At 45.5% G+C, this 72,089-nt stretch overlaps 1 protein-coding gene and 1 pseudogene across 1 annotated transcript; both read right to left on the minus strand.

Moving 5' to 3' along the window:
• Positions 1 to 18,996: 18,996 nt before the first annotated feature.
• On the minus strand, positions 18,997 to 19,116 carry LOC148474354 (5S ribosomal RNA; annotated as a pseudogene).
• Positions 19,117 to 21,569: 2,453 nt separating this feature from the next.
• Positions 21,570 to 58,833, minus strand: VPS11 (VPS11 core subunit of CORVET and HOPS complexes). Its single transcript, XM_088458751.1, has 16 exons — positions 58,605 to 58,833; positions 55,303 to 55,447; positions 54,823 to 54,958; positions 53,529 to 53,692; positions 50,892 to 51,124; positions 50,543 to 50,750; positions 48,477 to 48,628; positions 43,676 to 43,862; positions 42,384 to 42,527; positions 41,882 to 42,046; positions 41,580 to 41,741; positions 35,349 to 35,488; positions 35,042 to 35,244; positions 29,781 to 29,952; positions 24,293 to 24,515; positions 21,570 to 22,531 (listed from the first exon to the last, which is right to left on the minus strand). The coding sequence occupies exons 1-16, from the start codon at positions 58,754 to 58,756 to the stop codon at positions 22,367 to 22,369; spliced, it is 2,751 nt and encodes a 916-aa protein (XP_088314877.1). The 5' UTR covers positions 58,757 to 58,833; the 3' UTR covers positions 21,570 to 22,366.
• Positions 58,834 to 72,089: the final 13,256 nt, after the last annotated feature.

A 72,089-nucleotide genomic window follows, 5' to 3' on the forward strand; every position in this document is an offset into this window, starting at 1 on the left:
TCAGGTGGACTGGGTAAAAGAAGGAACCTAATACAGTTCAAATGGTTGGTGGGTGGAGAAGCACCTGGTAAAGAGGTATTTCTTAAAATGATTTTCAGTTTGGGGTTTGGTGCTGCTGACCTATACGCCTGCATCCACCCGCTGCGGACCCTGGAATACGATTTGAGTGTCCTCTCGTATCAGGGTTTGCAGGTGATTTGGGGTAAATGGCAGGCTTGCAGGGGAAAGGATCCATTCAATAAATATGTTGTAAACCTTGTCACAAGACAGGACCGGGTGAAAGCCACAGTACTGGTTCGGAACGAATCTTTTGGTTAAAAAGATTCTGCAATGTGGAAACTGGTCTAATGAAGGCTGGTCATACATTGGGGGTGTGGGGTGGGGCATGGGAGGCGTGGATTAGATTTAAATTTACTGAAAAGGGTTTTTTGCATGTGCCCTCGGCTGCCTATATTGGACGAGATGGAGTGCAGTGTTTCTATCCTGGGCACCCGAGGAGGTGTTTCAAATGTGGAGATTTTCGTCACTTAAGTTCAGAATGTAATGTCACAAAATGTTCTCTGTGCGGGGGGTTAGGTCATGTGTTCAAGGACTGTTGTACGGCTAGGTTCAATTTGTGCGGTATAGAAGGGAACCAGTACAGTAGGTAATGAAGGTAGAGGAGAGAGGATGGAGGTTAAGGGAGGAGGGAAGGAGAAAAGGATATGTGAGGAGTTGCCAGTTATACTGTCAAATAAATTTTGATGTGTTTTCCTCGGATGAGGATGGGGAGGTGATAAGGGAGGGTGGTGAATTTTTTCCTGGTCACCGGAAAGAGCAAAAGAAATGCAAAGAGGGCTTTGAAATGATGTGAGAGGCAAAGGGATGATAAAGGGGTAGGTAAGAAAAGGGTTCGGTGCAGGAATTGCAGGGGAGGGACCCATTGAGATTGAAAGTGAGGAGGTGGTAGAGATGGAGGAGTTGGCGGAGACTCAGATTGAGGTTGTGGAGGAATCGGTAGTAGAGTCATCTCAGGGGTCCATGGTGGGGCCAAGTGGTGCTGACAGTGGAGCACACTGCCAGGTAATAAAATTTGTGGCCAAGGCCCCTGATCCTAAAATCCCAGAGGGGGGTGGTGGGTCCTCCCGGGGAGGTAGGGAGAAAGGGGGGGTGCCGCAAGTGGTGGAGTGGCTGGCCTGCAGGGGCTGGTTTGCAGAGTTGAGGTTTTTTGTTTGGTGGTGGTTGTGTGATGGGTAAAAGTAAGCAAGGTCTTGTTTTTCTATAACCTAGAAACATGGATCCTCATCCCATACGATGTGCCACGATTAATGTGGCTTCCGTAATGTCCAAATGTGCTCGTATGATGGCCTTTGATTTTTTTTAACATGGTTGATGTTGATTTTTTATTTTTGCAAGAGACTAGGATTGGTAAGTTCGACCTCCTTCACAAAGCGAAGCAGGAGTGGAGGAGGGGTCCTTCTTACTGGTCCCTTACGGCCGAGCCATACGGTGGGGTGGCAGTTCTTTTTACTGATATGGTAACTGTGCACAAGGTTATTGAATTACAAGCAGGTAAATGTTTTTGGATGTTAACATGCAGGGACAGGATGTGAGGTTGATTAATGTTTATGGGCCGCAAACACCGGGTGATAGGAAATGTCTTTTCATGGAGATAAAACCTTTTCTTTTTACAGCCCAGCAGGTTATCTTTGGATGGGATTTTAATACCATTGTTAGGCCAAAAGACAGGGGAGGCTCAACGAGACCTCTGGGCTATGACTCCAATTGTTTAGTTAGTATGATTAGACAGGCTGGTTTGGTGGATGTGCATATTTGTCACTCCCCAGACCTCACGGGTTTCACTTATTTCAGTGGTAGCCATAGGTCTAGGATAGATAGGTTTTTTGTCAAGGAAACTTCTAAAACTTCGTCACTTGGGGTGAGGTTGGTGGAGTTTTCGGATCACGGTTTTCTCTCAGTAACTTTGAATGCTTCAGAAACCCCTCAGAAAGGGCGGGGCCTATGGCGTTTGAACTCAGAGCTTCTGGAGGAAGAGAGAGTTAGGCAGTCTTTCAGGGTCTTCTTTCAATCTCAGGAGACACTTCTGGAGGCTGGTTGGAGTAGATCAGAGTGGTGGAAGGTGATTAAAAAGAGAATCTGCTAATTTTTCCGTGGTCTTATAGCTAAGAAAAACTTAATAAAGCAAAATACCTACCATAATCTGAGAAGGAAATTGAATTTCCTGATCTCTGAGGAGAGAGATGATGGGGAAATCTATCGAGTGAAGGCACAGATGAAGGAATTCCAACCGACTAGCATCCTTGGTTCTGGAGAGGGATTATGGTATGTACCACTCGCCAGATCCCTACCAGAGCTACCCTTCCTCAGGTTTTGGATAGATGGAGGCCAAGTGAGAAGTTTTCGGATTCGGCATCTACGTTCTACGTCATCCAGAGCTTGAAAGTGATAAAGCCATATGGTGTGGGAGTGAGTGAAGTCAAAAACTTTTCTAGGAGGGAGTTGGGAGAAAAGAATTTTGAAGACCCACTTTCATGTTCCGCTGTCACTGAGGGACTGCCCGGGTAATGTCGCTTCGGCTGGGTTAGCTTTGTTAAATTCACAAAGGATACCGCCAAAGTTCAAAGATATTGCCTGGCTCACTTTTCATGGAAGGCTTTATGTTGGAGGGAACCTCAGGTGGCAGAGTGACAGTGAACGTGGTTGTCCACGGGAGGAATGTCCAGGGGTGGAGAAGACGATGGACCACTTCCTGCTTGAGTGTCCTTTTAATGTAAAGGTTTATGAAGAGGTTTCGAGGGCGTATTCCGTGCCATTCGGGTCTCAATTACCCTGAGTGGGCTTATGGGGCAGTCAGAAGATACGGTGGATTTAATTTTTTTAGTTAGTTTAGCTGTCAGGCATCACACATGGAATGCACGGTGTCAGGTATCCATTTGTAGAAAGATCCTCCCCTGTGATGTGGTGGTGGGTATGATTCTGCAAGAGATGAAAAAGATGATGGATCTGGATAAGGGGAGACTGGATGCTGTCAGGTGGTCGCAGTGGTGGGGCGAGTTGAAACCCCCTTGAGTGGGTGGCTAACAGTCTGTTCTTGTTTAGCTGGGTTTCATTTCCTGTCCTTACACTCCCCATAGGTTTTTTTTTCCCCAGTTTTTTTTTGATGAGGTTTTGCATACATCTACCTGAAGGTGGTGGGTTTTGGTAGTGGGTATTAGGTAGGTAGGTTTGTGTTTTAATATTGGTAAGGGTGTTTCCTAAATCCTTGCTTACTTTTCTCTGGTATGGGTTAGAGAGTATTGTGTTTGGATTGGTTTTATAGTGGGTGGTGGCATAATATGACTGAATATTATGTATACCTATAGTTCATTTGCTTGTTATGTATTTATTTTATTTTATTTATTTATGTATTTATATCTTTTATGTTGCAAGTCTTAATAAAAGAAGCATATTATTTCGCCATGGGGATTTATTTGGGAGAGGTACCTAAGGTTTCAAGCAGAATTTGGGGCGCTTTAAAAATTTTCGTTTTTGGTCAAGATTTAGGGTCCGCGGCTTCGGGAAATTTTCTTACGGGCAATAGTCTGGGTGGCTGCCGGGTCAAAATTAAGAATCAACTTCTTTCGCCATGGGGATTAATATGGGAGAGCAGTGTCGTAGAAGGTTGTGAGCTGCTGAGCTGTGCTGACGTGGCAACAGAGCTTCCCCTGCAGGGTGCTTCCTCCTGGGGAAGAAATCGCTGTTCTGGTGCTGAACTTTGTTGCTGTCTTTTCAGCACCATACTGGTGCCATGACCAGGGGAGGCAGACCCCGGGCTTCTCTGGCAGATGGCCAGCCCGGAGGATCGACGGGGACCAGGGGGCTCTGTGACGGTGTTACAGCCGCCGGCGGGCTCACTGGTGTCTGACCTGCTGGAAGGAGGATCGAGTGTCCCGATGCGTGAGGCAGAGGACCCGCCTGCTGGTTTGCGGAGGCCGCGAGGAGTGATCGCAGCTGGAGCTCCGGGCCCCCCTGCCCTTTCGGCGGGCTTACCTGGTATGAGGTCGGGGGCGCTTGGCTTGGATGCGGCGAGTCCGGAGTGTGTACCAGCAGATCCGGCAGCGGGCGGAACACGGGAGACGGAGTCCTGGACCCCCATGGACTTTCGGTTTGGAGAGCGGGGGGGGTCCGGTGGAGGCAGGAGCAGGTCCAGCGGCAGTGGAAGTCCCAGCGGCTGTGGACGGAGAGTCACCATCCAAACTGCCAGCGGTGGGACCCTCGAGTGAGGCAACTCGGGGGGATATGGTGGCCCCCGCTGGTAGTGATGCAGAGGGTGAGATGGAGGTGACGGCTGGAACTAGCAGTGTGGATCTGGTGACCCCTAGCCCAGCAGTGCTCCCCAAACTGTTGGTGGTGGGACCCCTGGGTGAGGCAACTCAGGGGGATATGGCGGCCCCCACTAGCAGTGGAGCGGGGAGTACAGCAAAAGGGGAGAAGATGGAGGAAGAGGACCTGGAATCTGGGGCAGAGGAGGACGACGACATATATGCAGCTTTAAGTATTGACCAGCTGCAGAAAGAAATAAAAAAGCTGGCCAGTAAGCTGTGTGATAAAAGAAAAAGGAAGAATCTTGCGGCAACCTGGGAGAGGCAGTCTCTCAGAGAAGAAATTGCGGAGCTAGCTGTGTCGTTGGATAATGCTAAGGATCGGCTGGAATTTCTAAAAAAAATGAATAAAAACAGAGTCCACTTCCATGAGTGATTTGGAAGGGGTTAAATCGGAGCAGGAGGAGGTCCCATCGTCTATGGTTATGGAGGTGGCAGAGGACGCTGGTCGGAGGGCACAGAACAATCCGGACCCTAAGGTAAGCGATGATGCAAAAGGGACTGGGGGGGATCAGGGATGGGGGCACCCAAGTTGCTCTGATTCCCTTGGTTCCTGCTGGCGGAGCATTTATACCTGAAGGGGAGGATGGTGGCAAAAGAAGATTGCTGAGGCTTAGGGCGATCGGAGGCCAGATTCTGAATTGGTGCAGGTGGCAGTGATGGTGGAGGCTGGCATGGAGGGTAGACCCCAAAAAGCGGTCCCTAAGGAAATGCCAGGAGCGTTGTCAGAATCTATCAATCGTGCAGTCCCCTTGAGTGTGACAGCACAGGGGATGCTGGTTTTGAATAAATAGTCTCTTTCAAGTGAACAGAGAAATGTTATTGAGACAATATACGGGGACAGGATGCTGTTCCCCGAGAGGGCAAGTGTGGCGGCTGCAATTGAGAAGGACTTGGTCCTGAGAAGGGAGAGACAGGCCAAATTGGTCCCGGGTGCTCGGTCTTATGCAAATGTGGTATCCAGGCAGAAACAAATAACGTGACTGCACCCACGCCTGGGAGTGTGGGGAAAAGACGTAACTTAATTCAGTTCAAATGGATTGCTCCTGGGGAAGCTCCGGGGAAAGAGGCGTTCCTGAACATGGTCTTTAGTCTGGGTTTTTGTGCATCGGATCTGTACGCCTGCATTTACCCAGTGCGGACCCTGGAATATGATTTGAGTTTTCTGTCGTACCAGGGTCTGCAGGCGTTCTGGGTGAAGTTGCAGGCGTGCAGAAGCAGGGATCCCTTTAATAAATATGTAATAAATTTGGTGACTAGGCAGGACCGTGTTAAGGCCACCATCTTGGTCAGGAACTAATCATTGCCCCAGGAGGACATTATGTGCTGGCTGAGGAGGTTTTGTGATGTGGAGTCGGGGGCAATGAAGGCCGGTCATGTGTTGGGGGTATGGGGAGGGGCGTGGGAGGTAGGGATTCGGTTGAGAATGTCGGAAAAAGGGTTTGAGAAAAAAAGGAAAGTCAGTCCTGGATGTAGAGGTGGGTGTTGGTAGTGGGACCGTGGCAAAAGGGACAGTCTTGGTCCTGGAGAAAGGAGGGGAGGAGGTGGTGGCTGAAATGGTAGAGACGGAAGTGGTAAAGCCTGAGATGGTGGAGGGATCAGAGATAGAATAATCCCAGGATTCAGTGGTTGGGCCAAGTGGTTCTGGCAGTGGAGCATACTGCCAGGTAATTAAATTTGTGGCTAAGGCCCCTGACCCTGGAATCCCTGAGGGGGGCGGTGTGTCCTCTCGGGGAGGTAGGGAAAAAGGGGGGGATGCCACAATTTGTAGTGAGGCTGGCCCCAATGGGGGCTAGTGTGCAGAGTTGAGTTTGGTGATGGTTCTGTAAAAGCAAGGTCTTGTTTTTCTAAAACCTAGAAACATGGATCTACATCCCATGCGATGCGCCACAATTAATGTGGCTTCTGTAATGTCCGAATGTGCTCGTAGGATGGCCTCTGATTTTTTTAACACGGTTGATGTTTTTTTATTTTTACATGAGACCAGGATTGGTAAGTTGGATATCCTCCATAAGGCGAAGCAGGAGTGGAGGAGGGATCCCTCTTACTGGTCTCTTGCGGCCGAGCCATACGGTGGGGTGGCACTTCTTTTTACTGGGGCGGTATCTGTGCGCAAGGTTATTGAACTACAAGCAGGTAATGTATGATTTTGGATGTCAACATGAAGGGACAAGATGTGAGATTGATTAATGTTTATGGTCCTCAAACACCAGGTGATGACTCCAATTTTTTAGTTAATATGGTTAGACAGGCTGGTTTAGTGGATGTGCATATTCGTCACTCCCCAGACCTCACGGGTTTCACTTATTTCAGTGGTAGCCATAGGTCTAGGATAGATAGGTTTTTTGTTAAGGATACCTCCAAGACTTCATCCCTTGGGGTGAGGTTAGTGGAGTTTTCTGATCACGGTTTTCTCTCGGTAACTTTGAATGCCTCAGAAACCCCTCAGAAAGGGCGGGACCTGTGGCGTTTGAACTCAGAACTTCTGGAAGAAGAGAGAGTTAGGCAGTCTTTCAGGGTCTTCTTTCAATCTCAGGAGACACTTCTGGTGGCTGGTTGGAGTAGGTCTGAGTGGTGGGAGGTGATTAAAAAAAGAGAATTTGTTAATTTTTTCGTGGTCTCATAGCCAAGAAAAACTTGATAAAGCAAAATACCTACCGGAACCTGAGAAGGAAATTGGATTTCTTGATCTCTGAGGAGAGAGATGATGGGGAAATCTCTCGAGTGAAGGCTCAGATGAAAGAATTCCAATATAACCGGCTGGCATCCTTGGTTCTGGAGAGGGATTATGGTATGTACCACTCGCCTGATCCCTACCAGAGTTGTAGGACAGTCGATGCCAAACGAGTCAGGGGACTGGTAGACGGTCAGGGTGTCCTTCGTACTGACAAGGAGGACATTCTGGATGTTATTGTGTCCTACTATTCTGATCTTCTGTCTGAGCAGTCACTTATCAGGGAGAGGATGGAGGAATTTCCTTGGGGAACCCCTGGTCTGAGTTCTCAAGGTGCCTCTCGACTCTTTGGCGAGTGATATAACCGCAGAGGAAGTTAGGAAAGCGATAATGGGGTTAAATCCCCAAAAATCACCAGGACCAGATGGATTAACATCTGAATTTTATGAGATCTTTGCTGACGACCTGATTCCCCGCCTAGTGGAAGTCTTTAATGAGAGCCTGGATGAGGGAGTCCTCCCTCCTTCCATGAGGTTATCTGCGCTTATTTTACTGTCCAAGGGGAAGGACTCGTCTCTTATTGAGAACTGGCGCCCCATAGCCCTTCTCAATACAGACAGGAAGATTTTGGCAAAGGTACTGTTTAACAGGCTTTCAGAATTTTCTGAGCTGTTGCTTTCTCCTTCTCAGCACTGTACGGTGAAGGGTCGTAGTGATGTCAGTAGGGACGCCCACAAACGGCAGGCGTTCGCATGGGAACGCCTCAGTTTGTGAAGCCACCCCCCTGCCACGCCTACAAAATGGAGTGAGCTGTCGATCAACATCGACAGCCGCCCTTTTGTAGTGAGTCCCGGAGCGAGTGCTATTTGCGCTCGCCCCAGAGCTCTCACGCTTCGCGTGCGCACTGTGCCACCATCGACCCGATTGCGAGCGCACAGCGTTTGCGAGCGGGTCTGAATCAGGCCCTAAGTACCAGAATCAACTTATTTCTCCATGGGGATTCATTTGGGAGAGGTACCTAAATTTCAAGCAGAATTTAGGGCACCGAGTTTTAAGGTCCGCGGCTTAGAGAAATTTTCATACGGGTATTAGTCTGGGTGACCCCTGGGTCAAAATTAAGCAACAGAATCAACTTAATTCGCCATGCAGATTCATTTGGGAGAGGAGTGTCCTAGGAGGAGGTTGTGAGCTGCTGAGCTGTGCCTGTGCTGACGTGGCAACAGAGAGAGGGCTTCCCCTGCAGGCTTCCCCAGGCAGGATGCTTCCTCCTGGGGTTGCTGTTCTGGTGCTTAAGTCTGCTGTTTTTTAAGCACCATTCTTGTGGCACAGGAGCAGTGCCATGACCCGAAGAGGCAGACCCCGGGTTTCTTTGGTGGCTGGCCAGCCCGGGGGAACGGCAGGAGATGCGGCTGTAGTGACGGAACTACACCCGCCGGCGGGTCCCGTGATCGCGGCAGCCCCGGGAGTTTTGGTGGGCTCGCCTATCTCGGGGACATCTACTGAGCCTGGTCGGATGGAGAGGAGAGCGGGGGACCCGGCGCGGGATGCAGCGGACCCAGCAGCGTTTGTTCCACAGGAGCCGCGAGGACCAGAGACCATCGTGGCAAAGGCTCCGGCACCCCCTGGACTTTCGGAGGACTCGCTGGGGACATCGGGTCTGCCGGCGAGGAGAGTGGGGAACCTGGAGCAGGCGGCAGTAGACCCGGTGGCTGTTGCTATGCGGGAGCCGCGGGGCTTGGAAGTCGCGGCATCTCCGGCGGCTATGGAGATGGTCGAAGGTAGCGTGCTGTCCTCCAAACTGCCAGCGGTGGGACCCCTGTGTGAGGCAACTCGGGGGGTTATGGCGGCCCTCACTGGCAGTAAAGCAGAGGATGCAGCGGCTGGAAACGGTCCTGTGATTGATGGGATATGGTGCTCAGTGAGACTCTCCAAACCACTTGTGGCGGGACCCCCGAGTGAGGCAACTCGGGGGGGTATGGAGGCCCCCGCTAGTTGTGAAGCGGAGATGTCTATTGGTACTGGTTTACAGACAGAGTCTACTGGTCCTGCAGAGCTCCCCAAACTGCTAGCGGTGGGTCCCATGAGTGAAGTAACTCAGGGGGATATGATGGCCCCCACTGGTAGTGAAGAGGGGAGTTCTGTGAAATATGAAAAAGTTGAAGTATTATCGGAGGAGGAGGAAAGTGCAGAGGATATATTTGCAGCATTTTCCTTTGAGCAGCTGCAGAAGGAAATTTGGAAAATACCAAAATAAATGAGAAAAAGAAGAAAAGAAATTCAAGTTTCAACTGGGAACGTCAAGGCTATAGAGACGATATTGCGGCTTTGACAGTTCTGTTGGAAAGCGCAAAAGATCATTTGGATTTCTTGAAATAAATGAAGAGGTGTAGTAAAGTGGAAGCGGTGGATGATAGTATGGAGATTAATCCTGTGCGGCTGGAGGAGTCCCTGAGCATGGAGACGGACGGAGCAGATACGGTGTCTATTGCAGGACGGACAGAGGTTCGGTTGGCGGATGGTCGTAGGGCGCAAGGTGGTACCCAAGCCTGGGGTGAGTGATGATGCTAATGGGACTGGGGGGATTGAGATAGGGGATACCCAATGTGTTTCGTTCTCCCCGGTACCTGAATGCAGAGCCATCTCCGTAGGGCGGTCCGAAGCCATGGACACGGAATTGATTCAGATGGCGGAGGCAGTGGAATTAGGCATGGAGGGTGGATCCTGTGGGACTCCGGGGTCTGTTCCCAATGAAATGCTGGGTGTGTCATCAGAGTCTGGTGGTCGTCTGGCGCAGGGGATGCCTGTACTGGACAGATCGGAATTATCTTTGTTGCAAAAGAATGTCATTGAAATAATCTACGGGGACAAAATGCTAGTCCCAGAAAGGGCTGGTGCTGCGGCAGCACTGATCGAAAAAAAACTTGGTCCTGAGAAATGGAGAGGCAAGCTAAATCTACTTCTGGCACAATGTCTTATGCGAGTGTGGCCTCCAGGCAAAAAACAAGCAGTGCTCAGTCGATTACTTCTGCCCCAGGGGGTATTGGAAAGAGGCGAAACCTAATTCAATTTAAATGGATAGCTCCGGGTGACGCTCCTGGAAAAGATGTTTTTCTTACGATGATTTTTGAACTTTGATTTTGTGCCTCGGATCTGTACGCCTGTATTCGCCCAGTGCGGACCCTGGAGTATTGAGTATGATTTAAGCTTCGTGTCGTACCAGGGTCTGCAGGTGTTCTGGGTGAAGTGGGAGGCATGCAGAGGAAAGGAGCCATATGATAAATATGTTACAAATCTTGTCAGCAGGCAGGATCGCGTCAAGGCTACTATTCTAATAAGAAACGAGTCACTACCCCCTGAGGATATTATGTTCTGGTTAAAGAGGTTTTGTGACATTGAGACTGGAGTGATGAAGGAGGGTCATACTTTGGGGGTGTGGGGTGGGGCGTGGGAGGTATGGATTAGTTTAAGATTCACTGAAAAAGGGTTTGTGCACGTGCCCATCGGCTGCCTATATAGGAAGGGAGAGAGTGCAGTGTTTCTATCCTGGGCAGCCAGGACGTTTCAAATGTGGAGATTTTCGACATTTGAGTTCAGAATGTAATGTTACAAAATGTTCTCTGTGCGGGGGGTTGGGTCATGTATCCAAGGACTGTTGTACGGTTAGGTGCAATTTGTGTGGTATAGAAGGGCACCCGTACAGTAGGTGCCCAAAAGAAAATCATAATATGGCATCCGGGCAAGGAAGGCAGGAGGGAGGGGGTGGTATGCCTGTGGAGGTTGTAGAAAAGGTAGCGGGGGAGGAAGTAGGGGTGGAAAAGGATAAAGTGGTTAGTGAGGATAGAGGGGAGAGGGTGTTTTCCAGGAGGTTAAGGGTGGAGGGAAGGAGAAAAGGATACAGGAAGAGTCGCCGGTTAAACTGTCAGACAAATTCGATGTGTTTTCCTCAGATGAGGAGGTGATAAGGGAAGGTGGTGAATTTTTCCTGGTCACCAGAAAGAGTAGGAGAAAGACAAAGAGGGCTTTGAAACGGAGTGAGAGGCAAAGGGACGATAAAGGGTAGGTAAGAAAAGAAAGGGTTCAGTGCAGGAAGTGGAGGGGATGGACCCCATTGTGACTGAAAGGGAGGAGGTGGTGGTAGAGATGGAGGAAATAGTGGAGAATCAGATTGAGGTGGTAGAGGAGTCGGTGGTGGAGTCATCTCAGGGGTCTATGGTCGGGCCAAGTGGTGCTGGCAGTGGAGTACACTGCCAGGTAATAAAATTTGTGACCAAGGCCCCTGATCCGTAAGTTCCTGAGGGGGGTGGTGGGTCCTCCCGGGGAGCTAGGGAGAAAGGGGGAGGTGCAGCAAATGGTGGTGTAGCTGGCCCGCAGGGGGCTGGTTTGCAGAGTTGAGGTTTTTTGTTTGGTGGTTGTGTGATGGGTAAAAAGCAAGGTCTTGTTTTTCTATAACCTAGAAACATGGATCCTCATCCCATACGATGCGCCACGATTAATGTGGCTTCCGTGATGTCCGAATGTGCTCGTATGATGGCCTTTGATTTTTTTTAACACGGTTGATGTTGATTTTTTATTTTTGCAAGAGACCAGGATTGGTAAGTTGGACCTTCTTCACAAGGCGAAGCAGGAGTGGAGGAGGGGTCCTTCTTACTGGTCCCTTACCGCCGAGCCATACAGTGGGGTGGCAGTTCTTTTTACTGATATGGTAACTGTGCACAAGGTTATTGAATTACAAGCAGGTAGATCTATTATTTTGGATGTCAACATGCAGGGACAGGATTGAGGTTGATTAATGTTTATGGGCCGCAAACACCAGGTGACAGGAAATGTCTCTTCATGGAGATAAAACCTTTCCTTTTTACAGCCCAGCAGGTTATCTTTGGAGGTGATTTTAATACCATTGTTAAGCCAAAAGACAGGGGAGGCTCAAGGGGACCTCTGGGCTATGACTCCAATTTTTTAGTTAGTATGGTTAGACAGGCTGGTTTGGTGGATGTGCTTATTCGTCACTCACCAGACCTCACGGGTTTCACTTATTTCAGTGGTAGCCATAGGTCTAGGATAGATAGGTTTTTTGTTAAGGAAACTTCTAAAAAATCATCCCTTGGAGTGAGGGCGGTGGAGTTTTCGGATCACAATTTTCTCTCAGTAACTTTGAATGCTTCAGAAACCCCTCAGAAAGGGCAGGGACTATGGCATTTGAACTCAAAGCTTCTGGAGGAAGAGATAGTTAGGCAGTCTTTCAGGGTCTTCTTTCAATCTCAGGAGACACTTCTGGAGGCTGGCTGGAGTAGGTCAGAGTGGTGGGAGGTGATTAAGAAGAGAATCTGCTAATTTTTTCGTGGCCTCATAGCGAAGGTCTGAGTCCTCAGGGTACCGCTCGACTCTTTAGCAAGTGATATAACTGCAGAGGAAGTTAGGAAAGCGATAATGGGGTTAAACCCCAAAAAGTCACCAGGACCGGATGGATTAACATCTGAGTTTTATAAGATTTTTGCCGACCTCCTGATTCCTCGCCTAGTGGAAGTATTTAATGAGAGCCTGGATGAGGGAATCTTCTCCCTCCTTCCATGAGGTTATCTGCACTTATTTTACTGTCTAAAGGAAAGGATTTGTCTCGTATTGAGAATTAGCGCCCCATACCCCTTCTTAATACGGACAGAAAGATTCTGGCAAAAGTACTGTTTAATAGGCTTACAATGCAAAGAAACAGACAGCGCTGAAAGGGAAACATAAAACTTGATAAAAAATAGATGAGCCCATATAAATGATAAAACCAATCCTGGTCTCTTTGCATTGAAGGTGGTGGCCTACGCGGATGATGTCACGGTGGTTCTGTCCTCAGAGGCGAAAGCCCGTGACATGGCACATCTCATTTGCGAATACTGTGAGGCCTCATGCTCTAGAGTGAACCAGGAAAAGTGTGATGTTTTCTGGATGGGGGAGGAAGGTGAGCTTTTCTCCCTTCCGGACAGCTTCCCTCAGGTCAACGATCAGATCAAAATTTTATGAATCAAATTCGATCATGGAGACTATGCCTCCCTAAATTGGGATCAGTAGCTGGAAGATGCTACTAAGAAGGTGGAGAGCTGGAAAAGATGGAAATTATATTTGAGGGAAAGGGTTGACTTGTGCTAAACTTACCTGATTCCGATTTTTTTTGAATGTCAGTTACGTGTGCTTTTTGCCCCAATCTATGTGGTCAAGATTGAATTCCTTATTCTTTCTGTTGTTGTGGAAGAATAGGATCAATATAGTGAAGGAAAGACCGAGGAAAGATGGGGGTTTAGGTATGGTAAACCCAGTGATTTTTTTGTTACAACTTTTTTAAAGCTTAACATTGGGAGTATGTTTTCCGATGCTCCTCCTCGGTGGGTAGAGGGATTCAGACCATGGGTGTTCCCCTTCCTCAGGTTTTGGATAGATTGAGGCCAAGTGAGAAGTTTTCGGATTCGGCATGGTTACCTCCCGATCTACGTCATCCAGAGCTTGAAGGTGATAAAGCAATATGGTGTTGGAGTAAGTGAAGTCAAAAAGTTTTCCAGGAGGGAGTTGGAGAAAAGAATTTTGCAGACTCACTTTCATGTCCCGCTGTCACTGAGGGATTGCCCGGGTAATGTTGCTTCGGCTGGGTTAGCTCTGTTAAATTCACAGAGGATACCATCGAAGTTCAAAGATATTGCCTAGCTCACTTTTCATGGAAGGCTTTATGTTGGAGGGAACCTCAGGTGGCGGAGTGCCAGTGAACGTGGTTGTCCATGGGAGGAATGTCCAGGGGTGGAGGAGACGATGGACCACTTCCTACTTGAGTGTCCCTTTAATGTTAAAGTTTATGAAGAGGTATCGAGGGACATTGGTATTCCGTGCCTTTTGGGTCTTAGTTACCCTGAGTGGGCTTATGGGCTAGTCAGAAGGTACGGTTGATTTAATTTAACAACAATTTTCTTTGTTTAGCTGTTAGACATTTCACATGGGATGCACGGTGTCAGCTATCCATTCGAAGAAAAATCCTCCCCTGTGATGTGGTGGTGGGTATGATTCTGCAAAAGGAAAAGGATGATGGATCTGGACAAGGGAAGGCCGGATGCTGTCAACTGGTCGCGTTGGTGGGGCCAGTTGAAAACCCCTTGAGTGAGTAGTTGAAGGTTCTTTCCTTGTTCAGCTGGGTTTCTTTTTCTTCTAACACTCATCGTAGTTTTTTGTGTCCCCTGTGTTTTTTTTTTTTATGGAGGTTTTGCATACATCTACCTGAAGGTGGTGGGTAATGGTGGAGGGTAGTATTAGATAAGTAGGTAGCTATGTTTAAAGTAGGTGGTGTAAGTTTAAATCCTTGTTTACTTTTCCCTTGTATGGGTCAGGTAGTATGTTAGGTTTGGTTTTGTTTATTGGTGGGTGGTGGCATAATATGATGGAATATTATGTATACCTATGGCTTATTTGGTTATTATATATTTATTTTACTTATTTATTTATGTATTTATTTTATACATATCTTTTATGTTCCAAGTTTTAATAAAAGAATCATATTCCTTCACCATGGGGATTCATTTGGGAGAGGTACTTAAAGTTTCAAGCAGAATTTGGGGCGCTTTAAAAATGTAAATTTGTGGCCAAGCTTTAAGGTCTCACGGGCAATAGTGTGAGTGACTCCTGGGTCAAAGTTAAGCACCAGAATCAACTTCTTTCGCCATGGGGATTCATTTGTGAGAGGTACCTAAAGTTTCAAGAAGAAATTGGGGCTCTTTGGGAATTTTCATTTTTGCCCGAGTTTTAAGATTCGGGGCTTAGGAAAACTTTCATACTGATAAAAACAGGATTTTGGTACTTACCGATAAATCCCTTTCTCCGATTCCACAGGGGACACTGGAGTTCAAGACAGTGGGGTATAGACGGTGGTAGAGCAGAGCCTGGCACTTTAAATAATCTAGAAGTGTGACTGGCTCCTCCCCCTCTATGCCCCATCAGCCCCAGTTTAAGAACTGAGCCCGAGAGGAGACGGAGGACAACAGAAAAATTAGGAAAAGGAGAAGACCACAGAACGGAACAAGACCGACTGAAGGAGAACAAAGGAACCCATTGCAGGAAACCCATGCAGTCACACAACCATAGAAGGAACCAAACAAAACAGAAGGTACGCAGCGCTGGGCGGGCGTCCAGTGTCCCCTGTGGAATCTGAGAAAGGGATTTATCGGTAAGTACCAAAATCCTGTTTTCTCCTTCATCCACTAGGGGACACTGGAGTTCTAGACAGTGGGGACGTCCCAAAGAAAACCTCCTGGGTGGGAAGCGCGGAGAACTTGCTGACCCCTCGGCCAAACCAAAACAGGGACCGCCAAAAACCATAGGCCCAGCGGAAGCTGAGGATTAAGTGTCGTAGAGCACAGGAGACAAACACCACTCCCCGCTAAACAGTCATAGATACATCCATAACGTACAGGTTAAGTCAAAAGGAACAGAACGGCTGGCGAGAGAACAAAGATATTTGAGAAACGTCAGAACCAGTAATCTCAACTGAAAATAGACCAAACCGGACTGTTGGTAGCAGAGAGCCCCAACAAGAATCCATAGAAGGGCCGTAAACGAGAACAAACTCGAGAAACTGTACTAGAGGCTAAACAGGAATCTGCAACAGGTGCAGACAGCTGGACATAATCGTATATACAGAAGAATAACAATATCAATATACAGAGCTAAACTTGTCCACAGACTCCTAACAGAGTATGCAGGGAGTCAAAAGACTAGACCGAACAGTCGCCCTGAACCATCCTTGAGGACCAACTACAACAAAGTTGTTAACCCGCGGAAGGGTTAGGCCATAGAAGTTTCCAAAGAGTGGAGATCTCACTGGGCATGAGCCCTAGGCAAAATAGAGAGGATTGAGACTACAAGACCCTTTAGAGGGTCAGACAGCAGTACATCCCATTCTGAAAAACAGGGATAAAACAGCAACTGAAACGCTGCCGCTAAAAAGAAAACAACTTCCAACATGATGGAAGTGCCTAGTCAGTACCAACTACTGGCCCGAACCCTACCAGTAAAAGAGCACGAATGCAACAGTAAACCAGGGAGAGCTACCAATATAGGGAAGCATCCAGTCAGCAAGGCTAGAGCACTAGGACAACCATGAAGGAATATGAACAGAAAACCCAACCAGGCCCCCTGCGTGGAACATAGTGACTGTTACACGTCTATGTAAAGACGTGCACTAGCCCATAGGTGCGCTTCGGTCCATAACCCCAACAGATACTAGTAGATAGTGTCACTAATCCAATGTTGTAACTATGCACCCACACACTAGGAAAACTCTAAAGTGTAGAGCCAACAGATTAAAAGAGTGGATGGCTGCTAGGACAGCAGCTAGGGTGCGTAAGGGAGAATAACACTATTTATGTCAGGTTGCATGAAATCTGAGCATCTTCCTAGGCATCAGTGAGGTATGCTCTTACCTGTGAGCAACCAGAATCCCTCTGGACGCTATGTAGAATGTCACTGACCTTTACCATCACACAGCAACCCGCCACGTTAGGAATAGAGAGCAGCTTCAGTGGGCCAAGACCAATGCTCTACAGCAAGGACAACCATCTGGAGATGTGCAGTATAAAATACTGTGGAAACTAGCAAAATGTTAGTGGAGACAAGAAGGTCGTAGAACAGGACTCTATACTTGAGCCTGTTCCATTAGGGATGTGTATCTGTATAGCCGTGTTAGATTATACATATACCCCTAAAACGGTCTGCTAGTGTAAGTACCCTTACATAAATATTTATAATGGTGAAGTGCGTATTATGCCCACCAATCTACCACCACCCAGGCATGACACTACCTATATCGGCAGGTGGCTCTAGGCCTTCATGATATGAAGTGTACACAAGGGCCCCTTAGAGACTAAATTTTTTTGAGATATGCGACAATAATATGGAGTACCAGAATTGATATTGAGAAGGGTACCTGTACTTAGACATAGAACGCATTTGTCATCCCAAGTATTCATACAATGGGTGTCTAATAAGCTTGCTACCAAGTGCACCATTGTAAATAATAATAGGTCCTCCGAACGGGGCGCCGTAGATATAGACTGACGGGAACCGAACTACAACCCCAGGAGGGTGTAAGTACGTATCTTTATATACATGTGTGGACATACAAGAAGGCCCCAGGACATGTATAGGGTCCATACTGGAAGCAATGCCTAAGACTATCACTTTGAAAGCCGCATCACATGACTAGTTTATAGAGCCACCATATAATATGTATGAATATAGCCTACAGCTTCTGGTAAGCCCAGGCGGCTTTCGCATGCATGGAATTATAGGTAAACCTAATGATTGTGGAAGTATAGGCATACCTACATACATAAATATATAAATATATATAAATATATACACACACAACTCAATCCCCAGGGAGAGATAGTGTAAAGCGGAGTTATTGTACCATCTACCGCATCAGGAGAGCCCAGCCTCCAATCGCAGCCTCCGTCTATCAATATGCTAGGTATCAGACATAAAACTGATAAGAACAGATCCTACCTCTGCTCTTATGGTAAGGCTAAGAAGCGATATCCACATATGGATACGCGTACCTCATACAAATGTATATATACACACATACATACATATACACATACATACACACACGTGGCTTACCTCCACTCAGGGAGACTGCTCATGTGCCGCGTGTGGCCGTCATTCTGTTACTGCGTAGGGGCAGGATATTTTAGCAGCGTGTTGTCCCCGACTGGTTTTTCGAACCTGGGACCCTTCTGTTACTGGTGTACTCGCCTTATCAGGTGAGCCATTTTATCTCCAGATGAACCCGTTTTTGAAGTGGGAATCAAAAGGACGACCTCAATGCTGTGAGGCAGTAATGCCACCGCACTAGCCGTGCATCACTAACTTCTTCTTGTATGTGCAACCGAATGGAGCACAGAAGATATAAATCTATATAGAAGCACATATGTATACCCTCTAAGGTAAGCAGAGAAAACTGGTGAAAAAAGGTTTTAAGATCAGCCTATAATGTAGTATATGGGTTTCCACATATATGCATGGGAAGAGTACGGCCCCTCTGAAAGGCGAGCTAATGTGAGGCATAAGCCTGGGGAAGGGACGCAAAAAAAAGAGCTAACCCTGAGTGAAGGGTATGCTATAACCATAAGTTCTGGCCGCAGCACCAGAACAGTGGCTAATACTAAACATTTAGGCAAGGTGGCTAGAATACCATGAGGTAGCTCAGACTTAGATGAAGCTAGGCATGTGATAGATGCGGTGAGGCAGTTCCAATGGGAAGTCTGACAGGGGGTAAAAGCAGGCGCTGCCATTGGCGGGACTGTGTCTCGCCAGCACAGCGCTACTAGCTGGGATGTGCACCAGCTGAATAACTGGCCCCTCTCAGAACCTCAAAACGCGGTGTTATAGTTCAAAAATAAAAGGGGATTGGGCTAGTTCCCATTCTGCTAGCAAATCAGCCATCACTATACTCCTGTCATCCAGTGACAGGCATCCCTACCGTTTGCGCTGAAGCACTCCCAGCGTGGTAGGGGGAGGGCATAGGAGACCCACGCTAAAGCACTCCCTGCTGCAGGTAGTGCACTAAGCTATACTACTTGCGTGACAGTAATATTTCTAAAGAAGAACATGAGCAATAATTAAGAGCCATGAAATGAATGGAGCCCAAGGACAAAATTCACCCCAGCCGGTGTATGTTCCATAACTACTGTCCTTAGAAGGGAAGCAGGGGGCGCTGAATATACCGCTCTGAGTGTACGAAGTGTACGAAGTGTTACACTCCATTCAGCGCTGCTAGCCCCGTTAATAGAACTGCACAAAGCGGAGTAGTTGTAAATCCGGTTTGTGCCAGGAAAACGTGGGAGCATTCAAGGCTCCTGATGCGAAACCCCTCATTAACTGAACATCTCTCCTGCTAGACCGGAGAGGGTTCATGGGAGCACTGATGTTGTTCTAGACCTACAGCTCCCGGTATTCCCAGGCGGTCTCCCATCCAAGTACTAACCAGGCCTGACCCTGCTTAGCTTCCGAGATCATGACAAGATCGGGCGTGTTCAGAGTGTTGTGGCCGTAGGCTACTATTGGTATAACGTTAAGGCTATTCGCCCTATGCTATAGACTAGCCATCTCCTCCTGAGTTTAGATGAGAGCTGCTAATATAGCTAAGGCAGTGCTGCAAGCACAGGGAGTACACACAAACTCCACACAGCAAGGGCCGCGGTGGGATCTGAGCCCACAACGTCAGCGCTGAAAGGCAGTCATGCCAACCATTATCTGTGTTATAGCGCAATGATAGCAGAACCGCGCTGCTCTATGTCCAGCAGGTCTGCTGTAGCTTTGACTGTGCCTCAGCTATACTAGCTCGCCTTCTGAAAAGGCAGACGCAGCGCTAACTATCAGTTCTATCTCCTGTTATGGAGAAATAACGGGCCTCCGCGCAGTGCTTAAGAGGATTCTTTGCACTTGCTGCCTGGGGCACATAGGCTGTACTGTGGAATACGGGGCAAGAGGGTGCGCTGTGCAATGGAGACTCTCCCGCTTAAACCCAGGGAGATTATCGGGCCAAGGTGGGAACCGAACCCACAGCCTCTGTGCTGGGAGGCAGAAATGCTAACCACTACACCATGTGTGCTGACCCTAACCAGAGACCTCGATAAGCCGTGGTTCTGTAATCAGCGGTGCAGCGTCTCCTCCTGTAACAAGAGGAGGGACATTGCAGGTACAGGCAGGCGCGCTGTAGCGGCGTGTAACGGGCGCGCGGGAGATCAACCCAGCGCCAGTGTTCTTTGTAAGCACTGGTGCGTGAATACAGACAGCCGCTGAGCGGCTCTGTTAGATAGCAGACAGCTGCGCTGAAGCGGTGTCCAAGTGCCCCCGTCAATGCCGGAGCTTCTACATTACAAGCTCCGGCGCGGCTACAATTATTAGTTTATACAGGGAAGCCTGCTCCCGCTAATGGCGGGCATTTAGCGCGCCTACACCTCCTGTTCCCCATCTGGGGAGGAGGACCCGGACTGCGGGCCTGTCAGCGCTGCACTGACCTTGCTGCAGAGCCCTCCTTAACGCTGAGCCACAGAAGCTCAGTTACAAATGGCACCGCTGAACCATTCTAACAGTGACCGCTAGCGGCATGTCACTGAGCCCAGCTAACGTCCACTGCTCCTGCTAATCAGGAGCAGTGGTCATACTTACGGACTGCTGCGGCCGGGATGCTGGGCTGAGGGGGCGGCGTGGAACCCGGACACATGCCGGTGTCAACAGTGGCAGGTCCTCGCAGGGTCGGATGACTCCAGTATGTGTGCACCCTCCTTAGGGTCACCGGACACAGGCTGCAGTAGCCGTGCAGGCAGACTGCCACAGTAAGCAGCCTGTCTGTCCTCAGTGCTTGTAATAATAGCTAAAAATATAGTTATATGAGAAAGGCTGGAGACAGCCTGATGTGCGACCGGCTCTCTCGGGCACATTCTAAAAACTGGGGCTGATGGGGTATAGAGGGGGAGGAGCCAGTCACACTTCTAGATTATTTAAAGTGCCAGGCTCTGCTCTACCACCGTCTATACCCCACTGTCTTGAACTCCAGTGTCCCCTAGTGGATGAAGGAGAAAATGTGGGTAAGTTCTGTGGTAAAACCAAGCACCAGAATTAACTTCTATCACCACGAGGATTCATTTGGGAAACGTACCTAAAGTTTCAAGCAGAATTTAGGGTACTTTTGGAATTTTCATTTTCGGTTGAGATTTGTGGTCCGGGGCTTAGGGATATTTTCATACGGGCAAAAATGTCTGCGAGTCCTGTGTCAAAACCAAGCACCAGAATCAACTTCTATTGCTGCAGTGATTCATTCGAGAGGTACCTAAAGTTTCAAGTAGAAATTGGGCCACTTTTGGAGTTTTCATTTTCGGTCAAGACATTGTTGTACGTACTTGCCAGGTGCCAGTGTTGGATTCCGATTGGCTGCTTATAGGACTGTTCTGCAGATTGATGGCAATGCACAGGTCTTCTTTCCTTTTAACAGTGCTGCAGAGTCATTGTATTATTGAAGCACTAGAGATGTTCACCTTGTTATGCATTTCACAGCTATTGATTTGTACAAAAGGGTTTCTGCACATACAGTGCTTGCACATTACACTAACAGGACTACGTTCATTTGCTGCATAACTCCAATTCTCCCCCCCCCTCCTAACATGGCATGCAGAACTATTACAATTATTCTAGAACAAGTAATGCAGCATTAATTCATACTTGCCAATTATTTGCTGCATTTGTCGATGCACAATTGTTAAATTACAAAGGATTAAGGGCCCTATTGGCCCTCTCCGTTCCCTTTGCTGCGGTGTCTTTTTAGTTTCTGTTCACATCTATGGAATTGTGGGAACTTCGTGGCTTCTGTCCCCACCTCAGGTGATGTTGAATCATTACTTTTTATCAAGATCATGTATTGAATTCCTTTTACATATCCTTCAAATGTCAAATATGCTGACCTTGTACCCCCTTCATTGAGTAAAAATCATTAGTAGGATTTAGAGTCTTTATTCTGCATTAGAACATGGCGAGTTGTCCTTGTGTTCAATATCGTTGAATGCTTTGCTGTAAAATACTAATATAAAAATGTTTGTTAAAAAAAAAATATATATATTTTTGCGGTGATTACCTAGGCATGACATATAGCCAGACTGTCCCACCTCTTCATGACAGCGTATATACCCTTGTTGTTCATGGCATTGCATGGGGAGAGCAGCATGAGGAGGTTCCTTCTCTGTACAGTATAACATGTAATAAACACATTATGTTAATATATTAATATGTTTAGATCTGGTGATCACTTGAATAGGTTTAACAGCTTTACTATGAAAAACAAATTGTATGTATAAGTACAAACATTCAACAGTTCAGTTCACGACGAAGAACGGACTGAATTAAACATAATAATCCAAATCTAAATAGCAATGAAAACAATGACCAGAAGTATATTTTGTTACTGACCCAAAAAAAAGCTGTGCAATCATGCGCCTTTGTCTAACACTGCTGTATGTACATTATACACTAAGAGCAATGACCGCCTGATTCTGACATTGCAGTGTTTTTACTTATTACTCTTCCAATGAGAATTGCAGATTGTGGGAAGTAGGCTACCTGTCACATACCCCTTGTTATTCAGCCTGACCTGGAACAGTAACCGCACTTTCTTGTTACTGAAATAAGAGACACGCTTTCATCCCATAGTATATGCATCAGGAAATAAAATCTGTCTATTGTGGAATTCCATTATCCATATTATCGAACTGATTATTCGCTTCCTTGGGAGCATTCAGTGTTGGTTTCTGGATTAAACATTTCTCCTGGTGTTGATCAGGAGCTCTCGCTGTAATCCAGCATCCTTCGCTCCCCCCATTCGTCCCGTGGGAGCATCGGTTATTAGAGTTAGTTTGTTGAAGACACCACGCCCAAAGTATTCAGCGACCACGCTGAACCCATCATTGGAGCACTTTAGCTAGAGAAAAGGAATACAAAAAAAATGTATAAGACTAGAACTCCATTGTAAAATGACAACAAGTCAAGTTCCGATGGAGGTAGGAGGTCACCGTTTCAACTTCTCTCAAGTATATTAATGGAGCTAAATAGAATTTAACATCAGTTAAATGTCCAAACACAATCACCAAATTAGTGATGATGTACTCAAGAGGACCGATGGATGATCTGATGGACAGTCAAGGAGAGACTTGATCCACTTCGAAAACAAGTGTTACCAGGAACTCCTACTGCAGGAACACCTGCTGCCAGGTGTTGAACAGAAGCCCCCCCCCCCCCTCCCCCAAAACAATTTAAAGATCCTCCAATCCAACAAAATAAATCACCGCATGACATAGAAATTACAATGACATATTTTTATATATTTTTTATAGAGCGGCAACAAACAGTAGAGGACACTGTGTAGCACTATACACTGACGGGTTTATAATGGCTACATACAGTTGTGTCCACATACATCCATTCTCCGTATCACGTTACACAAAGTGTGGGTGCAGGGAGACTCTGAGGTGCCGAGCGTCTTTTAATGCGATTTTCTGTCCTTGAAATGCATCTTATTCGCACAGCGATGTGAATAGGATGCACAAGCAGCTTCTGCTGATTAAAATGATAAACGGCATTCAGGGGCGTATCTATAATAGGTACAGGGTGTGCGGGGCACTCGGGTCCCTGGGTCCAGGGGGGGCCCACAACGCACACCCTGCACCCATACTTCCTAATACTTAGCTGGAGAGGCGCTACACAACGCCTGGAAAACGGCCGCAGCGGCTACTTTCCCTGCCTTCTGTGCATGTGCAGTAGACTCCGAGCAAAAGCTAGTTCCCGGAGCCTACTGAAACTAAGTACGCCGCGGCCGCCAGAGAGAGGAGGGGGCCCCGGATGGTGAGTGAACACGGGCCCCCTCCTCTCTAAATACGCCAATGGCAGCTTGCCTATATTCTGTCTGTGACTGCGGGTGTATCTGCATGCGAAATGCTACGTTACAGTGTTACTGGCTGTGACTCCCTAACGTAGCATTTTGCATGAAGATGTACACAGAACATAGGCATGCCGCATATAACTAATCAACAAAAGCTGCTTGTGCGTCCTATTTGCATTGCGCAAGGAAGATGTATGTGGAAACATCTGTATAAGCGCTATAATTATTTTCACAACAGATACTTTTGTTACAAGGTATTATTTTGTAGTCACTCCCCTGCTACAGGTTTGTTAATGTTACTGGTAGGTAACAAGTCAAAGGGGACAATCTAATTAGCCGCGAGAGATGTGTTGCCGTTGCAAACGCCGGCATCGCATCTCGCATCCCTCGCGCCCCTTTCAGGCTGAACTCACTCACTTTCGTATGCAGCCCTGTGGGGTTGCGCACAGTTTTGAGCAAGTTCAGGCTACAGTCAAGTGCGGCTGTTGCCGCGATGACTCGCACCAGTGTCTCATTTTCTGATCTATGAACAAGCTCTAGGTCCCCTGGGGCCCCGCAGGTACACTTAGAGGCGCACTAAAAAGGCAACACATTGTGCCATGAAGGAGAACAAAAAAACATTAACAAAAGTTATAAGTGTACTTTCTGGTGTATACAGCTGATGAACAGTTCAACACTTTGGCAGAGACTGACAGCAGTTTATCATTAATAGGGAAATGCAACCTGACAGCGGCTAACCGTGCTTATGTGTAACAGCTAAACATGGAGTGACCGGACATAACAACTGGACGGTATCCTACTGACCTGGTGCTGGAATTGGTCATATAGATCTTTCTTCTCCTCTTGTGCCCTGATCATATCAAGAACCTGTCGATTCTCAGGCAGGCAGGTGGGGCAATCCGAGTCGCTCTCTGCGTAACTCTCAAAGCAGTGCTGGTGGAAGGAGTGGCCACATAGGAAGTGCACCGAAGGCAGCTCCAGAGCACTGCTGCAGATACTGCATTTAGTCTTCTGAAAGATTTTTGGGCTTAAGACAAAAAACAAAATCCAGCAATCAGTAACTTGCTAGAGTATTAATAAACCAGTCTGGCACTTTTTTGCTTGGAAGAAGTTATGGGGGGCATCCACAAGACGATTTTAGCAGGCGATTGAACGATAACGATATCGTTATCGTTATCGTTCAATCACTTAAAAAACGTTTGCAAATCGTGCAGTAATTGTTTCTAACGATGTACGATGCGCGCTCCCGCTGCTCGTTTGAGAGTCTCCTCCAACGACTGAACATCGAGGTCAATTTCACTTGATCGCTTTCATATCGATTAGAGATCGCTTACACATCGCTCACGCTGAACGATCAAACGATGAACCACTCCCTGACACTCCCAAACCCACTATAGCTGAAAGCTGTCAATCACAGATTGAAATGACATCGTTTATAGTTTGCAAATCGTTCAGAGTGGAAGATCAAATTTAAAGGGAAAATTCAAGAGAAAATCGTTTAGAGGTTGGACAGGGATAAAATCGTCTAGTGGATGCCCCCCCTTACTGTACACAGAAAACATTTAATTATTTGCTTCCACCAAGCCAAAGTGAAATCTGCATAAACAATAAGGGCCAAGAAACAGATAATAATCGAAGACGACAGGAACTTCATCTAGACAGGAGTATACCATTGCTTGCACATCCGCAATAACTATATGCATTATTGTATGGTACAAATTATAGCTCAGAACCATCACAGTAGCGCAAAACTCATGGTCAAACGGTAACACCTAGCCTTTGAAAAAAAATGTACACGCAAGCCTTAATTCCTGTATAAGAGACTGAGAGAATTGAAAAGCAATAAGTGTAGTGATCACAACACGTGCTTCTAGGTCAGCTAATACAACAAACTCCTGAGATAAAGACCAGAGCGTGCTAGAAGCACCAGAGCAGAAAGCGACACCCCAGGCAGGAAAGAGGAACTGCATCGGTTGTGGCTGGTGCACGGTGCTAGAATGAACACTAAAGTGTGTTGAATGATGCAGCAAATACAATACAATTGTCTTCTCATCACCTTCATATGGCAGGAAGCTCTTCTGTAGTATGTTTGAACAGAGTATTCCCTGATATGCTGTAGTGGAAACAAGCAATAAGGCTGTGCCAGTCACTAACACACGCAGAGGGGGTTTCGGAGTACCCAGAAACCCCCCTGACAGACTGAAGAGCAGGCACCATCTTCTTAAACCCCGCCCCCTTCGTGGGTCAATCAGGAGGAAGCGGGCCCAATATGACGTGATTCTATTAGAATTGCATCATTTGGCTCCGCCTCCTCCCAACTAACCGCCGCAATTTGTCGCTAGTGGGAGGGGCCTAATGACATGGTTCCAGCCTGCCAGGTCCCATCCTTACCAGGTCTACAACACACAACTGTTGCAAGGTACAGTGTGTGTGTAATGTATGTGTGAAATACAGTAGGTGTGTGCGTGTGTAAGGTGTATGTATATATGGCCCCATTTTTTTTAATTCAAAAGATGACCGTCGCGAGCCAACCACGGGTCGCGACTTCTTCGCCCCGCCCCCGTGGCTGGCTTATATAAGCCAGCGCGAGGCGGCAGCATGGCAGTTCAGCGGCGGAGAGGGAGCTGTCAAGATCTCCCGAAGAAAGAAGATACCGTAAGTCCTAGTGGGAGCAGCGGCCATGCAAAAGCGCTTACACAGGCTGCCGCCCACTAGGTGAAGAGGACACCAGAAGTCGTAGGGAGGTGGAAGCCACGCAAAAGAGCTAATTGGCTGCCACCCCCTAGGCGAAGCCGCGAATGCCCTGGCGGGTTGGTGCCCGCTAGGCTAAGACGCCGAAGTCGTGGCAGGTTGGTGTCCGCCAGGCAAAGTAATCCTGGGTTGGTGGCGGCCACGAGAAAGAGAGCTTAAAGGCCACCGCTCCCTAGGTGAAGACGCCGAAGCCCTGGGGGGTTGGTGCACGTCAGGCGCAGACGCCAAAGCCCTGGCGGGTTGGTGCCTACCAGATGAAGCCGCTGAAGCCCTGGCGGGCACGAAGATGCCGAAGCCCTGGAGTGGCAGTGGCCACGAAAAAGAGCTTAAAAAGGTCACTGCCCCCCAGGTGAAGGTGCAAACAAAATAAATATTTAAAAAAAAAAATTGGTGTAGTCTGTATATTTTAATATTTCTTTTACAGGTGTACTACAGGTACCAGTGGGTCCTAAATGTCCCGCTTGCAGGTACTTGTAGTTGTCCAAGTAGCAGCATGCGGGGGAGGCTTGCTGGGACCTATAGTTTACCCGAAAAAACAATATTCTTTCAAATGCACCACATCACACAATCAACCTGGCACCCACTGCCCAGGAGTGCTGGTGATAGCCCCGGGCTGGGGTGCCCTGAAGAGTGGGACCCCTTTATTGGGGTGGTCCCCAGCTCCCCAGGGTTCCCCGGCCTGGACTGACTAGTGGTCAGATTTGATGCTTCGGGTGGGGGACCCGGTGAAAGGGCTCCCCTGGCTCTGGCATTAGACTGCCCCAGCTAGAAAAAGTCTGGTGCTGGCTCTGGACAATACAGGGGCACCCTACGCATTTTTCCCCCTGTATTTCCAGAACCGGCTCAGAGCCCAGTGCTGGTTTCTTCTGAATACAGGGGACCCCTACATCGTTTGTCCCCTGTATTTTGACAACTAGGACTGGCTCTAAAAAGCCCGGTGCTGGTTGTGCTAAATGCAAGGGAGCCCTACGCTTTTTGTCCCCTGTATTTTCACAACTAGGACTGGCAGTGAAAAGCCCGGGGCTGGTTGTGCTTTAGGTGGGGGGACGGCCATGTCCTTTTATTTATTTTTATTTTACACATATTCAGTTTTTAAAGATGCATAGATGGATCTCACCGATACATCTATGCATCTGTGTCTTATTGATTTTATTTTCTCAGACGCATGCCCAGCGCCAGTAAGCCCCTCTGTCGCCCGCTGATGCCCCTGTGCACTGCCCCGCACCCCCGCAGCCGTCTGTCTCTGTGCACCCCCAAAACCCCTCCTGTGTGCCGTCCTTCCTCCACCTGCGCTAATGTACCATTTTGTTGTCCATGTCCCCTGCGGCGGCTAGGTTTGCTCCTCCAAACCCTGATAGTTAATACATTTTAAAAAAGCAATGCAATTTCAAGACAAAAAACCTTACAGTTTCACATGTCCCATTAAGGCTTCTTAGACATGATCTCAAATTGCACAAAACCTATTGAATTTCTGCCACTCAAAATTAAAAAAGCAATGAAATTCCAATCATTAAGGCTGATGCCTTAATGGACGTGTTCCTTCCGCAATACAGATATGGTATGCCATCACACCCTGTGGTTAACTGCAGATTCAGCACTCTCACAGAGTGAGATTGCCGTTATGGTGGAGCTGTTAATTCACAGAATTCTGTGCTCATTGGAATACACACATGCAGTCTATTCAACTGAGGTCTGAGCAGAAGATAGAGCTGCGCATATGGGATAAGAGTGGTGTGGATGGTGGGAGGAGAAAGTGGCGTGGAAGGGTGAGACAGAAAGGCGTGTACAGGGGGGGGGGGGAGATTAAGCAGTACAGAGGGGGGGAGCCAATGTGATGTAGATGGGTGGAAAACAGTGGTGCGGATAAGGGAAGAGAAAGAGTGATACAGATGGGTGAAAACAGTGGTGCGGATGGAGAGGGAAACAGAGAGGCACAGTTTGGGGGGACAGAGCAACGTGGATGGGGGGTACAGAGTGGCATGAACATAGGAAGACAGCAGTGCAGATGGGTAAAGACATATTGGTGCGGATGAGGGAATACAGACTAGCACAAATGGGAGAACACACAACAGTAGGGATTGGGGAAGACAGATTGGTGCGGGTGGGGAGGGGAGACAAGAGTTGCACGCTTGGGGGTGGGACAGAGTGATGCAGATGGAGGAAGAAAGCGTGCCACAGATGAGAGGAAGACAGAGCGGTATGGCTGGGGGGAAGGCAGTGGTGTAAATGGAAGGAAACAGAGTGGCATGGATGCAGGAAGACAGGGCAGTGCAGATGAGGGAATAAAAAACTAGCACAATAAGGAGACCACACAGCTGCAAGGATAGGGGAAAATAGAGCACAATGGAGGCACAGATAGTGTACATGCATAGAGAGAGTATGATAGTTTTAGCAATTAGGGAGTTGAATGTGTATTCTGAATGAGATGGATGTATGAAGTGAGAAGGATGTTGAAACCCAGTGGGATTGTTGTGGTGAATGAATAGGATGATTGCGGGCAATGAGTGGGATGTGTGTGCCACATAACTGCTCAGACCTCAGTTGAATAGACTGCATGTGTGTATTCCAATGAGCACAGAATTCTGTGAATTAGCAGCTCCACCATTATGTGAGTAACGGCAATCTCACTCTGTGAGAGTGCTGAATCTGCAGTTAACCACAGGGTATGATAACATACCATATCTGTATTGCGCAAAGAACACATCCATTAAGGCATCTGCCTTAACGATCAGAATTTCTTTGTTTTTGCATTTGAGTGGCTGAAATTCAATAGATGTTGTGAAATTTGGAATAATATAAATTTTACCTATTGTTTTTTTTTTTTAATTGAGTAATTTTTATAGGTTTATAGAAATACATTAACAAATAACCAAACAAAATAAAAGAGAAAAAATACACACACATATACATAAACACACACACATATATATATATATATATACACATAAATACATAATCAAATAACAGTATCTGGAATATAAAAATAAAAAAGTTTTACCTATTGTAATAACGGGAAATGTAAGAGGCTGAACCTAGTGGCTTATTAAATCTCCCTACAGATCTCAGAGCCACACAATCTGATCCGTTAACAACCAGATTGCTATGCTTCTTTTTTGGAAACATTATAATAACGTATTTATAAGGCTCCACACACATCCAGGGGTAAATTTACTAAGATGAGAGTTTTAGAAATGGAGATGTTGCCCATGGCAACCAATCAGATTCCGCTTAACATTTAACTAGCACCTTCTAGAAGATAATAACTAGAATCTGATTGGTTGCTATGGGCAACATCTCCACTTCTAAAAACTCTCAGTTTAGTAAATTTATCCCCCAGAGTATCAAACGTAGAGAACAATGGGCATAGAAGGTACAGTATTAAACCTGGAAGCATATAAGAAATAATAGGCTGGGTGTATAAGTAAGATAGAGAATATGCAGGAAGGGGAGGGTGGGAGCGTGAGGACTCCTAGGTGGATGAGGTGAGAGCAGATGATACAGGCAAGTTACAAAACATGACAATCAGGTTCTTCTCTCTCACCTATTACGCAGTTCATGGATCTCCCGCCGGATGCGGGCTGTATCTTCCCTGTACTGAGCAACAGTCCTTTCGTCCTCCTCCGTCTGCTGGCTCAGCTTCTGCATTTTGTTGATCAGGTAGTCCCTGATCACAGACAGGGTGGCAGTGGAGTTATGAGCCAAGGTCTGGACCACTGTAAAATGATATAGTCGTTCAGTCACTTACTGTATCTGAACCAGCCAGCCTTTTATTTAGTAACTTACTGATGGGCAACTGCTGCATGCCATGGGGAGTAAACAACCTAGAATCATTAGGGGCCACATATGAAAGTCATGGCATGACTGAGTACCGTGTTCAATTATTTTGGTACAGTGTTGCCTGAAACTTGAGACACATTTGTATTTGCCAGATTTTATCCACTTGTGATAAAAAAAACACCATTACTAAATAAAGTTCTTTATTATTCTAGCTTATTTTTGTTGCTTTTATCCAAGTATTTAGGTAATCAGTTGCGCAAGTGGATTTTTGTTGCTAAAGGTATAGGACAGCTGCTATCTGGAATCACCTGGATCTAATGCGGAGGGCGCTGCACACATTGTCAAATCCAAGTGCAATAAAATGATAAGAAATAATTAACTCTGCCTGATACAAAATTCGGTACATGGATGAACAGCGCAGAATAAGCGAGAAAGAAAATGAACAGAAGTTACAAGAGGTGCAACGCACCAGAATGCGCAAGAGACAATGTGAGAACACAGCTAATATCTCAGAGTCCTTAGAGGGAAGGCATTCATGTACTGGTTAATTGAAAAAGTTAGGACAACATAATTCGTTATAAACATATATTATACGGAAAAGTTAAAAGTGGATTCTTATCTAATGACTTCTGAATTAAAACTGTAATCACTTGAGCTAAAAAAAGATATCCACCAATATTAATATCGTTTATTGCTCATTGTATAACCTCCCGAATCAGTACAGCCAGTATGGAAGGGCTATAAACATACAGTCTGGTGCATAAATATTGGGACATTGACAGAATTTTCATATTTTGGCCTCTATTCACCACCACATTGGCTTTGAAATGAAACAAACAAGATGTGATTTAATTGCAGACTTTCAGATTTAATTTGAGGGTTATTACATCCAAATCAGGTGAACAGTGTAGGAATTACAACGGTTTCTATATGTGCCTCCTACTTTTTAAGGGTCCAAAAGTAATAGGACTATCAACTGAAAAGCTATTTCATGGACAGGTGTGGGCGATTCCCTCGTTATTTCATTATCAATTAAGCAGGTAAAAGGTCTGGAGTTGATTCTAGGTGTGACATTTACATTTGGAATCAGTTGCTGTCGACTCTCAATATGAGATCCAAAGAGCTGTCACTATCAGTGAAGCAAGCCATCATTAGGCTGAAAAATCAAAAGAAATCCATCAGAGAGATAGCAAAAACATTAGGTGTGGCCAAATCAACTGTTTGGAACATTCTTAAAAAGAAAGAACGCACCGGAGAGCTCAGCAACACCAAAAGACCCGGAAGACCACGTAAAACAACTATTTATGCACCTGACTGTATACTGAGAGAGAATGAGGTGTATCTGAATTCTTAGAGTAATCTGTTGTAAAACTGGATTTTTGGTACTTAGTACCAAATTCTCTGAATTCATTAGTGGGACACTGTTAAACTTGGGGTGTAGAGGAAACTGTTGCAGGTGTAAGCACTAACTGTATGCCTTCTCACCTCTAAATCCCCCAATCAGAGATCAATTTACAACTAACATATCCTATAGGATATAACCAAACCAAGCAACCGGACAATGATCCCGCAAAAACAATAAATAAGTGTGTGTAGACCTGGTGTCTCCCAAATAGACAGAGTAATGCACTCAATGACAAGTATCACAAATCCTTTTCCTTCATTCACTTTACAGGTCACGCAAAACATTGGGGATACTCCTAAGCTGCCCCGGGATAGGCTCAGATACAGCAGTTTGCAAAGTTGTTTGTCCCAAAAGGTTTCTTAAGCAGATTGGTGTAGTGGATAGCATTACTGCCTCACAGTGCCAACGTCATGAGTTCTATTCCCAGTCTTGGCGCATCTGTGTAAAGTCTGTATGTACTTCCCATGTTTGTGCAGATTTTCTCTGGGTACTCAGATTCTCTCTCACACACTATAAAACATACTGGTAGGTTAATTGGCTTCTGGCAAAAAATTAAGGTGTGTGTGTGTCATGTGATAGGGAATATAGAGTGTAACCTTCCCTGGGGCAAGGACTGATGTGAATGACCAAAATATTGTCTGTAAAGAGCTGCAGAATATATAAACAACTTAATACAAAGACAGTGAACCAATGGAATTTGAAAAAGGTATTAATGGAAGACCAGAAGGTTCCATACCGCACTGCCCATGAGGCGCTCACAGATCTGGTAGAGTGGGCCAAAATGTTTTCTAGAGTCCTCTCAGACATATAATCCTGCTGGACTAACCATAATCCATCTAGACACCTTTCATTTCCATATTGGCCAATCTCTCTTGTAAGTCATCAAGAACAAGGATCTTATTTGTCCTATGCAAGGAAGACAAACTACATATATAAATGTGCTGGAACGAAGGCTTGGTGCAAAGGACAGCTCTGTCTACATGAAGGACCATATATACTAACAGAGGTAATAGCTAGTAGATTGACAATTTCACAGGAAATAACTGAAAATCAATGGATTCAAGCGACTGCTTCTGCAACACATAAAAAGGACCAAGTTGAGGTCCCACAGAAAAACTGGCAGAACATGAGGTGGTTGGATATTGAGAACCCCTTGAAGAATGGCCCCAAACCTCAGGAATGTGATTCAATTATAGCCTGGAAGAAAATAGATAGGGGTGAAAGCTGGTCTGAGGGGCCACTTTCCAGGCCAGCTGGTAAACAGACGACAAGAGCTGTGCCAATACAATGGATGAAGTGCGAATGCCGATTCTCTGTAGGTTAATGTAGGTTCTCTACACTCTATCGTAAGTTTTTGAGGAGACTGGCTAAATGGCCCTGATCATGGTCTTAATTACTTGCTGAGACAGCCCCTTAGTCCGTACGATCACAGCCTCAACAGACATGCCATTAAAGCAATATAAGGTAAACCCGAACATCAAAATGGACTAAAACTTATAAAAAAAGGTTCTCTCAGGAGGCAGCATCCACCAAGGCTCTGCCGCCACGCTTTGAATGTCAACGTACCCTGGACTTCCTCGCCAGTCCAGTACTACCAGAATTACTGGGACAACTTCTTACTTGCCCGGGTACCTAGGAAACTTTGGGCTCACAGAGATAAAAAAAAATAAAAAAAATAGATACACTAGTCAGCACATCCATGGGAATGTCAAAGCATCCAGTAGGAATGGCTTGTTATTGCACTACCAAGGTACCTTGTGGGTCAGCCAAGAGGCCATCACGTCGGTCTTTGGCTGACCCCACCTTTCAACTTTCTGGTTGGAGGGACCACTCAACAGGATAAATGGCATGCCGGCCAAAGAGATCAGCCTCTCCAATCATTCACCCACAGGATGAACACGGCAGAGATTGCTAGGACATAACGTTCAGCTCTGTGAACGATCATGGCCAATTTCTTCACTGCCAAACGGCTTCTGGTCCCTCCTTGCTCAGTTATGTATGCCACAGCCGTGGCACTGTCCAATTGAATACAAATGTGTCAGCCCTTAAGATGTACTGAGCTTGAGCAGGCCATGTAGTTCCATTCAGAGCTTGAGAAAGTTTATAGGTAGCTAGCTTTTCCTTGTCTAGTGACCAAAGGCCCTGCAGGCGAAGGATCAGGGGGCAGTGAACAATAACCATTTCCTGCAGACTGGAATCGTTAGCCACAAGGGACAATACCAGATGGAAAGGAGCTGTGTTTTAATCTCTTCAGGCACTACAGAAGGGACTGACAAGGTTAGGCTATGACAACCTAATACTTGGATTGGAATGTCCAAGAGTGGATGCAGGCACACACCGCACAACTTCGATACAGGATACCATTTGTCCAACTAGCTTCAGGCACCTGTTTCTTAACGGCCAGAACCGTTGCTTTTGTCAAAAGACTGGCATCCTATGTCCAAGAGGAGACACAGACAAATCGTGCACTATGTTTGGCCATGTTTTTTTTTTATTTTTGAGAAACAAAAAAAGTAAAAAAAAAAAAAAAAATACATAAGGGCCTAATATATCAGCAAAACAAGGCTGTCTGCATAAAAAGATAGAACAGACCATACTTGTGCATATACATAGGAAGAATAAACCGAAAAGGTAAATGCATTTGTTTGTGCAAGAAACAGACTCGACCCAAGTCTATTAGCTCTTTTGGCATTGGATCTATCAATCCTGATGAAAGTAAGGAATGGATGGATAAGAGCATCCACTGTGCCCAAGGTTTCTTCTGGGACTAAGTACTTAAAACTCCTCCTACTGCCAGGCTCCATTCAACAATTCAGCTAACCGGGGATAGGACAGAAAGGAGGCAGTGTGCTCCTTTTTAATTGAACAATGAAACGTCCTGAACAACAGATTCTACTGAATCTTGAATATTGAGTGTCTGTTAAATCACTAAGACTAACTTATCAACCCCTGCCCACCCCCATCTGCTGGAGGAGTCATCCTCCCATTCTGTGAGCTCTTAAATATCTGTGTTCTCTGGAATTCTCTTCCTCCACTAAGGAAGAGTTCCCTATGGAGTGGACCCAAACAGATCCCTTAAGCTTGAGATGATGAGGTCTCTAAGAAGATTTTGAGTGAGGAAGACCCCTGACGAAACCCTTTTCCAAAGAACAGACCCAGAGAGGCTCCAGTACTATTGCCAGAGGTTGAAGTGCCCCACTGAGGGAAAAGTTTTTGAGAGGGTGAAGCCACTGCTGGATGTATGAGGGGAAGGAGGAATGTGTTCAATAGACTCCATAAGACACTCAGACCATCTCTACATTTCTATGATAGAGTCCACCAATGTCTTGACCCAGGCTGGATTCTCCCAGGACGTGTGGTCCTCAGTCTCACAAGCCACATGCCATTGATTTAGAAGTAATGCCCATATCTGCAACAATGCCTCCTCCACTGCAAGGTTAGCAGTGTTGCCCAATGTGAATGAAAGAGAAACAGACATTGTCAGGCCAATTTACAATGACTTCTCCAAAAATAGCCCCAAGCAATACGTTTCTTCTCAGCATGGCAGCAATTACTAGATTGTAAACTTATTCATATGAATGAAAATCGCTGTAAAGTATAAAAACATGTGAGGAACTCACCCAAGAGTGGAGGCATAAGGTTTTTACTCTCTATATGCCTCAGCACTGTGGCTATGTGTTCTTTGCAGTCTTCTTCCTTGCGAGCAAAATAACTAAGTGCCTGCTCCCACAAGCAGCTTTCTTGCTCTCCATATTGCTTGCAGGCCTCGATCACCTCCTGGTACTGATCGTTCTGCATGTGGTAATGCATGATCTGCTGAAAACTACCAGAAAGTGGAAACGAAGGGACAGTCATACACAGACGCCATATAATTCCAGATATAATGGGGTACAGCTATAGATGCTGAGGCATCACGGCCACACTCACAGCTTGCCTTGCTCATACAGATACAGCACTCCTTTCTGGAAGTTGTGCATCTGGCACAGGACCAGAGCTTTGTCAAACACATTCTTGAAGCGACCGCTCTTCAGCAGAGTCATGGCATCATTCTGGAGCTGCTGCTTTGCCTGTTAAAAAGTAAGAGAACATCTATTTTAAGCTACGGAAATGTCAATCTGGCATCTAAACCTACCTGACAAGAGTGTAAAATAAAATGGCAATCGCGTCCGCTTCCAGTGATCGGAAAGCAATGCAAACATCCACCTGTACTTAAGAGTCTTCCGCATCCAGGCGGCTGCACCGCCCCCAACTCACCAATATGAGAGCAGCAGTTAGCACTACTATCTGTATTTGCACCAACCATAGTCTTGGAGCAGGAGCATCAGTCATCAAGGGACACAACCACAATGCCCTTATGACTCCCACACAGCATGACGTAGCCATTGTGGCTCGTCCGACTGCATAAAGGGAGGCTCCACAAATGTACTCTCTGCCAATCTGCATATCTTGCACAATTCTGAGGACCTCGAACCCTTCACTTTCATCTCGTGTACATTTCTCTAGGTCACAGGTTCTCAAACTCGGTCCTCAGGACCACAAACAGTGCATGTTTTCCAGGTCTCCTCACAGAATCACAAGTGAAATAATTAGCTCCACCTGTGAATATTTTAAAATGTGTCAGTGAGTAATGAATACACCTGAATACATCTTCAAAAACAGATCACTGTTCCCCCGGACAGTCTAGTGATAAGCTTAGCGTTCCCGCTAGGCTATTTTAGTGGGGCGCTGCGCCCTGCCCTCCTTCTGGAGGACAAAAAGCGCCCTGCCCTCACCGCGCAGCGCACCGCTATGACAGCCTGCGGGTGCCATCTTCACCCGCGGGTCGCAGTGTCCCGCGGGTGGGGAAATGTGCGGTGACCCGGTCACCGCCAGTGAACAGACGCTGGGCTCATGCGCCTGGCATCTATTCTACCTGTCAGCAGCGCTTGGGGGCTGCCCAGCATGCCCGTAAGTGCCGGGCGCGCCAAGAGTGACGAATAGGCGACGCGTCTTATAGACACGCCCCCTTTTCCAATGACCACGCCCCCTTTCCGGGTGTGCGCACGAGCGGAAGTGCCCTCTCTAGCCTGCCGCCGGAGCTAGAGTGAACACTAATAGCTGTATGTACTTTGGTGTCCTAGACCTCGGTCTCACTGGAAGAGATGACGTACACAAAAGCTAGCCTGTTTATGTTGCCTCTCTCTGAGTGTTTCTAGCCTTATGCAAATGATCCTTTAATTACACTATTAAGGGGAAATGGCTTTTTATTTGCCCCTGAAACAGTGTTTCTTGTAAATGTGTTTCCCTGTATTAAAAAATATGCACCATTTTAAGTCTATTTTTGAGTTAAGTAATTTTTACTGGAATTTTAAAAACAGTAACAAATCAATTATATAATAAACAGCACATAAGACATATGGGTGTCAAAGAAGTAGCATCTATATCAGCATATTATACATCTTATAGTAAATATGATAAAATGATATAAATAATGAAAAAAACGCAAAAAAAAAAAACAGGAAGAGAGTCACAAAGATTTACAACTATATAAAGACATTGAGTCAATATTATGTATAAACACATCATCCATTCCATGGTGAGCAGGGCAAGGTTAGCAGAATATAACCAACAAAAACAAACAGCACACTCAAAAAACACCACTATCCCCGTCGGCGGAGGCCGTATCGAGACGGACACAACCGTCTTTACCAGACTGCCTGTTGAACATTTATTACCTCGTGTTCTTCGGAGGTTAAAGCTGAGCCATCAGATAATTCAAATACATCAGAATAAACCAGCAACACACCTAATGTAAGTCTTCTTCATCAGAATCAATACTGATTAATGACCATTATATTTTGCCATTTATCCTGGTTCAAATCTTTCTTGGTTACAAAACTCTGCAGCAGCTCCTGGTCACATACAGCACAATTTAACAGGTTTTTCCAACTGTATTGGATGCTGTCTTGTCTTTAGTATCAAGCTCTCTGCTGAATGCAAATGATACTGCTTTAGGAAGGATAGCTAAAAGCACACCTACACATATGGCCTGGGGCTCATCATATCCTTTATATGGGGCCGTATTTTCCTCCATAGGTTACAATCTGAGCATCATTCAAGTGCTGCTTTGTTCCCAGCTCCGGGTAAGCCACCGCGACGTGTACCTGGTGAAGGGACCACCTGGTCCCTTCCACCAGCGTCGGCTGGAAAGTGGTGGCGGGAGAAGCTTGGCTCCGGGCGCAAGCTAAGCGGAGCTCGCTGCCCGGAGGCCAAGAAGCGGTGGCGGTTGTTTGGCACTGGCCGCGAGTCAAACACGGCTCGCGGTCTAGCAGCCAATAGGAGGCAGGCGCGACGAGCCATAGCCCCGCCCATTTGCGGCGTCTTGTATTAGATGCCGCTGAGCGGAGGGGAGGAGTGAAGACCTACCGAAGAGAAGAGCATCGCAGCAACAGTTCCGGTGGCCGCGCAAGAGGCCAGAAAACGGTGTGATCGAGGAGGAAGAAAGGAAGATCCGGCGCCGCTGGCCCGTCCTGGAAGAATGAAGCTGAGGACCAGAGATGACCACGGGGGTGGAAAGAAAAAGAGCTAACGAAGCTCCCCCCAAAGCCCCCCCCCTCCCCCCCCGCAGCCCCCCCCCTCCCCCCCCGCAGCCTCTTCCACCGTAACAGTAGGCGACCTTGGGCAACAGGTATTTAACCCCTCCCTAGAACACCAGGGTTGTCGGGCACTAGGCCCGTGGGATGAATTCAGGCAATAGGCCTATGGGTAAATAGGCGGGCACAAGGCCCAGGCTACATAGGGGGCATTAGGCAGAATTGAAGGTGTCTTCCCCACAAATAGGTGTGAGTGACCTGGGTATTAGGTCACTAAAAGGCAATTAGGTGGGCCACTAGTGGGAGCAATGCATAGGGGGTCAATTACTGCGGGCAATGCATAGGGAAATTACTACTGGGGGCAATGCATAGGGGGACTACTACTGGGGGCAATGCATAGGGGGACTACTACTGGGGGCAATGCATAGGGGGACTAATACTGGGGGCAATGCATAGGGGGACTAATACTGGGGGCAATGCATAGGGGGACTAATACTGGGGGCAATGCATAGGGGGACTACTACTGGGGGCAATGCATAGGGGGACTACTACTGGGGGCAATGCATAGGGGGACTACTACTGGGGGCAATGCATAGGGGGACTACTACTGGGGGCAATGCATAGGGGGACTACTACTGGGGGCAATGCATAGGGGGACTAAAGGGCATTAATGTGCAGCATAATGTGTAAAGTCCGGGCATGGCTGTGTGGCATCATTTGTACGGGGTATTACTGCATGGCATAATGTGTAAAGACCGGGCATTAATGTGCGGCATGTGTAAAGACAGAGCATTACTGTGTGGCAAAATGTGTGAAGGGCATTACTGCGCGGCATAAATGTGTAAAAGACATTACTGCGGGGCACTACTGTGTGACGTAATGTTAATAAGGCCTACTATACAGTGAAAAGCTAAAACAGCCATCCCTGCTCGTGGGCCGCAGTGACCGGCATGGCATGTATGCACACTGCAGGGAGAGCTTGCCTTGAGGGCATCCCAGCATCTCCTTGAGTGCTGGGGACACCCCCTACAGTGATGAAAAGGGGACGCATCTCAAGGACACGTCTCCTTTTCTAAACGACCACACCACTTTTTTGGGCGCGCACCAAAGGCGCGCGGAGTGTCCCTTTGCGAGAGACGCCCTCTGCCTGCCCTAACAAGATGACTAGGGCATTGCAGGAGATACCTGGAATATCCGCTGTGGTCTCCTGTACATACATACCAGTTATTTTTAATACTTCTATACCACCTCAGAATATGGTTGCCTTCTAGGATATACCACATATATTCTTTGATAAATATGCCTATTATTACCTAAAGCGTTATTCATAGGCTAACCATACTAACACTTTCAAACGGGACACTCATGAATTAATTACACAGGTTCTGTGACTGGTTGACTTCATGCCTGGATTTCACCTGGTTTTAATGAGCCACAGAACCTGTGTAATCCGTGAGTGTCCCAGTGTAAAGGGATGATATGGTAAGCCTACTTACTCACTATGGGTTTTGTGAACAGACAAGTCCTATTACCTGAAAGATCGTGGAGGCATTAAAACATGCATTTAAGCGGCATGTCGGGATATCTGATGCTGTTGGGGCTATCAGATGGGCATTTTAGGGGCATGTGGGGAGGTCTGAGAGGCATATGGGGAGCTCTAAAGCATAAGTTATGATGAGACCCAGAAATGGTCAGATAAGACCCCATTTCTTTTTTTAAAGTGGAGGGTCCTTGGGACCCACATATTTTGTCACTCACCGCGATCACTGGTGTCAACAACTGTGGTGGTCAAACAAATGTTCCAGGTTTCCCTAAAGGTACATATGTTGTCATTGCAACAGAGGACGCAGTTCCCAAGAAATACAATGCTCTGTTACAAGGGCGGTTTGGGCACATTCCACTTGCTTAGCACTCCATAAAGGTAAGCATTCCCGGGCTTCAGGAAAATAGCTTAGACGTCCTCTGCAGTTTCACTAACAAAGAACTAATGGTGGGTACACACGGAACGATTGTCAACAATAACGAAATCCTGGTGTGCTGGACGAACGATATTGTTCATCCACACACCCGAAAACCACCAACTACCAACGATCGCGGATCCCTGTAGGAGAAATAACAATATCGCCCAGATTGGCCTGCTTGCATGGCTGATGGACGATATCGTTATCGTCCAGCGGGAGCGCGCATCGTTGGTTGCATACACACGGAACGATATGAACGATAAATCGTTTAATGATGTCGTTATCATTCATATCGTAACGATATATCGTTCCGTGTGTATGCACCTTAAGAGTGAGAGTTTATTATTACTCCATAAGGAATAGTGATTTAATTGATCCTCAAAAATAGTAGTCCATATTACAAATTTAAACAAACCATAAAACTTTTATTGATCATACTTTAAAGAAAAAAAAAAAACACAGTAAAATAAGCACAACATTAAAATAAATGGAAGAGTTAAATAGTTAATTAAAATTAAGGAATTCACTGTACCTTCTTTAGGATCAATTACGTATTCTATATGGAGCAATAAATTGTGTTTGGTATAAAGTTATTATTACCACTATTGGGCCTAATTGTACACAGTATAACTACTCTAATGCTGGGCATACACTGTACAATTATCTGTCAGATATCTGTCCAATCTGGCTGGTTAGAATGAAAATCTGGTAATATATGGGAGCAAATGACAGTCGAATATATTGTTTTAAACACTGGAAAACAGAGAATATTTGTTTTATTTAACCAATTTGACTGAATGACCATTTTTGTCTGTTTTCCAGTGTTTGTTCGATCATCATTAGCTCCCATACATTACCAGATTTTCATTCCAACCAGCCAGATTGGACAGATATCTGACAGATAATTGTATAGTGTATGCCCAGCATTAGGGGTATATTTACTAAAATGCAAGTTTATAGAAGTGGAGGTGTTGCCTATAGCAACCAGATTCTACTTTACATTTATATAGCACCTTTTAGAAGATAATAGCTAGAATCTGATTGGTAGCTATGGGCAACATCTTCACTTCGATAAACCCGCACTTTAGTAAATATGCCCATTAGTTCTTTGTTAATGCATCTGTTTGTGCATTACAGCAGCACCTCTCCAAATACGAACGTTTATGCAAATCTGATGATAGTTTCAGCCCCACACCTGTGCGGAGGTCACAACTTTACTTCTTGGCAGTTTCCCAGTTGCAGGTAAATCTCCAAAACTAGGAAAACAAAAAAATAAAACTGTCTAACCTGATTTTAGGACTAAAGGACAGGAAATAGGAATCGGAGGTCATATAGACCCTACAGGAGTGTCTTCTGTCCTGTCCCGACACAGGAGGAGGGGTGGATTAACCCCATAGTGTATGCTGCTATGGGGGAGGAAGAGGAAAAATAAATTAGATTAGGATGCACCTGAGAGAACAGCGTCATCCACTGATCACTTAGTATTGTGCATGTAAAGACACAAAGGCAGTTCCTGAAAAGTATAAGCATACATGAAGTGTAACTTGGGTGAACCCTTTACACCAGATTACGTCAACCAGCACCACACTGATATAAATAAGGTGACTTAATAGGACAGAACTTACTTGCGGGTCTTTCTCATGCGCCCAGTTCTGTAAACGTAACTCCAGCAAAGTGTCATAAACTCCTTGAGGGGAATCGCTCTGTACCCGTGTCATATGTTCTAGGAAGGTCTTCAGCTCACAGGGATTGTTAGCAAAAATGGGGATGAACTCCTCAGGGTTTGCCTACATGAGAAGGGGAAAAGCGGATGAATGAGTAAACGAGAGGACTTAGGGAAGCAGACAGGTTAAAAGGTAACAAAATAACATCTGTCATAGGTTTCTCCACGATACAAAAATAATACCAAAGTCATCAAGCATCTCACCCGGTTCCCTTCTCCGTGCTGAGGTAAGTCAGTGCATAGATCATTCAATAGCTGGGTTGTTTCATTGGGCACATGAGACATGAGTATTTTCCCATAACACTTCATATTACTCTCAGCTTGAAGGAATGGAAGGCGCCCAATGTATCTTAGAGCTTCTTGAAAGTTCTGTAATAGGAGGACAGACAGTCAGGAGGACTATGAAACCTAACACCAAAGCCTTGCTGCTGAGACACAGCCCAAGAATTCTCTTTCAAGATGTACATTCTAGCACCCTGCACCTGTCACAACCCGTGCAGTTCCTCTTTCTTGCCTGGGGTATCGCTCTCTGTTCTGGGGCTAATAGTGTAGTGGTCTGTAAGCTCAGCAGTTTGCTGCATTAGCCGAGTGTGCTAGAAGCACCAGAGCAGAGAGCGACACCTCAGGCAGGAAAGAAGATCTGCACGGGTTGTGACATGTGCAGGGTGCTACAATGAAAACTAAAGATTTAGGACAATGAGGTCACCTTGATGTCTTCCAGTTGAATCTTCAAGTACCATTCATGATGGGCATGCTTCTCTGCCAAGTAAAGGGCATGGGAATGGTATCCAGCTTGCCGAAGAACCTTTATGGCTATTTCCACATCAAAATGTACCTCATCTTCACTGGCCTGGTGACACAAAAATCCCCCCAAAAAATAAATTACTATTTTTGTGCAAATCTAGAAAAGAAACAAAAATCCAAGTTTTATTGTACCAGTGCAAAAATAACAATGTAAGATTATTAGAACCCATTAGCAGGATTAATGTGACAATTGGGGTGAAGAAAGGGCGGGTATCCTCATTCAGTTCCTATGATATTAGTGGCAGACCACAATGACACGAAAAAAAATACAAGTTACATTTTTTAAGCAATATGAGATGGACTGAAGAATTACTAGACATGTAATAAGCAATATGAGATAACTGAAGCACTACTAGACAAGTAATAAGCAATAGGAGATGGACTGAAGCACTAGAAACGAAATAAGCAATATGTGATGAACTGAAGCATTACTAGACACGTAATAAGCAATACGAGATGGACTGAAGCACTACTAGACACGTAATAAGCAATATGAGATGGACTGAAGCACTAGAAACGTAATTAGCAATATGAGATGGACTGAAGCACTAGAAACGTAATTAGCAATATGAGATGGACTGAAGCATTACTAGACACGTAATAAGCAATATGAGATTGAATGAAGCATTACTAGACCCGTAATAAGCAGTATGAGATGGACTGAAGCATTGCTAGACACGTAATAAGCAATATGAGATGGACTGAAGCACTACTAGACACGTAATAAGCAATATGAGATGGACTGAAGCACTAGAAACGTAATAAGCAATATGAGATGGACTGAAGCATTACTAGACACGTAATAAGCAATATGAGATTGACTGAAGCATTACTAGACATGTAATAAGCAATATGAGATGGACTGAAGCACTACTAGACACGTAATAAGCAATATGAGATGGACTGAAGCACTACTAGACACGTAATAAGCAATATGAGATGGACTGAAGCACTAGAAACGTAATAAGCAATATAAAATGAACTGAAGCATTACTAGACACGTAATAAGCAATATGAGATGGACTGAAGAATTACTAGACACGTAATAAGCAATATGAGATGAACTGAATCATTACTAGACACGCAATAAGCAATATGAGATGGACTGAAGAATTACTAGACACGCAATAAGCAATATGAGATGAACTGAATCATTACTAGACACGTAATAAGCAATAAACCAGTGTTGCTCACCTTGATGAATTCCTCCAAGCGGGCACTGTCCTTCAGCTTAGTGTAGCAGTTCAGTAGGAGAGTGGTGTGGTCTGCATTGGCTAGAGACTGGAGATGCAGAGCTTGAAGGTAGGCCGTCAAATTGTGAATCCTCTGGGCATCTAGAAATTTCCGGATGACATAGGAAGGCTCCAACTTTCCAATTGTTCTGTAGACAAAGTGGAGACAGTGAATAATGGGGAGCCATGGGAAACACAAGAACATCTAGACATGAATCAATAGGAAATGTGTGGTGTTTATGGATCAGCAAACAACGTTTATACAAAAATCCCCATCCGCTTCAGTGGTGGGACCAACCCATTTTACTCAAGGTTATGGGCTGGACATGCTGCTCAATTTCCCCCAAATAAACTGTATTCTGACCAAAACTATTCTATAGAGCAGGATAGACCGTGACGCACGTAAAAAGGAGGGGGGGTGGCTAATGTTCGGTTAGCATACAATCAACCAACCAGTTAAATATGATCAGTTTCCTACCCGAGCCTTCAAAATACTCTGAAAACCCAACTATCTCCTCTCGTAGTGCCACTTTCTAAACTTCTCCCAGCTCTGCCTTGACCCCCACTAGACTGTAAGCGGTCTAGCAAGTAGGGCTCTTTATACCCTTTGTTATCAAATCTGCATTTATTATGTCTACCATATATCATTTCTATCCCTCCCCCCTCCTTCCAAATCAGGTGGCGTGGACTCCGCAGTGCATATTTCCTTAATAGTGCATGAACTTTATGTAACAGACCAAGGCCCTCATTCAGAGCCGTACGCTCTGAGCAGAGCGCACGCTCTGAATGAGGGCCGGCCTCCATGAAAATGGAGCGTCCTCCTGGACGCTCGTATAGCTGTGGGTCACCACCCACAGGCTATACGAGCGTGCAGTTTGATGGGCGCGATGGTCGTGACCATCGAAACTGCGAGCCGGAGCCTGCGGTTGAGGTTTTCAACCGCAAGCTCCGGAGTGATTTTGGCTCTATCAGAGCCAAAATCACTCCCACTGACATCACTAGTGATGTCAGTGGGCCGGCTTCTGACGGGAGGCGTTCCCGTGGGAACGCCCCCGTCAGGGAGGCACGCCCCCGGCACGCCTACCAAAGGGGGCGTGCTGTCAATCAACATCAACAGCACGCCCCCTTTGATCAGACACAACGAGCGAAGGACTTTCCTTCGCTCGTCGCGTCTGGCGCATGCGCACGACGGAGCTCCCTCCGTCGTGCGCATGCTCAGTCCAGAACATTGACCCACTTGCGAGCGGACAGCCGCTCGCGAGTGGGTCTGAATCAGGCCCCAAGTCCCTAATGTAATAGCTTACAAGGCATCTGTACACCTAGATACAACTAAGGACGGACCTCCTACACCCAATGAATACGAAAGAGCACAATTAAATAACACACCCCTCTGCACCAGCACACATGTCCCAGACTAGGCACGACACGACAGGCCGGGCGAAACACATTGGGCACACTCCCTCATGGAATCCGGAAGCAGCACACAGGATCTGAGCATCAGCCAACAAGCTCTGTAACCTATACTGCCTGCAAGAGCTCTGCCAGAAGTGGACGCAGGAGTGAACAGGCGCTGTCCCACCACTCAGTGCCTCCGACCCGGAACCCTGTGACGGGAACCAGCGGGGAGTGCCCATACCTTCCCACAGCACCCCCAGCTTTTCCACAAAACGGACACCGAGCGATCAGCACACAAGCTCCTTCATACAGAATATATCCAGCTACACGATATGGCAAGCAGTGGGCACACCAGCTTTCATGACACCAGCTGCCACTATTAGAAGAGCATTCAATAGATGCACCCCCACAAATATATAGGACTGAACGCAGCTAACCTGTGTATCCAAGCATAACAGAGAGAACTACACAGTTCCATAAGAGGTCACCCCACTGCTGCCAATATTCCAGCTAATAGCCGGACAATACACCCAAAAATAATTTAATGTGGACTTACTATACATTTTTATTTATCACTGTATTGTGCATTTTTATGATTTTAGTATTTTTTTTATCCTGTGTGTATATTTTTACTTTATGCAAGTTTATGAACTTATAATTTTATTTATTAATGCTCATTTATTTGGCACATCAGATTATCTCACACTTACACAAAGGCAACCACACACAATTCAAAAAATACAACATCATCTACATGGAGGTAGCTATTGCACCCCATACAGACACAATTCCTCACATATTAATATTTTCTCAATTAGCAGTTAGGAAAGGTCCACAATTGTCTGAGGCTGCATCGGTTCAAACCTCCCACAGGGTCTACATCGTGATAGAAGAGCACAACACACCGCATTTGAAATTCCACTTCTCGGTTGCAAGTCTAATAGCACAGTACCCAGGGTATACCGGCAAATTATTTCAATACAGTTTGCAGGATTCATAGCACAGTACACGGGGCAGACCGGCGAACAGGCTTCCCTGTGGTAGGACTCATAGCACAGCATCCGGGGTGGATCAGCAAGTTAGCTCAATACATTCTTCCCTGTGGCAGAATGGAATGGGTATGAAATACCGGCGGCTAAGTTCAAATCCCAACTCCAAAGAACAGACAAGACAAGATCTCGACTAGGCTGGTAAGTACCCTAACCCTCCCCTCTCCCCCCCAATCCTCCTTTAGTGGTGCCTAACCCTAAGATTCCCTGGGTGGTACCTAACCCTAAATCGGGATTAAGATAGGCATTGGTATTTCGACGTCTATCTCAAGTCCCCCATCGGGTTTTAGTTATTGGGATATAGACCGGCGGCATGTAGTCCGCCGGTCTATTAACTGCATCCCGGCAGAATATAGCACAGCAAACAGGGTAGACCAGTAGATTAGCTCAATACAGGCTGCAGGTTACCTGTTGCAGGACTCATAGCACAGTACCCAGGGTAGACCAGCAATTTAGCACAATACAGGCTGCAGTCCACAGGTGCCTGTAATATGGGATTATTGGGCATACAAAAGACACACCTTCCCAAGTAAACAAATTCTGACACAATGACTTCTCTTACTGGCAGATTTTGCATTATGGCTCTCCCACACATGGGGACCTTTCAGTTATCCACCCATTGTTCCGGACTTGGATAAAATGCCAGTGTTTTAGATATCTTCTGCATAGTCCTTAAACCCTCCACAGCAAGTTCCTCATATGTTTTTAGGTGGCTTTACAGAACCCATTTCTGGAGAACTCAGCTTGGATCGCAGTTGCTAATATGCACACAATCGACCGACTGTTGCGTACTGCGCATGCATCGTAGTGCACGAACCGGCCACTGCGAACGGGACTGCGATCTCAGCATCTACACAGACCCATCGACGGAAAGTGATTGACAGAAAGTATCGTTTGTGGCTGGTGACGGGAGGATGGTCGGCAAAATGCAGGCGTGCCAGTGCGTTGGAACGCCGTTGCAGGGAGTGTATAAATTATCCACTGCAATGCCATACGCAGCCTGAGGCTATGAAGTTAGCAATGAGTAAAGTCTGACCTTGTGCAAGTGTGCATGAGGCTCCGATTGTAGCGATGTTTTCGCAGTCTTGCTAAACATTACGGATGTGTGTAAGGTAAGGTGGGCATCCTTGTGTGCTGCAGCGGCAAAGCAATCGCAATGTATTAAAATACTATCACAGTTGAACTGCGTGCGGAATCGCTATTGCAATCACAGTTACGATCAGTAGTGAATCAGGCCCTCAGTCTAGACTTCGAGTGGAAAGTATTAGTGCTGCCGTTTTAGCCAATTATCCTACCAGAAAAACTTTTGGAATACGAGAGGAAACCGGAGCACCAGGAGGAAATCCATGCAAGCACGAGAAGGTTATACAACTTCCACACAACTAGGACCATGGCGGGAATTGAACCCAAGGCCTTAGTGCTATGAGGAAGTAATGCTAACCATTACACCAACCATGCTGCCCAACCAGCCTCTCTCTTTCACAGCGCCAACTGGAAAATTGTATGTCTCTCCCAGCAGCTGTGACCTCAATGCGAGCAACAATCTCTCGCTTTAAGTTCAACGCCTATATTTCATGTAGGTTTTTTGAGTTTCACCAATATTAACTAAAATTTCTCCAATTCTCTAGCGATCATTTAGCAATTTCTTCTGTCCTTTCAAATGATATTAGATAGGCCTCAGTGTCACCCACTGGCATAAATGACCGCATCGCCTTATTATCCTGCTGCATGTGTACTGTCAGGTTCCACTGTACAGGCAACAGCTTAGTACTCCCCTCATGTATTTCAAATGAAGCAATAATGTAATTTATGGTCAGGATGTCAAACACATAAACATGCATCCATTTCTCCTTGGTGACCCTTAGCCCTAATCTAACACAATAAACCTCTCTATTAGATCAGCCATATTGTCCTAATACAGGAAATAGCTTCTTAATAAAGCCCTAATCTCCACCCCAGCTCTATCATAATCGGCTGGTGTTAAACCCTTCTCTCTTTACCGGACAGCTCCCTCCTACAGTATATCCTATATAAAACAGACTAGCCCAGGTGTACTATTTGATCTGCCTCCACCCAGAAGTCTGCCAGCAGGATTAAGAGCAGAAACTCTTCCAAACATGTGAGTAAGTCCTGTACTTTGCCACAACAACTGCAATGTGCTGACAAATCAATGATAATATGAAATTATTTGTTATACACATGTCTGAGTTCACAAAATTACCCGCTGCCTGTCACCTAAACAGTGCTAATATTCACCTCCAAAGTCAAACCATGCTGCAACAGGAGACTCTTGGGTCTGGTACCACAAAGCAGACATACCGGATATACTGTTGGATAGCGCCATCATGATCTCCTTTGCAGTATAAGTGGTCTCCATATTGGCGGAAAATCTCAGATAATCCATCGCTGTCCAGATGCTGACCTTTGGCCAGGGAAATGGCCATAACATAAACATTCTTCTTAAAGAGCATCTGTATCGACACAAAATAAACTGATACTACAGCAGAAACAAACATTTAATCTACTGTACATATTATTTATCTCCTTTCACATACACTTCTATATATAAGTGAGAAAGTGCGTCTGTCTGTTTGTCCTTTATGCACGGCCAGAGTTTTGTACCTAGCTCCACCAAATTTGGCAGGGTGGTGTAGGTTTACCAGGATTAGGTTTTTGGCTATGTTTGAAGCTCATCAGGGCCATGGGAGGTCTACATGGTGCCCACCAAGCAGGCCATGGAGTCTCAGATTTGACATTTTTGTGTAAGCAAGTTCGCACAGGATTTCTTCCAGTGCCTAAAACTACACTGATATGAAGGCACAGGCCGATATGTACCAGTGGGAAACAGGCAGAGCTCCAACGGAAGAGCAGTGAGTCGGAGGATCAACTGTCACACTGCACCTGCACTGACAGTTACTAATTTCCTCCTAGCACATTTTTTATATACCATGCTCTCGAATGTTGGTCTGCAGAGATATCCGTTCTGCAATGATTTAGGAAGCTATACTGATTAATGCCCTGTAAGTCACTCTCTACTCCTGATATACAGCATTCCAAACAGACAGAGAATACGCCTGCCCGTACTGTCATTTACTCCTAAATTCAGTTGTCAATGACTTCTGTGTTCCATGACAAAGGTTACCCCCTTTAGTATAGCACATAATGTTAGCAAACAGGCAGGGTCCTTTTCAGGATCAATGGAATGGGGATGGATAGGGATATTATATATATATATATATATATATATATATATATATAATTATATAATTTTACAAGAAATAAATAAAGAAATCTGCACTGAAGCTGGAGAGGAACAGGAAATATAACTATGTTCTAATCCCCATATAGGGAAGGAACTTAGGAGCTAATACAGAGTTGCATGAAAGACCACTCTGTGGATGGATCTTGCACTGTTTGGAACGGCGCAGGCTCTGTACCCAGGCGCCTCGCCAATTACAGCTGTAAGGGCTTAACCTGTTGGCATGATAGGATTCACATGTAGGCTAATTGAGCGAGGGAGTGAAGGCTGAATCGTGGGCTATGCAAAGCTTTATCTAAATTAAGATGGATCTCTTGCAGAAGGTACAGCATACCTCACAGGCACAAGGCCACGCACCCTGGTGTATGATGTTTTGGCGGCATGACCGCATGTCACAACCCATTTCTAGTCATGCTGATGGCTTGCCCAGTGCTCCTGGAGCTGCCGAGCAGCCCTCAGCTTCTCCCTGCACAATGCGGATGAGAGCAACATCCATTCACCACTGCTCCGGTATGCAGCGCAGCATGTGACAGAGTGCCCTCCCATCCACCCCCCATCTGTGGAACACTGCAGCCCATGGGTGGGACGGCAGAACAGTGCCCGAAAAGTGGGACTGCCCTACTGAAATCGGGACAGTTGGGAGGTATGTGGGTATAGGGCGGTGAAAGTATGTGCCGATAGTGATGATAGCTACTTCTGCAAGCGGATGGACAGATGGTGCGAACACACAGATGCGTACAACTACGATTACAGGCCAATATCCACATTTATTTCCGTGCATGCAGTGTCAGTGCGATACTCAGTGGTCAGTATATTGCTGCGGCTACACAGCAGGTCAAATAGAAAGTGAGGATCGTTCAATTTAAATATTTCAACCAAGAAGCAGTTTCATTTAAGTGTGAGATTTGGTATGAACCTTGCGCCATGTACGGCTGTGCACATTGCAGGTAAGTACGGGAAGAAAACTTTGCTCATTTTTGCTCGCACCTCTATGGTGGGGGTTCAAGTAGAATTAAGCGAGTCTTCTTCCCCAGATAACATGCGTTATACTAGCACGTGAACTCCGACACAATCTTTCCACTAACTGAATCACCCCCAAAAGCTTAAGAGACAGTAAAGTTTGTACCTCTAGTTTGGTCTGTGTGTCCTTCTCATGTAAGGCATGCAGGAGACCGTCCCTTGTCAGAACATAGAGCGATCCCCATTCTGCCAAAACATCAACCACCTCTGTCAGTACACAGCTGTATGCAATAAACTTGTTACCCAAGTCATATATGGTCAATATCTGTCTATCAACTGCGTGGCCATCTCCTGTACGCCCAGCCAAATCCGACCTGTGAATGTAAGAAAATCGGTGGTTAATGGGAAGGAAGCATCGGACAATCTCGGCAGCGTATTAATACGCATGCGGAACTGAAAACATAAAATGAACAAATATTGGTGGAACGCGTGGGGAATTCCATCTGTCGCCATACCTGTCTCTTGTTACAATAATCAAGTAACCCCGATACCAGTGAACAATCAGCTTCTGTCCTTCAAAAGCAAAGCAGGGTCCTCGTTCATCTGGCTGGTATAGATACACACATTCATTAGCGGCCACTACGAACTGCATGTCTTGGGATGGGTCAGACATTGCTGAGCAGCGTAGACCACAGCCATGAGAATCCAACTCTGTGTACGGGTAATCCTTCTGGGTCAGCTCATATGCCTGCATGGGACGCAAAAGCACATTCATTTAATAAAAAAACCATAGGAGATCACAGAACAGACTAATAGAACCCTGGTGGTCTAGAAGCTTAGCAATTGAGCATTATCAGCTAATAAATACCCCATCAGTATCTGTAGCTTCTCCAGGCATCTAAAGCTTGGACACGTTTGACATTTTGCAGACTGTTTTGACCAGTCTTCAAAGAAAATCACTGGTATGAAGCTTCATTATTCATCCCAGTGACCATGGTCTTCTTTCACACTACTCCAGCCTCAGGAGGAAGGTGCTGCTCACAGTGAAATACCTTTCTACGGGCTTGTAGGGGGGACATAGGACAAATCCTGTTAAGTATAAGGCTTGCGGTTTTGCTTACAGCCATTAATCAGCAGTCACTGCCCACTCCTATTTGTGCCATGTTTCAACCAGGCACTTGTGTCAACTGAAGGTATCAATATGGTGCCCACAATTGTAGGCGAGTAGTTGCTGCCACCACCCGAGGCTCCTTTCACCGAAGCTGGAACAGATTTATCCTTGGTGTTTTAAATAACTGCTGTAGCAACTCTTTTAGGGGTATTCAATATGGAGCGAAAAGTCATTTTTTGCGTTAATTTCGCAAAAAATGACGTCATTTTCGCTGGTTTTGGTTTTACACTGTATTCAATTTCAAAGACTTTTCGCAGGTTCGAAAAGTCTTTGAAAAAAAAAGGGGATAACTTTTCACCACTGAATAGGTGGTGAAAAAAGTGCAGAATTGGGGTTTAGGGGTGCAGGCTTAAAAAAAATAGCCTGCACCCCTGGGAATAACATTTTAAAAATAACTGTTAAAAAAAAAAGTTTAAAAAAAAAAAAAAATATGGACACCCCAAAAAATTAATTTAAATATTGGGGTGAAAAAAAAAAAAATGGGAAAAAAAAAAAAAGTGTTTAAAAATAGGGAAATAGGTTCAGGGCTATTCTGCAAGTATGCAGCAGGTGTTTTCTAGAATAGGCTATTAGCGGCAGGTGCATAGTTGCAGAATTTTTTAAAACTTACTTTAGGGACATAAAAATATGCTAGTACCCATTTTCATGTACCCCAAATTTGATGGGACCACTTAAAAAAACGAAAAAAAATAACCTGAGTGCTCTTCTGCAACACTTCTTCAATGTCGGGAAAAAACACCTGCTGCTGCTATTTAAATCCCCGACTTTCATTTGCAGGCTAAAACGGGGGTACCCATAGTGATCACCCATGTTTTTACAACTTTAGGGGGGTCCTACAATTTATTCAAGGAAAATTTCATTTTTTTACGCAGATCCCACTTCGCAGTTTGCCGTTATCGTAGCTTTTATATTGAATAATGGGAAAAAGCGGGCGCGCGCCCGATACTTTATCCCAGGAAAATCTCCGATGTGGAGCGAAAAGTCCAGCACGGACTTTTCGCTCCCATATTGAATACCCCTCTATGTTGGTTAGTCTGGCAGCACATGAACGAATACTACGGAACAGTACAGCTGGGTTGTGGGCAGTACAGCAAGGGGACAAAGTAGAGTGTCAGCCCTCATGTGCGGGGCACAGGAATGCAGCAGGTATAGGCACCTCACATGAACAGAGCAAGATCATTAGTAGTAAAGTTTATTGCTTATTAATAGCTCCTTAAAGAGCTTTTCCACTTTGAAGGTAGTGATGTTATACTTTATAATGGGTCTTTTATCCTTTATATACACCTAATGAAACACAAGCTAGCAGGAATATAACCTACTGCCTCTGATCTACCCAAGCCCTGTTACCACATTGGCAGGGTTAACAACCCTCTGCCACCCTAGCTTTATTACATTTGAGTTGGGGAACTTATCTTTAAACCTCTGTCCCAAACAATGTCATGACTTTGTCCTGGGGTCTAGCGCCATCTATGATCCAATGCAGGCACCAGTGTCTGGCAGTCAGATGCTGGGGCTACGTCTTGCTCCATGGGACCCCCAGTGGTAGTGCACCGTTAAGATTGGCTTAAATCCCTTTGTTGTACATTAAAGAGATCTGGTACTTCCGTCTTCTGATTCCCACATGGGGAATCGGGATACAGCTTCCTGAAAACCGCCGGTCCTCACTTGCTCAGTCCACGAGAACCCTGTAAGTAGCTACTGTGGGGCTCCCAGCACTGCCTGCTCCCATTCACAGCACTAATGAGCCAGTTATTGCATTATACATTCTACCACTATACACACTGCATAAAAGAAACATACCCCACAGCAACTGCAGGTATTTTCTGATGAGGGGGGAATAACACATAATTTCCTTCTCAACTGCATACTGTGAGTGTTACGTAGAACCAGTATTTAATATAAAAAGTCAGCTAGTTATTATAAGAAACCAGATCATCTTTTAGAAACAGGTCTTTTAAAAGTCACAACCTACAGTGCTTACCCGTACACTCTCTGTTGTGACCACAAAGAGGTGGGTAGTCTTGCCGGTTTGCCTGAAGGCCATGCCTGTGACAGTAAAACTTCCCTCTTGCAGAATCTGGGTCTTACTATGTCTGTCACGAGTTATATCGCCCTTAGTTAGGACAACACTTCCATCTTCAAATCCTAAGGCATGAGGGATAGAGAAAGTAAGGAAACACAAGTGTACAGTACTTCAAGGAAACGTACTTTACTGAAAAGAACATTCCTGCAAACAAAATGTGTGACAATGCACCAAGACATTATTGCAGTAACACTCTTTTGCTTATTGGGACATATTAAAGCTCTTTACGTCACCAGGCCCTGCAACTTCTGTTCTACAAAACCCTAAACATATTACTATACAACCAACAATTAGTAAAAACCCAAAAGGAAAAAGCATGGGTTTAGGCATACCAGCACAAATCCCACACACAGGACTTTTTGGATAACCTCATTTTGACACAGTACACGTCTGGTCAAACATGTTGTAGAACTCCGTGACATGGCACACGACTGAAGGTCATATAGCTTGTACTACTGTAACTTGGCACACGTCTGAAGGTCATATAGCTTGTACTACTGTGACTTGGCACACGTCTGAAGGTCATATAGCTTGTACTACTGTGACTTGGCACACGACTGAAGGTCATATAGCTTGTACTACTGTGACTTGGCACACGACTGAAGGTCATATAGCTTGTACTACTGTGACTTGGCACACGTCTGAAGGTCACAGCTTGTACTACTGTGACTTGGCACACGTCTGAAGGTCATATAGCTTGTACTACTGTGACTTGGCACACGTCTGAAGGTCATATAGCTTGTACTACTGTGACTTGGCACACGTATGAAGGTCATATAGGTTGTACTACCCTGTGCACCTCGCAGACACCAACATCACCAATTCCCCCCAATCAGTCCATATATACTAGCGCTGGGAAAACACAGACAGATTGCGCCACTTTACCAAAGCACTGAGCTACAGGGTATATATCCGATTTGGTTACATAGATCTGTGCTCAAACCAAAATGATCCAGTCGTTTGGCACTTGGTGGTCAGATGGTGCGGGGGCTTGTCACCGATAACACACACACTGACAGCTGTTATCTTATGGCCAAGGTTTTGAGAATGGCAAAATTGAATGCAGCTGCTTTTAGATGGATCCTTCTGGATGTTTTAGACTGACAGCAGTGCACAGTGCTCTTATACACAGATGAGAAAGTCCTGTGCATTGACTAGAGCCCAGAGTCTGATTTGAGCCCAAGTTACTTACCAATAGCCATGAAGTTGAGGTTTTCATGAACAGTGATGCAGGATACTATTGTTGGTTTATTGCCAGGAATGGCAGCAAAGATTCTAGTGCATAGTGGGGTACCGCCATCCCGCTTTTCCAAGTTCCAAACCTTAACCTGACAAAAATGGAAAAGCAAAAGGCTAAAATAAAAATCAAGTTACAAAGAGACAAAAATGCAGCTGGGATATGTAGTAGATCGATAAACTGTTTTTATTTTAATTTTCGGCACTCTTGTGTATCCAACTGCCAATTCCAGTTACTAAAGGATCACACACTGGTTCTGTGCAGTATGTTTGACCATGAGAAAAATGGGGTATACAAGAGATTTTCACACTGGTAATAGGCCAGTACACATCTCTGATGTGGTAAAGAATAGATTTAACATCTCTTAATGCACCAATTCAAGCGATACATTCTTACAAGAAAACAAGGGGGAAAAAAAAGAAAAAAAAAACTTACCACAGGATTCACGCCCTCCTCATCCTCTCCTACAGAAACAAGGATGTTGTGCTGTTTAAGCTGATGAAGGTGGGTGACCCGTAGTTTGTAAGCCTGGAATGAGTTGAGTTGCAGGGAACGAGGCAGGAACCAGATTTGTCCTGTCATATCTGATTCTCAGTTAAAGATGTCACTTACACACCACATCGGTGAACAATGTTAATGGTAACATTTAATGTTTTACTGATAATTCAATTAAGGTCACAAATAAAGAATGTTTTAACCCCCACCATCCCGGGCCTCATTGGGGCTTACAGAGTAAGGGGGGTTATTCCATTGTCCGCAAAAAAAATAAAATAATCACATTGACCTCGTGGCCAATTATGGAATACCGCAGGTATGCGGGCTACCGATACCCACGGAAATCACAAAGGGTTTTGAACACTGAACACCCCATGGTACGTGGAAAAAAAAAAAAAAACGTCATACCTCACAGGTGGTTTCCACGGCTCCCGGTCATTTCCCCTCCCTCCATATTTGCACTGGGGAGGGGGCTGCTGCTAGGAGATGATGTTCTCCCTGCTGCTGCCTCCGGGGGGGGGGGTCACACACACAAGGGTCACACAGACACTCACATACACACATAATAGTGTTCACTCTAGGTTCAGCGTCAGGCAGGGCGCCGGACCTAGAGAAAGGGCACTTCTGCGCGCGCCCCTTCGGCGCCCGTGTCCAAAAAGGGGGCATGGCCAATGACAAGGGGGCATGTGTTAATGACACATCCCCTTTTCGTTACTCTTGGGGGCGTGCCCGGCACTCACGGACATGTCCCCAAGCGCTGCAGTCACTGTGAATGGATGCACCGATGATTTCCCCACCTGTGGGACACTGCGGCCCGCGGGAGGGCCGCTGCCCACAGGCTGTTTCAGCGGGGCGCTGCACCGGAGGATAGGGTGCTTTCTGCCCTTTAGAAGTACGGCAGGGCGTGGCGCCCTGCTGAAACAGCCTAGTGGGAACGCTAACATAACATACTTACACCCACGCTGCTGCAGGAGACTGGGTCCTGACGCTGGAGAGAGAAGACAGCGCTTCGGAAGGTGAGCATTTACTGACTTATTAAGCTAATTGGGAACTTCTATTTGCTTAATTAGTCATTAGGAGGGGTGCCACCTGGGTCCCAGAGCATTTCCCAACCATTTTTTCCAAAAATATGGACTTTAGGATAAATTGGCCGTTCTCCGTAGGTGCTAAAAAAAAAAAAAAAAAACATCGAGGAGCTCAAAACACATCACACCTAATTGAATATCAAATATTCCGCACCTGCAGGAAGAACCTCGCGGGATTTTTGCTATTTTCGCACCTAATTGAATACCCCCTTAAGTCTCAAAAACAAACATAAACCTACAAGAATGTTTTTGGACTGTGGGAGGAAATTGGATAAACTTAGGGAAACCGAAGTACACTTGGGAAGAACATGTAAACTCAACTCCGGGAGTGCCCTGGTCAGAACAGAACCCATGACCCTGACACTGTGAGGCAGCATTGATGAGGTTGCAGTTAGTAAATAAGGTCGTAATAGTGCTGCCACATATTGTATCTAACAGGGATAATTAAACTTTTGCAATGACAAAAAAAAGATAAAGTGACTGAGAACATTACAAGAGAATTGGCTCCTGTTAAAGCTACCCAATATCAACACACTCCAGGACAATACATAAATCATCTACAAACCAATCAAATTGCCTTGCCTCTTATTCAAACACTGGTAACTAGGGACAGCGCCTCTGGACACTTTTTTACAATGTGTCATTCACTCAGTCTCATTAAGGTACCAGTTTATTGGCACTGATCAGATGCTCAAACAGCTGATGACTTATCCCAGGGTCCTGGTAGCTGGACACACACACACACACACACCATTCTTGCCTCTGCTAAGCAACAAATTCACCATCCTCCTATTTGATACCAAACATGGTGCCCAAACTGGACAAAGTTACGTGATTGGCTGAATACCAGCGTTCCCAGGGACTGTTAGTGTGTTCGAAAGATAGCCACAGACCGTACATGCCTGTGGCGGTCATCAGTCGGCTGCATTTATCAGCATGCCAGATAATCTGGTTTTGGTTTGGTCATTACTGGGTAACACTGGATAATTTGACATACGGTAATGCCCAACATGAGCAGCGACACTGCAGACCGTCTGCCTGGCATAATACTACACATACGATAGTGGTATGGTTGGCTAATCTGGCTCATGGTTACCTACACACAATATTGTTAACAATGCAATAAGAAACAAATAGCCTTTTATCTGAACGATGGCAGGTTCGCACCACAAAAAGCCACATTTTCTAGCTTATTCAGCCACCACGCTACGCAATGCAATGTTATATTTAGGACTTCATTTCACACAGGACTTTCTGTTCAATTTAATCAAAATCTAATAAGTAACAACCATAAGAATTCATTATTACATTAGTCTGTGTTTATCTGGGAGAGTAATGACAGACACACAGTAAGCAAATCACTGACAAATAAAACATAACAAACCTCGGGCAAAAACAGCTAAATGACAAATGAAGCACAAAGGGCGGTATTCAATTGTTTTGGCCCCTCCTCGTGCCCGACAGAGCTATTCAATTGTTGCTCCTGTCGGGCGCGAACAGCTGCTGGCACCGGCTTTCAGCTGGCAAAAGCGCAAAAAGATTACCCGTTTGTCTACCCAAAGAGGCAATTTTCACGATCCCGCCCAACACTTTGGTCGGGTGTAGCCGTTTTATGCGGCTAAACCCGACCTCCTTGGGTGCGAACGACATGAAGATTGTCATCAATTGAATAGGGTCCCGCGATCTCCCGTCACTTTAGACGGGAGATCAGGCAAACTAAAACAACTGAATACCGCCCAAAGAAACAGTTTCTCTAATATATATATATATATATATATATAGATAGATAGATACCTCACATGTAGCATGGGAGCTTGTGAAGGATCGGCACACCAGAAGTACACTCCAACGTTTCAGAGTTTAATTCTTTCTTCAGGGAAAGAATTCAATTCTGAAAAGTTGGAACTTACCTTTGGTGTGTTACATGTGGGATAATAAAATTTCATGCATATGGGCACCTGGGCAAGTAATACAAAAGTTGGCATGCCTTACATAGTGTGTGTGTGTGTGTGTGTATATATATATATATATATATATATATACACACACAGTCAGTTCCAACACGCTCCTATCACTAGTAGCATAATGCATTGCTATGATCAGTTTATTATAGTTACTCAGCATATTACAGAATCCCATGACAGACATGAGCCAAGGATATCACCAAAGAGCAGGCTGCCCCGGCCGGAGTCGCAGACGGTCAGCCCAGACGGCAAGGGCAGAGTCAGGGGCTTTCCCCCCTCCCCCGGCAGCCGCACGGACTCTTTCTCAAAGAAAGCGAAGCGCCGCCACTGCAGAAAGGCCGCCATCTTTGCCTCTCTTCCGTAGAGACACAGCGAGTTCACGTGACTCCGGGATCATAACACGTGACGGACCTAGCTGTCAGAACACCTTCCTGCCGACCTATCCACTGCTACCATTTGGGATACAGGAAGCTATAATACTGGCGGCCATATTTTCTGTGGGCAAATTGCCCAATTATTGAGAGTAGAAATATAATTGTGTTAGAGATGATTATCATAACAAAGGATATTTTTTTTGTCATTACAACTGTTTTTTTCCAGCAAATATGTGAAAATCATCAGTATTACAGTGACCAAGCAAAGTGTTTAATAACAACCTTAGGAAGCCATTCAGTTCTGCACAATGACTTGCGTTTCAACCATTTTTTGCCAGCACCTCACATACACCAACACCGCAGAAGTTTCCTTACACGCCATAGAGAAAATCTGCAATGTTGGGCTGCTATAATGAACAAAGCTGTGTGTGCTGTGTGCGCTGTGTGCAGTTGAAAGTGAAAAACAATAGCACATTCATTAAAACACTCATACCATGCCTCCCAACATCCATAAATAGTAGATTGGGACTGTATGTGCGTGCCGGAGGCATCCCAGTTACCACCATACTATACAGATACTCTAGCAATTTAATAACCACCGTATAATGCAAAAGGTTAGGTCTAGACTATACAGCGCTGATGGACCTGTGACGTCACAACCACGTGACCCGGCCTGAAAGGGGGAGGGGCGGTGATGCTAACGGGGGCCCAAAAGTGTCTCCTCGCGGGCTCGCTGCGCTCGCCACCCGTCGGGCACGGTGGCTCGCTGCGCTCGCCACAAATATTTATTCCCCCTCTGTGCCCTAGTGGATGGTAACGCAGGAGCGGTCCAGCCTCCTGCAGCGGTCACTTGGTGGATATGTCACAGAGGTCCTTTAGCCACATAGGAAATAGCAGCAACCTAATGCAAAATGCTTCACAGCGATCTCCATACAGTAAGCACAGTACAATGGGTTGCTAAAGTTAGGGGTAGCATGAAATGTGCTGACAAAAATTAAGAAATATGTTATCTCAAGTAACAAATTACTTACAGTAATAATCACTACTACACTAGCATCTTACAACAATGAATAATAATAGTATAATAAAGACCCAAAATGGATAAGTCACAGAAAGACTAAGGGGTCTATTTACAAAGCAGTGTTTGGAGACAGAGTGAAAAGTGATAAGGTGCCAGCCAATCAGCTCCCAACTGTCATTTTTCAAACACAGCCTGTGAGATGACAGTTGGGAGCTGATTGGCTGGCACCTTATCACTTTTCACTCTGTCTCCTAACACTGCTTAGTAAATAGACCCCTAATTCTAATCATGGGCCTGATTCAGGTTTGTACACAAATCTGATGGTTTATGTACAACTTCGATGTTTGGCGATCTGCGCATGTGAAGGATCTGTACAGCGCATGTGCAGATCTGTTTCTGGGGTTACGGTCGCAGTGCCCCCCAAGCTGATGTTTGATTGACATGCTGAGGCCGTTTGGGGGGGGAAGGGGTGGCAACATGGAGTGTCTGAGAAGACAGGGTCGTGTCGACCCGTTGTCTGGTCGTACCGAAGCCAGTGGCTGCGTCCTTGGATGCAGCGTCACTGGCCCCGCAGCCTGATTTACCCAGATACCCTGAGAGTTACTCAGATGTCCCATGGTAACGCAGTTGATCCAGTTCCCTCTATGATAATTCCACAGTACAAATGAGTAACATACTCTAAATTTCCTACATAAAACCACACTTGCCTACTTTTGAAAAAGCATTTCAGGGAGATTGTGAAAGTAACACCTATGAGCGCTACGGTAAAGTGGGCGTGACCTGCTACATCTTAGAGGAGCGCCATAAAACTGACTTACATCCAAATTCAAGCGAGCCCAAAAGCAATTAATAATATCTATTTCTTAATGGCAACACACTAAGGGCTCTATTTATTAATATTATTTTTACTAATATAAAGTGAAAAAGGGTGTTTTCACACCCTTTTCACATTATTTTAGTTTCACCTAAAGTTACTAAAGGGCAATTGGAGAAGAATTTGTAAAATTCTACTTCAAGCCGTAATTATCACTTATTTTTAGTAAGCAGATCACATTTCCCATAGTTGTAATGGGCAATGCGATCTGTCTTCAAGTTACTAAAAGTAAACTGTGAAAAAAATACCGGGGAAAGCCCTGTGATAATAACGCCACCTGTAGGTGGCGTTATCCAGGGTTTCCCCCAGTTACTGGACTCCTGCTCCGCTCTAACAGGCAGAGCAGAGCCCGGAGCCAGCCCCAGTGATCAGCTGTGTGGTCTAAACAGACCACATGCTGATACACTGCAAAAAAAGTCCAGGGACCGGAGAGAGGGAGAGTTGGCAAAGTATGACTTAAACTCACCAAGAAAAAGAGGATTGTGTAAGTCGCCGCTTAGTAAATTTGCCCACTTATTTCAAAAGAATCAGTATGTAATGCCATCGGCTGTTTAGCCGCTGGATCAAATACCGACAGCGAGAGCCCGGCGGGTCAGAATCAACTAGCCTAATTCCCCCACCTAACCCTAACCCTCCCTTAGGGGTGCCTAACCTTAACCTCCCCCCGTTAATTCCTAAACCTAACCTCCTTCCACGCACCCTAAACCTAACCCTCCCAGGAGGTGCCTAACCCTAACCCCACCCCCTTTCCCCTACCCTAACCATCCCGGGGGGTGCCTAACCCTAAGTCCCCCTGGGAGTCCCTAAACCTAACCCCCGCGGCTAGACACAAGACACCTGGCATACCTTCCTTCGGTATGCCGGGTGTCAGGATTCCGTAGTGGGGCTGATGATAGGTGTTGGGATTTCGACGCCTATCTTTAGTCCCATATCGGGATGTAAGTCCGCCGTTATCTTGACTGGATTCCTTTTCCCATTTCAAATCCGTGTCATTACATATAAGGACAGAATTAACACTCACTGGGCCTAATCCAGAGGTGTACGCTATTGCCGTTGTTGCTGCGTGTTTGTATGGAGCTGCTGCCCAAAAATATGCAAATGTTACAGCAGCCGCCACCGGGATCTTGACTGAGACGCCCACCTGCGGCTTGGCATATCCCAGCATTGTCGAAGCTGGTTTAGTGGCTGAGACAGAATCAGTGTAAAATTAGCTTGGAGCGACGCCATCTTGCAAATGGCAACCAGACTCCATCTTAAAAATAAGAATCTGCGCCATTTTAAGTTACAACTCACAAGCTAAGTACAGATGGCAAGGTTTTTGATAATCTTTTTAGAAGCCATGACAGGCCCATTCTGGGGACAACCTTGCATAGAGAAATACCAAAACAAACACAGTATCAGTTAGCAACTAGAAAAACAGCTTCCTGAGAAAAGGAATTAGAAAAGAACAATACACCAGAAACTGTGGGTGTTTTTGCATGTAAATGGAGAGACCCCATATGTAGACAGGTGTAGCTGTGGCAATTGTAATATGGCCCAGACACTTGAATTAAGGGCCTGATTCAGACCCACTCGCGAGCGGCTGTCCGCTCGCAAGTAGGTCGATGTTCTGGACTGAGCATGCGCACGACGGAGGGAGCTCCGTCGTGCGCATGCGCCAGACGCGACGAGCGAAGGAAAGTCCTTCGCTCGTTGTGTCTGATCAAAGGGGGCGTGCTGTCGATGTTGATTGACAGCACACCCCCTTTGGTAGGCGTGCCGGGGGCGTGCCTCCCTGACGGGGGCATTCCCACGGGAACGCCTCCCGTCAGAAGCCGGCCCACTGACATCACTAGTGATGTCAGTGGGAGTGATTTTGGCTCTGATAGAGCCAAAATCACTCCGGAGCTTGCGGTTGAAAACCTCAACCGCAGGCTCCGGCTCGCAGTTTCGATGGTCGCGATGGTCACGACCATCGCGGCCATCAAAATGCACGCTCGTATAGGCTGTGGGTGGTGACCCACAGCTATACGAGCGTCCAAGAGGACGCTCCATTTTCATTGAGGCCGGCCCTCATTCAGACCGTGCGCTCTGCTCAGAGCGTACGGCTCTGAATGAGGGCCTAAATCTGCTCTTTTCAGACAGGCTGGCACTAGCATAGTTGGGGTCTCCACCCTGTTTGAAGCTCACTGCCCATAACACATTTTGCATTGCCGTTTGAAAATGTTAGTAAGAAATGAGATATATATATATAAAATATATATATATATATTAAATCCATCATAAATAGAATCACATGACGCACATTAGCGAATGCACAATATCCTGCATGCGAACGCTGTTTATTAGATGCATGCGTGCACATCTGCCCCAAATCAGATAAACCTAACTAGCGTCTTTTCCCAAACCCCTAATACTTACATAATGCACACTCACACAAAAGGTTCTATAGCTTTAAAGTATCCAAGTTTTATTCATTTATTACAAATGCTGTGAAATAAAGACTATTTTGGTATCTAAGGTTTAGTACGTGATAAGTAAGCCGTGTTTGGTATTATACTGATCTGCACTTTCTCAACAGTTTCCCGGTATCATCGGTGTGAAGATCGCAACATGCATTCTCAACTTATGGACCGCAGAGACGTAAAGCATCAAAATGTATTTTGTGAAACTAACAGCTTAGATTTGCATGCAGGGGGAATAGAGGAGACAATAGGCTGTCGGAGGCTGACCTGTGTCCATTTGAATCAACCTTTTAAATATCCTGTAACAGATGCACCCGCACTGAAAACCAATGGGATCAGCAACAAACCTCTCTATTGTGTTGTCTGTTTCTGTAAGGGTATAAATGTGTGTGTTGTGACCCCAGTCTGGAGTCTTCTTGCTGATTGACGGAGGTTTCTTGCTGATGCCGGTATCTGGTGCAGAGCGCGTGCGTATGTATAACTGTATCTTGGGTCTGTATAATTCTTTGCGCTAAATTGTACTTAGATCACAGCGTGTAACTGACTGTACTTTACTTGAATAATACTTTGTGCTTTGGAAACACACGTTCAAGGTCTAAAGTCTTTATTTTACTGTATGACTGCGTACGCAAATAGCGTCAATTTTAGAGGTTTATAGGCAGGGTTTAGAAGGTATAGGTAGGTGCATATAGAGGTTGAAATCCAGTATCCTTAGTTGGGGGCTCATAGTGTGAGGTCACTTACCTGTTCACACGATAAAATACAGTTATCGATATCTCACCAAAGGGTGGATAGTGGCCACACGCAGTTTTCCCTGCAACCACTCTATGCTGAGAGATCGCTATCCGTTATCGTGTGAGTCAAGGTACATTGACTAGAATCCAGGGACAAGAAAGGAAAAATAGTGTTTTCCTTTGTTGATAGTATTTTACGCTAAAAAGGGTACCGTAGTATTGCGCACGCGGCTGAATCGCATTTTTGCGCACGTAATAGAGACACACATTTGCGTACGCAGCTAACGTTAAGTTATACGGTTGTGTAGTAGTCGCATTATTGTGTATAGGACTAGTTGCACAATAGCATATACGTACTTCCGGTAGTGCTGCCACGTGTTTAAAAAAAGCCGATAAGGTCACACTGTCAATTGTTGCCAACAACTGATTTAACGTGTATTTTTCTGCGCAGGAAAAAAGTGTGTAACTGTGAGTACTTGTTTAGGGTGTAACACGGGGACCTAAATGTTAAGGGTATCGTACTATCATAGGACCCTTAAGTGCTAGGCGTAACGAACGGCCTAGTGACTCAATAGCACCTTACCGTTTACTTTACACAAAGCAGGTGTATGGGTTGTTATTTTTGTTAGGGTTCGGCTCCCAGCATGATTATAGTGTTCAGTAATCAATGTGTGTGATCTGTTAGGCTTATTTGAACACTATAATTGAACCACATAATCTTGGTTAGATTATGATTGTGAGCTGGTGAGAGGGTGGACGAAATCAACTGGAAAACAAAGGGTACTTTGCTGCCCCCTAGCAGTTGAAACGTAGTCAAAAAGGGATTGCTGAGTGGAAGTGGCCTTTACTTCTGTAGGTGAGTGGAGGCGTCTAGAAGTCCTCCATAGGGTTCGCGGATACACACTTTTTCAAAGGCGTCCGCAGGTAAGTGAAAGTATCTTGACTGTCTTTTCACCAGTTTAAATCTTTATTGAAAAACGTAGGAGTTGTCCCAAAATGGGAGCCACGCAAACAATAGAGATGTTAGACAATGATGTGCTGCTAATGGAAGCGCCGCTTGGATCGGCCCGTCGTATTATGCATACTAAGTACGGTGCTTATGCAATAAGGTATTGTGACGTATGGTTTAAAATAACGATGAAGAGTGTTAGACCGTTTCCCAGAATTGGTAGTTTTGATAAAGTTGTATTGGATAATGTCCGGGATCACATCAGTCTGATGCGTTCTCGAGGGAAAAAGGTAAAATATTATGAATGTTTAAAATTGTGGCAGCATGAAGGGGATGCGTGGCTTAAAAATGTGCAAGCGACGCAAACTAGCGTTGCGAACGCATTGCCAGCAAATACACCCGCGGCGCTGGATTGCAATGCGTGCGATCCGCAAAATGGCACGCACGTGCGGCAAGGTAGCATTGCGGAAGGTATTGACAGCAGTTCACACGCACCACCACCACCTTATGTGGATGGGGGTGCAGGTACAATTATTGAAAAAACCCATAAAAATGTAACAAGCAATTTGTACCCTCTCTTAAGTAACCATAAGGAAAATGTTTATGATGTGGATGATGAGCCTATTGTCATGTCTGCCGTTTCCCATGCTGTACACTTGTTAGATGCGGCACCACGACAAGCCCAAGTGGTGCCACCATCTCCATCAGTAACAGCACGGCAAGTGTTAAACTCCTCTGCGCCCGTGGAGGAAGCTGTTAATACTATACGTTGCAACAACAGACTAAACCCCAAGCCAGGTAATAAGGTCAAAGGTAGCAATGCGGCCGGTCTGTATCCCATCCGGACAATAACTGTTCCAAATGGGAATGCGGATGCGAGCGGAGTTGTACCTACAAGGGAAGTGGTAATGCATTGCCCTTGGACAAGAGCGGAGCTAAATTCCATCATAAATGATTTCCCCGATCCCAAGAAGGAATTAGCCAAATGTAAAAAAAATTTGAGAAAATTGGGTAGTTCTCACGAGCCCACCAATAAAGATTGGCGGGTGGTGTTAAGGGCCTGTCTACCATGCAATATAGACGTGACAAAATTTATCACGGATTGTGTATTGGATGGTGACGTTCCCTTAACAGACCAAGTAAACCAAGGTAACATTTCCAACATTGTAACTCAATTGGGTATATATTTTCCAGTAGTAGTTAACTGGAACAAAATTTTCATCATTAAGCAAAAGGAGAGTGAATCTGCAGAAGGTTATTGTGACCGGGCTCTGCAGGCTATCACCCAGTACACTGGGTTAGAAGATATTAAAGATAGCACTCACCACAGGGGAATGATAGTCACGGTACTCATGGACGGTCTGAAAGACGACTTAAAGACTCGGGTTCAGACCTCACAACCTGGCTGGAGGGGAGTCACAATAGATACACTCATAGAATCTGCCATAGACCATGATAAAAATATCACAAAGAAGAGAGAGACCCAAAGCGAAAAACTAATGGCTGTCAGTATCCAAGCTCTGGAAGGAATGACAATAACATCACAGCCAACCGACACACTTGCACCCATACACACACCTGCACCTGAACAATTACATGTCCTCACCAATCCCACACCACAGCAAACACATCCTTACCCCACATATCATACACAACCACAGGCCTCATACTACCCACAAACTTCATACCTCCCACTATACCCTTATCCTTCACATCCTTACCCATGCCCACCATCTTTTCCTCTTGCTCAACTCCCACAACAATCCTTTCATCCACCCCGTTCAAAATTATGTTTTAACTGTCACCAAGTGGGATACGTAAGTAAGAACTTCAAAGTGAAGCACACCACACAGGAACACGAGTTTCCCATGGGTTCATAGGTAACCCCAGTATCTTCTCCCAGGCCTAATATGACTGTTTACAATCTTTTCAACCTATCAATGGATCTGATCTAATGTAAAATGTGGATGATTTATTGTTGTATTTTAGGTCATGTTTAAATGATAATAAACTGTTGTGCTTTATCTCCCACTCATAGGACACAAGGTTGCTAAGGATAAACGGCAGCCATGCCAGGCTAAGGTCGACTACTCGGAATACTATCCAACCCAGTGGCCCAGGCATTATTTAGAGCAGTAGCTATTAATAACAAGATTTAATTGCAGGAACCTGTATGCAGATACTATATCCCTAGAATTATTAAAAATGATGGGGGGACTTATTTTACAGGTGACGTTTCCAAGAACATGTGTAAGGTGATGGGTAACAACACTAAGATTATCCCAGACTGTCTTTTCCTTTATTTGCCCCCCTTTGAGATACTGTTCAAACAGGCAGCCTCATGTGAAAATATGATAATGAGGTTACTGTGCAGGGTCTCATGAAGATGAATAAGAATAACCGAAATTGAAAGTGTTATTAACTAACCTGTCTAATGCAAACTGTCATGATGTCAAATCTGGAGAATTTGTTATGATCCAAATTTTTTTTTAGCTCAGGTTGTTTGACTGATCGGTGGAAAGGTCCGTATCTGACGATACAACATCCTCAAAGGGTGGCCGAGGAAGATACGTGGGTCCATTCCACTCACTATAAGGAGGTTAACCAACCGGTGGAGATACAAGACGGAGACAATGCTGATAACGTGGACCTGTCGATTGCGAGCTTGTGCCGGAAGGATTAAAAAGGTGATGGTGAAATATCTGAGCTAAAGAAATGTGTAGATCAGTGCTTCCAGCAATGGAGTGGTCTGCTGTGGTCATCCTAGTTTTTTTTTTCCAGAGTTTTTGTCGTGATGATCTGTTTGGGGATACTCAGTGTCTGTGATGGAGAACCGATTGAGGAAATGGGAACTGATGGCAGTGCTGATGGAGTGGAGTCAGGAGGAGTGCAATGCCAATCAGGGGAGTGTCTGACCAATCTTAGTATTGTAATTGTTATGTTATTTGGGAAGAATACTTCCAGAAGTTATGACCCTCACACATGTTGAAATGCTTGGTATACATAAAAACACACCATCACCATATCTTCACACGCAATATGAACACAGAGGCAAAAGAAACATGATACCTGGTGATGTGCATAAAGCCACTCAGTTAATTAGTGAGACAACTGGCTTTCAAGTTTTAGTGGCACTGGATCCCACCTGGATCGCTCGGGGAACACTAAATTTTAGATATATTCAGGAACTTGCTAAATTGATAGATAATATCACCGAGATGTACGATGACACATTCAGGTATACAGGGAGAGAATTGCAAGCGTACAAGAAAGAACTGGTGCAACACAGGCTAGTGTTAAATTAGTTAACTGCTGTTACTGGAGGGTATTGCGTAACGTTAGCCACCCAATTTGGAGTCAAATGTTGCACCTATGTCACCAATTATATCAGCGACCCTAAGGAGGTGATAGACTGGAGGATGGATGAAATTCTGCAGCTAAAATGGGAGTTTCGTAAGAACCATAATGCTTCAGTGGCTGAAGTAGGGGAAAAGATAGAAGGATGGCTTTCATGGCTGAACCCAGTGAAATGGTTCTCAGGTCTAGGAGAATGGGTCCAGGAAGTGATCACCAGCATAGGCAAATTCTTGATCCTTATACAAATTGTCATCATAATAATTGGCATATGCGTCCGGTGTGTAAAACAAAAGAATGAAATTAAGATGGTGGCCAGTATGAATACCGAGGTAAATAAAGAACTGCATTACAACCCTGAGCTAGGAAATACCATCATTTAGTGTATTATATTTAGACATGCATAGAATGTATTATTGAAATGTTATTTTTAAAACACCTCAGATAATGTAAAGTCTAAATTCCCCTTCAAGACTGCTTTTATAAGACTGGTGCATCCCCACACCTTTCACATGATCTTCCAAGATCTGCGGGGTGCGTATAATAGTAGTTTAATGTCCCCACTCAGAGACACATTATTGATGGATTAAGAGCCACCTTGTGCCATCCCATAACACTAAATAATATGTAACTGTAAGCCTAAATTAAATTCTAATAGCAGATTGTGATAGCATGTTGTTCGCTATCAAAGGGTGGACTGTCGAAACTGGATTATTGGCTGAGAGAAGATCAGTTTAAAATTGAATCGCAGCAACACCATCTTGCGACTGGCCGCAAGACGCCATTTTGCGAAATGGCCGCCTAAGCGCCATTTTAGATAAACTCACACTTTAGTACATGTGGCGATAATACTATTAGCATCATGCAAATGCATCTGTGACCATCGCCATAAGTTACGGCGATTCACCAAAAGCCCATTTCATGACTTTACGTATTATAAAGGATATAGGGCCTGATTCAGACCCACTCGCGAGCGGCTGTCCGCTCGCAAGTGGGTCAATGTTATGGACTGAGCATGCGCACGACGGAGGGAGCTCCGTCGTGCACATGCGCCAGATGCGACGAGCGAAGGAAAGTCCTTCGCTCGTTGTGTCCGATCAAAGGGGGCGTGCTGTCAATGTTGATTAACAGCACGCCCCCTTTGGTGGGCGTGCCTCCCTGACGGGGGCGTTCCCACGGGAACGCCTCCCGTCAGAAGCCGGCCCACTGACATCACTAGTGATGTCAGTGGGAGTGATTTTGGCTCTGATAGAGCCAAAATCACTCCGGAGCTTGCGGTTGAAAACCTCAACCGCAGGCTCCGGCTCGCAAATTCGATGGTCGCGATGGTCTCGACCATCGCGACCATCACAATGCACGCTCGTATAGCCTGTGGGTGGTGATCCACAGCTATACGAGCGTCCAGGAGGACGCTCCATGAAAATGGACCCCGTCCCTCATTCAGAGCGTGCGCTCTGCTCAGAGCGTACGGCTCTGAATGAGGGCCTTATTTCAGAAATGGCTTAACAGTATGTCAAAATTGGATTGCATTAGCTGAACAGAGCAAATGGCCACGTGACAACTAACTTGTGTAGATAAGCTTCCTGGATAACGTCTGCTCTCACTCCAGGTGGCCCGGCTAGAATACACACCTTACATTAGCAGGCTTCCTGCAATGAAATAACTTCAAAGCCAAGAGTGTTATCTTAGGTTTGGGTCTTGTAGCTGGGTTAATTTGCATTCACACAAGAGTCTGGGAGAATAAAGGGCTTTTCTTTTGAGCCTGGGAAAGGTGGGGGCTGCTGAGAGAGGGGGCATGTGGAACTATAAGGCTCAGCATTCCACACTGCTAGGTGATCACTTAGTAAGTGAGATTTAAGTGCACCATTTCTCATACACACATTAATACGCACAATTGCGCTGTTAACTAGTCGCATATTAGCGAATGCATAGGACCTTGTATGAAAACACTGTTTTATTAGCTTCATGCGCACGCATCTGCCCCAAGTTAACTAGCGTCTTTATATCAAACCCCGCATACTCACACATTACATATCCACATAAAAGGTTTAATAAGCTTTAAGGTATAAGATTTAAGTTTGTTCAGTTATTATAAATGCTGTGAAATAAAGATTATTTGGTAACTAGGGTTTTATACATGCTAAGAAAGCCGTGTTTGGGTTCTACTGATGCGTACTCTTTCAACAGAATTCCGATATTATTGGTGTGGAGATCGCATCATGCATTCTCAACTTATGGACCGCAGAGACTTCAAGCAACAAAATGTATATTATATGAACAACTGTTAGGATGATTGCATGGGGCAGGAGGGCAGAGACCCCCAGTTGTTGGAGGCTGGGTTGAGTCTATTTGAACCAGCCTGTTAAACACTCTGTAACAGATGGTTCCCCCATGGGAACCAATGGCATAAGCAAGAAACTTCTCTATTGTCCTGTCTATTCTGGGGGGGTATATAAATATGTGTGCTCAAACACTGGGTTCTTAGTCTTCTTGCTGAATGCTGAGGGACGATGGGTTTCTTGTTGATGCTTAACATCTGGACCAGAAAGTGCTGCGTATGTATACTGTACTTGGGTCTGTATAATTCCTTTGCGCTGAATTGTGTATGGATCAATAGTGTGTAACTGACTGTACTTTTACTTGAATAATACTTTGTGCTTTGGAACCATATGTTCCAAGTCTGAAGTCTTTATTTACTGTATGACTGCGTACGCAAAATAGCATCATCCTTAGAGGTTTATAGGTAGAATATCATAAGGTATAGGCAGGGGTATATAGAGGTTCAAATATAGATTCCTTACCCCTTTTTGGCCAATCCTCTGCCCATATCTAAGGCCATTTCTATCCACTACAATTTTATTAGTGTAAAGCTTGATTATGAGCGTTTTCAAACAGGGCTGTCTCGTTGGCTGTGCCATTTTCCAGAATTGTCAATAGATGATTTACTTAATGCATTAGAAAAATCCTGTCATCTCATACCAGCTAGTTCCTACAAAGAACTATTTTTAAATATATTCCATACGACATATATAAGCCCTCACAGAAGTTTTTTGATGGGGTCTTCCTCTTCGCACAGATGTTATAGACGCCAGGAAGAAAATGCAGATATATTTCACTGTCTTTGGGCATGCCCCTTAGTAAGAATCTTCTGGTTGGGTGTCAGAAAGTTTGCAATTGAACACCTAGTGAACTATTTACCCTTTAATGCAGAGTGGGCCATATTGGGCATATTACCAGCAGATCAAAGGGTATCTAGGGGAGGGAGCACGGAAAACTATTCTTCAGATGTGTCTTCAGCCGGCTACCCCTCCTTTATCTCTGTTTCGAGAGAAGTTGTTCTATCTTTTCAGGATGGACTGGATAGAGGCATCCTTGGAGAGGGAGACCAGGGTTGGTACGTTTTTTGAGATTTGGGAGAGTTATGTGACCACTCTGCCACTGAGTACAAGGCAACTGCTCCACAAGTGTTTTTCTCCTACATCATGTTTCGAACTCAGAATGGTGGATAATGACCCGCCGATATTGATTTAGAGGGGAGGGGCCATTATTCGCATGACGGCAAGATTCAATTATTGAAATCTGATAGATAATTTTTCAGTTTCTTTAATATCAGAGATATATGTTATGGTATATCGTTGGAATTTTGTATGGTATCAAAACTATGTTATGTGTTGTACAGTGATATCTGTTATGCATAATTGTGCAAAACCACAAAATATTGTTATTTTTGTGCTAAAGAGTCATAATAAAAATATTTTCGAAAAAAAAACAGTAGGTTACACGCTGTGATCTAAAGACAATTTAGCGCAAAGAAATTATACAGACCCAAGGTACAGTTATACAAACGCACGTGCACTGGGACCAGTTACCGGCATCCATAAGAAACCTCCATCAACAGCATCAGCATGAAGACTCCAGAGTGGAGTCT

The sequence above is a fragment of the Taudactylus pleione genome, unplaced genomic scaffold (genome assembly GCF_031769625.1).
Source record: "Taudactylus pleione unplaced genomic scaffold, aTauple2 ptg000848l, whole genome shotgun sequence".
NCBI lineage: Eukaryota > Metazoa > Chordata > Amphibia > Anura > Myobatrachidae > Taudactylus > Taudactylus pleione.

Coding starts and splice junctions, on each gene's coding strand:
- VPS11 (XM_088458751.1), bottom strand. CDS start 58,756: ATGGCGGCCTTTCTGCAGTGGCGGCGCTTCGCTTTCTTTGAGAAAGAG. Junction 51,125..53,528: donor TCACAACAGAGAGTGTACGG/GTAAGCACTGTA, acceptor CGTCCCATGCAG/GCATATGAGCTGACCCAGAA. Junction 43,863..48,476: donor GCTATCCAACAGTATATCCG/GTATGTCTGCTT, acceptor CTTTGTCTACAG/AACAATTGGAAAGTTGGAGC.